The sequence below is a fragment of the Erigeron canadensis genome, chromosome 4, assembly GCF_010389155.1.
Source record: "Erigeron canadensis isolate Cc75 chromosome 4, C_canadensis_v1, whole genome shotgun sequence".
NCBI lineage: Eukaryota > Viridiplantae > Streptophyta > Magnoliopsida > Asterales > Asteraceae > Erigeron > Erigeron canadensis.
Genome location: NC_057764.1, coordinates 23884094 through 23956182, shown reverse-complemented (window position 1 = coordinate 23956182; position 72089 = coordinate 23884094). Strand labels below are relative to the sequence as shown.

Below are 72089 nucleotides of genomic sequence, written 5' to 3'. Positions count from 1 at the left end.
CTCACTGACACCCCATGAACCCAATTATCACATCTTGCATATATTACTATATTAGGCTGTGTTGTACAGTGTACACCATTACTTGATTTTACTTCTATGGCCATTGATTTGAATAGTAATAGTTTCTGGTACCAAGTTATATTCCATTATTATAAATTTATGATAGAATGATAGCTTTAATTAAACATGTTTACAATCAATACGAAGAAAAGGTGCGACTATTGGAGCAAGAGACAAAACCAACCATTGGAAGCATCATACCTGTTTGAAGAGTCACAATGGTTCATTGTCAACCGCCATTTAGAATAGTATAAATAGTTAGTTTGATGTCAAATTGCAAGTGTGTCAAAATATCAATACAATGTAAACAAACATTATTGTATGTTATAGCAAAAATCAAGTTCTTGTTAATGTTGTGTTCATTTCGGTCCCATGACAAAGGAATCTCAATTCCTAACAATATGATTATTAAGCTTGAATATGCGGCTCCAGGATTAATTCTTACCTTTTCTTTTCTGAATACTACACATTTCATGTTTGTATAGTACTCTCTTTAGCATTTCTCATTGTAGAACTTCAAATCATCACTTGGAGTTTGAAATTTAGTCAAACATCATTGTTAGTACTGTACTACTGTATGCACTTCTACAGCTCACTTAATTATCACTTTAGGTTATCTTTATCTATATATATATATATATATATATATATTTATTTATTTACAGAGATATTGATGTAGTGTATGAATTTAGAAAAACAAGATCCAACAGGTCGATTTTTAGAATACATGTGAATCTGTGATGATCAGGGAATTTTAAATGCAAGGCAGTGATATACATTAAAACTGATTAATGACTTTACTCTTAAATTGGGAACTTAATTCAAGCTGACCTTCAATGCCCCTTGGCCCAAACGTAAGCCCACCAACAAAGACCAAAATACTTTAGGAAAAAATAATACTCACCCCGTCCCATATTAAGTGTTCTAGTTTTGATTTTTTAGTCTTTTTCATTCAACTTTGACCATATATATTTTTGTTTGTGTTATATGACACTTGATATAATACATATAAATTGATTGAGTTTTAAATGTACTTTTCATTGATATAACTTTTATCAACTAATGTATAACACAAACAAAAAAATCCACGGTCAAAGTTGAAAGAAAAAAAACTTGACCAGGCAAAATAGGATAATTAAAATCGGACGGAGAGAGTAACAAAGATGCCACTAAAATAACATAGTGTTACTCTGAATGATGGGTTTGCCTTGACGTGCTCCTCGTTGTAACAATCGATGGTCATTCGCCCAAAACGCAGTCCCTTAGCATAAATTATAGTCATTTTGGTGGACCCTCTCAGCCATGCGACCTGCTTCTTCACACTTATGCCTGATCCACATGTGTGTTAAGTCCTGTAGACAATATTAGCTTATCCTGCAAAACAATGCTGACATGCTTTTGCACATAGGTGATTTTTGTAGAAAGTATTCCACTATTCTGTAAATCAAAATTACCGAAGCTTGTTTGTGGACCCACATCGACGAATTATTTTGGTAAAAATGTACATGTTAATTTATACATTTACCTAACTTTTTGCCATGATAGATTACTAACCTTTGTTGAAAATTATTTTAATCCCTCTTGTTCTTGTTGTTTACGGCTTGTTTGTGGATCCCATTTTGATTTACCACCATATTATGTTTAATTTGTTTTTCCGAATATTATTGTCTATATTCTTATACAAGGACATTGGTTATTCAATTATATCCTTAGTTAATCACATTTATAAAATTGTCTTACACACAACTCAATTGAAAAAGATTTACTCGATAATATATTTTATTAGCAACAAATTAAGTCAAGTACTAGCCAGTTAATAAATTAATAATAGTTTAAGTCTCTAGCTAACTAATTAGAAAGGGTAATTAAATGGGGAACTCGAGCCCGGCACTATCATTGAATACCTATCGACTCAACTCGTATATCCTATTATTCAGAGTTGGTTTGTAGGGATAACTACTTACCCCATTCTAACGTGAGTGTTTTTTATCACTTAGTTGCTGATGATCGATCATTGATCATGCATGATATTCTCCTAGGACGATTCCCATCGAATTTTTTACATGGAACATTATACGAGAAATTGGTTTAAGGGAACATGTAACATCTTTGATACACATACCATGCCTACATTTCAGGTGGATCATTCTTGATGCTTTTGTGGCGATATAAGTTCGGGGTGAATTAATAAACAATACGGTCAAATTTGCATGGGTCAAAGATGTGACAACTACTTTATAGTTTTGTATCTTATAACTTTTGTCTATGAAGGACTGTACTAAATTACAATTAATTTAGATGGCTAATTAAATTTGTTTTTCAAAACAAGTTAATTAGCATAAGCTGAAATATATTGTAGGTAATAACAAATTTGTAATTTACTAATATCGATCACGAAGATTCACATAGCACAGCTACTTAAAATATGATGCATCACATACAAAAACCAATTAATTTTGATGGCTTTCATGTTTTATCGGTATCGAACATGACACATAACATTTCCATTTAATGGGGAATGATTGTTTTATTTGTTTACTTTATGAGTTGTTTCCTTTTAACCTCATTGCATGTTAAAAAGTTAACACAATTAACCAATACATCTACTCCGGTATATGGTTAATAGTTAACTCATCATGCGGCGGACAACTTCATCACTAAATTTAAAAAAGAGAATAAATGGGTAGAAACTCTCTGATCTCATATACCCTCTTTGGTATTCAAATCACACATTGCATAAAACTCATTCCGAATGAGATACCATTCTCGCATATAAGTCACACGATATAGTTTCTTTATTTTTATTTTTTTTAAAGATTTGAACCTATAATTTACGCACTTGTGAACTTAATTATATGGTCACATGGGCGGTAGTGATCAATTGGTGGGCGATTACATTATTACACCACACAAAAGCTTGTTTCATACATTTTGCATCTTTAATCAATTAATTATTGATTAATTATTCACGTGAGAATTAGTGACCGAAGTTATACAGGTATGATAGGCTAGGCGACAACCTAGAGCCCAAGATGAGTCAAGGCCCCAAAATTGTAGTAGTTGATAATGTTAATATGTTTTTCTTATTTAAATTAAAATATAAATAAAAATATGATACAAGTATAAAAGATCTCCACTCCCCTACCAACAACAGTGATTTCTGATGACTTTTAATTTGCCTCTCTCCTAGCAACCATTCATATTATTTATCTACATACTACTAAGTACATACAAGTGTTTCTACTTATCTTTATTATTATTTATTAATGTTTATAACTTTAGTGATGTTATAAGTAAGTCTCTTTTGAAATATTAAGCATTTTGAGATTCTTTGCTTTTATTTATTTTTTGATTTTTGATTGTTTGTTGTTTTTTTTTCTTTCATTACCGATACATACAAACGTTTATATGCATATGTGAGTGTATATTTTTCTTTTATAGATTTGTGATTGGGTTTGTTTGTAGTAGTAATAGATTGACTTTAGTTATGAAAATACTTAATGTTCTAAAGTGCTCTAACGCGTGACTTATTGGTTTGATAAGTTATGGGCATGAACCAAAACGGTGACGGAATTCCAAAATTGATTTGTACAAAAAAAGTAATTAGAAACCTTAAAATAAAGCCCTCAAAATTGTTCTTGCCTAGAGTCACAAAAATGCTTGAGCCGGTTTCGATTATATACTGAATGGAAGATTATTAACGAAAAGAAGTTAGGGTTATTAGAGCCAAGATGCATGTGTGGCCGAAAAATCCTAAACAAGACCAAAAACCAAATTAAACCAATACTAAACCCAAACTATCTTGATCGAAACACAAAACCCCTTCGCTTAAAAAATCCAAAACCAAACCCAAAAAAGCCTTCCCCTGAATATATATCCCGAAACAAACCCTATCCAATCCGAAACTGAACTCTTCACAAGGAAACGGATATTTGCCGGAAAACTCTAAATCAACACCTAATAGTTCAAAAATATACAAATCAAAATGAACATAAAACACTCAAAATTAAAATATGGTGGGAATTATTTTTGGATAGAGTTTGTATTGTGAGATTACGTTAGCGACAATATTTTCATCACGAAATGTGCCGCGAATTTATTTATTTTTTTTTACTTTTGAGGAATGACATAATATGTAATGACTTTTTAAATTCCAGTTATTGTATATACCCGACTAATTATAAAAACTAGTAAATCTGATAGATAGAAGCATTGATATTCACTCGGCTCTCTATCGGTTATGTGATAAGGAAATCGAAACTTCTCTCCACCTGTTCGTCAACTGCCATATAGCTAGCTAATTAAGAAGGTTTGGGCCCTGCTTGTTCATGATTGGTGGAAGATATCAAATCCCGCAATCCCCTTGGTTATCGACCGACGACCATTTGACGTGGGTGGACAAACTGGCCTGGATGCTCCTAGCTTCCCACTTTGATGCAGTGATACAAACTGTTTTTTGGATGCTATGGAAGAATCGCAATCTCATGTGTTTCCATCTCAAAGAAACTAAACCACAAGCCATCTTCGACGATATAGTTACTTTTAACTGGATATGTAATAGGTGCAAGAATAATTGTAAACTCGCTTGGCTTGATTGGCAGATTGATCCTTCATCTTGACATGTAATTGTCATATATATCCAAATACATACAATAACCGAGATGTAAGAGTTCATTATATACATACAATACACATAATTAAAGTTCGATATATACTATTATCTTTCTTGTAAAAATTTTACATTCTAAGATACCACTAAACCCTATTTTATATTATATTGATATATGGATTATTATATCAGATATAAGTATATAACTTAACACAAGATTTTTAATTCTCATCAAGAATACAAATATATATAGCGTAGGGATCAACTTGAAAGCTAATTTAGACTTCAAGAGTATGCATGATCTTCATGTTCAAGAGTATACAAGTGTGAATGTGAATATCATGATATTTAGCATGCAATAATCTACATATCTTTAATAATTAACTTTGAGCTTAAAGTTCATAAAAATAATAGAAAGTAATTAATTAATACTTTTTAATTTTCTGAGTACTATATACGTATTCAACATGTTAATCAATTAAGCGTATATGGAAGTAAAGGCTAACAATGTCGATCAACAGAGGTTAATTAATTAGTTATAGATGATCGAACAAATGTATACATGATGAAGAAGAGATACAAAGTACATTTCTTTGTTGGAAAACTATTCATACTCTCTCCATTTTCAACTAGTTAATTACATTTCTAGTTCACAGGCCGGCCAGTACGTAATTTGCAATATACGCCAGGACGTTCATATTTTATTTTGTTCGCGACATGACTATGTACATTGCGCCACATGCAATTAATTAATTAGCTAGTTTTTTTTTTTTTTTACCATCAAATTAATTAATGATCATAGTCTTCAAACTTTACTATAACTCTTCACTTTCTTCTTCTTCTTCATGTTCTTGTCATTTGATGATCCCCCCGACGACGAAGAACTAGATGAGGAGGAGGATTCTAGCGTCGCTGAATTTCTCTTTCTAGTGGTCCAATTTTCTGGCTCTTTGTCATGCAACGAGATTAAATGAGGGAAATTAAGCAAAGCTTGAGAGCCACGATGCTTGAAAGCAGCTCGATCGTAAGCCATGGCTGCTTCTTCTGGTGTCTTGTATGTCCCTAGCCACAATCTCGAACCTTTCTTGTCAGGGTTCCTCATCTCGGCCGTGTACTTTCCCCACGGCCTACGTCTTATCCCTCTATAGCACCTATGTGACTGAAATGGGAGCGGTGAAATTGTCACATTGTTCTCTTTGTCTCTCTTGTCACAAATATTGGCTTCTTCTTTAACTGGAATTACGTTTCCGGTTGAGAAATCCCAGTTTAGAGTCTTTTTCTCGGGTTTCTGAGGGCTATTATTATTGCAAGCAAGATGATTACCATCCACGGCTGGAGGTAATAATAATTCGGTTGCTAATTCTTCTTGTGTCTCGTCATTGAACATGCTTGGAATTTCATTCATCCATTCGATATCCGTTTCTTGAAACATTTGTTGGTTGTTGTTGTCTATGATACATGACAAGTCAGGAAGGGCAAGATTTTGTTCATGACTATTATCATCATTTAAAAGTTTACAAATGTCGAACGAATCATCATCGATATTTAGTGACGATACATCTTGATCATCCAAAAGACTCGGGAAATTCAGGCAAGAACTCGGGCTAGACGACAGCCCGGATGACTTCGATGAACTGAAGTCGTTATAAATGTTTGTAGAGAATTCCTGCGAATTCTCAAGAAAGGTGCAATCATTAACATTATAACTATTTTGATAAGTATTATCGGGAAAAATCTCTACATGATCATCAAAAAGATATTTTTGAATGGATTCTAGGGATGGAAAATTGTAAGCAACTTGAGTAAGCATTTTAACTAATTTGTTGTTGTTATGGATGGATTGTTATTGGGACAGGTTATTGTCGTGTTTGGAATGGGAGCGAGAAAATACTTGTAGATGTGCTTATTTATAAGGCCAAAAAAGCGCATGGATTTCAATTATTGTTTTGATTTGAAAAGTATAAGGGAATTGTGCAAATATTGACTAAGCAAGGCACGTGATAGGGTGGAAGACTAAAGCTATGCAAACTCTCTAATTCCATGTATCTTTGTACACTTTTGATGACGCCGATATTTGTATTCTTTCCTTTTTGTTTTCTTTAATCGTTGTTTACTTCAAGTTCAAGATATATTTGTTTCGTCTAATAGCCATTTTATTCCACATAACTCATCATCAATCATTGTTAGTATTTTTGAAAAATTAGTACGCAGCAATATAATATCTAAAGTAATGGTAAGTTAATTTGAAAATTAACGTCTTAAAATTCAAACTAGATATCGGGTGTTGGAATTTTATATTTTTAGAACAACGAAAAATAGAGAACTACTTTTTTGTTGTATATCAGACGATTCTGAGTAATAACAATGGAGTTGATATCTTGACATAAACTTTTGAAAGTACATGTTTTTTTATATGTTTTGTCTTTACCATAAACAAATTTGACTGGTTAATGATAATTATAGTTTTAATAATACTTACGGTTTTGTTAATTTATTTAGTTTTTCGGGATAATGATAAGTTAACTTAATTTATATGTCTAAAAACAACCTAAAATATTACATATTGATTTTTATACATACAAATTAGATTGATTTATTATTTTCCAAACAAATAAGATCATTAATTGGTTGGTATATATATTGCATGTATATGCATGATAGAACTTCTTCTAATCGGCTATTATGTTATCATTTCCAATTGAACAATTCATTAGTTTTTACTTTTTGACAAAAAATTTAGTCCCGCTCTTTAAACAAAAAGCTACAAAAAAGTTAACTTAAAAATGACACAATGATTTTTTTATGAATACCCACTATGAAAATAGTTATTATAAATTACTCAATTTGTTGATCGAAACTCTATACTTAAAGCCCTTTACTCCCGTTACATTCCATCAATTATATCGCTCGACAATACGACCATCATAATCAATAGTTGTCGTCATTACCACCGACGAATTGCATGAGTACTGTACTAGTCTTACTAATTCATAATTAAGTAATGTATGTAGCTAGGGATTAGTTTTACGAAATTACGTTGGAAATTCAGAAAAGATATATAGATTGAACTACGTGACGAACTCCGGCTTTAGCCGTACGGGCTCCGTCTCAGTATTTAAAAATTTGTCAAAAGTATATCGAATGACCTCTTTATTGAAAGATCATGAAATTTTAAGATATACATTTAAATTTTATAATTTATCGATATACGATTTTTGAGATAAAAGATTTTAAATAAATTAGAGAAATAAATGATTTATGAAGGAGAGAAAAAGAAATGAGTTGTTGAGATTTGAAAAGAGAGAGAAAGTATATTGACAGTCCACGAATGCACAACTCATGTTATAGTTAAGCTAGACAAGAAAGTAAATAAGAAGATAAACAACAAGAACAATGACAAGTTCAATTGTAATAAATCAATGCAAGTATAATCATATATATCATTGATTAAACGATGAATACATGGTCGATCTTACAAACTTGACTTACAAGAATACAAATGAACAAGGTAATTGCTAAGTCTAGACACACTACAAACTTAAACAATTACAAGTGACACACACTTTAAGGGTGACTAACACACTTGATACAATGCGGTTGTGTTGCTTTATATAGAGGAAGAATTAGGGCAACACAGCCTTCCTTTGATGGTGATAGATGGTGGTTGTCGACATCCCATTGGCTCCTAGTACTTCCATGTAGGAGCTCTTGTCTTCTTTACCAAAATGGGTATGAGAGAGAAGACCCAAGTTTTGGTCCCATCATGTACCTTTGCCATATGAGGTATGTTACAGTTGGAAGAATCACCATGTGACTCTTGTCTACATATGGTTTGAATAGTTCCCGCCATGACAAACATTTGGGCAGCATACAACCCGCTGAAGAGAGTCACTGGACTCGCTGAAGACTTACTGACGACACACGTCAGCGAGCAAGTCTGGTCAGCGAATCCAAGACTCAACATATATCATAATTATTTTAAGTAAATATATAATAGATAGAAGTTACATTTTAGGAAGGGAAAATGATTAATTCTCCTAACAAAATGGCCTAAAGATCTTCTTAATCATGAGATGGTGACATGTGAAAAAATCAGGAGCAAGATTAGGAAGGAGAATTAGTGGATAACACATGTCACATCCTTATAGTTTTAGGAGGATTTTTAGGATGATTTATAATCTTCCTTTAGGACGTAAATGTTAAAACTTAAAATTTTAAATAAAAGGCTATTTGCTTTATAATATAATATAGATATGGGGAGTGATATTCATACAATAACTTTTAGTCATCTACAACAAAAGTATAAAATTCATTACGCAGTGTATAATTGTTTGATGCAGAAATTATTGTAAATGATTGAAATATCACTTTTCTATAGATATAGATATTCAGTTAGGATGTGTAACCCCACCAGGGGAAAATGTGTAACCCCACCACAAAGGGTATTAGCAGCGACCGTCGCCGCTAATACTGCGGACCCCCATGTCTGTGATGGTAAATCTGAATGAGAAATTAGCGGACCCCCTGTCAATGTTAGAGTATTAGTGGCGACGTCGACGCTAATACCTTGATCGGGTTGACTTTTGCCTGATGATGTTAACTTCTACCATATAGACGTAAGATAGGATTTGATAGATTGTTTGTAGGTCCCATTTTGTAGGCAAAGATCTATCATTACTTTCGCTACCTTAGCGGCCTACCCTATTACTTTTGATTTTCGGTTATATATTGCATATGTAGTTTACAAATTATGATTCATACTATCGTTGATTAGTTATAACAGAAAGTTAACTATTTTGTCATATATCATCATTTGAGAAATGGTGGATTCAGACTGATGAGTTAACTAATAGAAAGTTGCCATTCCAAAAAAAACAAAAAATAATATTAAAAAATTATATTTTGTCATATCATCATTTTGCAACGGATAGTTTAAGTACGCAATGAATTTCTTAATCTAGGTATACCTAGGGATTTTGATTTGATTTTTCTAAACGTAACTAATTAACTAAATGCACATATATAATAATTTAATTAATTATTGTATGCGCATATTTGTTGCCTTCAATAAGTTTGTATATAGAAGGAACGTAGCATTGATAAGTGATGACATGAGAAATGGCCAATGAACTCGTGCACCATTCTCCAAAATGATGTCAAATTAATTTTGATGTGTATTATTATGCCATTAATTAAAGTACCAAAATGATAATTATAAAGGTGCATGGGAGTTTGAATATTTCTCATGCAAAATATCGTACATAACCAACCTATGTCATATAAGTAGTTAAAAATGAGTATTTCTAAATTGAACAGTCGCAAGAAATTTAAGATCGAGTGTCATAAACTTTTGTAAGACCATATATAATCATGAGTGGAGATCTAGAAAGAAAATTCTTAAAAAGAGAAGGGAAAAAATGTTATTTTTTTTATATATATATATATATATCTAGGTTGTTTTTTGATATTTTTTGATTTTTACTTTTTTTTAATTCTTTTTTTAATTAACTTAATCCATAAAAAATAAAATTTTAAAAACTATTTTTTTTAACCTGAGTCAGTGAGTTATACATGCATGTAAGGGTACGGTACGGGCTTCGCTTTTAAAGATATTTGTAAAGGGTAGCTGGTGGGAGTGATAGGTTATAAAGGGTGATAGGTCATAAGGGGTGATCGGTGATGGGGTGATTTATCTAACGGGCTTCGCTCTTAGCTATCATGGCTACGCCATAGACTGAGAGTTTCGCCTATAGTTTACGGGTTACGCCCTTTGAAAATAAATATTTCTAAAATTTTTTATATGGAATTAATTAATTAGTTAAAAAGAGAATGAAAGAAGTGAAAAAAAAAAAAATTCAAAAAAACAATTAAAATGAATATTCTCTTATTTCTCTTCTTAAGTTAGCTTCTCATTTGATCTCTATCTTATAATTATATAGTATGCAAACGTTTAGAATCCACCGCCTTAAAAAACAGAGTTTGCAAGAGTGGCTAGTCAAACCTCACACTAGAAAACATAATTATCAAGTGTGGTCGTGTGGACACCACATTATAGGTTGGTTCATAGAAGGCAACCTACAAATCAAGTGGGACGCATAAACAAAACTAGCTTTGAGATATATTGATAAATTCGTCTACTCTCTTTCGAAGTTTTCTTAAATTGAATGACAACTTCCTTTACGTGTCAAAGTTTGCATCATAAAACATAAGTCGATCGTTAAATATTTTTTCACAGATCGAATTTTTAGTACTTTGTAATTTTGTATATTTAGTATGAAATTGGAACGTAAACAATAATAGGCTAACTTGTATTTGTTTTCTGCTACATTTTTAGTAATGGCTTGGTTAATTTGTTTTAATTTTTCACATATTGTTTATATGTATTAAATTATTTTGTAGACCATGGATTTTATTTGATTTGGCTTTGATGTTTGTGAATGTGGCCTGGTCAATTTATAGTACGATAGTTGCCGATTTAGAAGAAAAGGGTAAGGGTGAGGAAGAAAAATGGTGCGTGTAAGTATTAATTATTTGCATAAATCGTTCATGTAAGTTTTCGAATGAAAGATGTAAAATGACATTTCTATCCTCATGTGGTGTTGAGCATTAAACATTACTTGACTTAACGACTGAGTTAGCTAGACATTTGCCAAAAGAAGCTAAGGGACGAATTTGTGACCAAAAGCAAATAGTAAGGACGAAATGTGTAAATATCAAGAATAGGAATTTAACATGAAATTACTTATTTATTTGCATTTGTGTAAATCACACTACTATAAAGTAAGAGATTAGAGATGTCTTAAATTTTAAGATTTATAAAATACATTTAAATTTTACTCGTGCATTTAATCAAATTTTCAAAATCAGCAAGTTAAAAACTTTAGATCTATTGAAACATAATTTCAGTAAATATATTACTTCAATTAAAAATCAGTGTAACAATACAGTTAAATATCAAAATAGCATAGTTATCGTGCGTTGAAGCGAATATCATTATCAAGATGCAAAAAAATAAAAAATAAAAGAGAGACATATTGAGAGAGAGTTGTGTATGTGAATGACTACAAATGATCAAAACGGAAGCATTTTTTTGTGGAGGGTAATTTTTATATTTTTCCATTAAACTTTCAACATGATAGACTATTCTTTTTATCATGTAATACAGATAAGTACTAGATTTTAGACCCGTGTCCGACACTGGGCACAAGGTTTACGATATTATCAATATTAGATCTTCATACATTTGATTCATAAAACTTATAATTTTGAAGATATACATTCCTAAGTGTTATACTTTGCAAGTTGTGGTACAATAACCACATGTTCGTCACTGTCATTATTAGTTGATATATATTGACGAGATTGTTTGTCGTAGTCATTCCACAAGGCACATGCTACAATAATTTCTCTATTATATATATTTTTAAAACCAAATGTACTCATAATGTGATATTATTATGAAAAATTATTAAAAATTAAAATATAAACATACTTGTGATCCTGTATTTGACATTCAAGTATATGTGTTTGATCATAATACGACCCATAACATGAATATGTTTATTTTCAATCACTGTCCTATGATAATTAGAATACAATTAGGATTGTTTTCATATTGTTTGATAACAATTAGGACTTTTGATTTGAGTGACAATTGTAACTTTAAAAAATTAAATATAAATACTTTTTATAACGTTTTTAAAAAAATTAAGAAAAAACTGATCAAGTTAATGGCTAAAAATAAATTTAAATTAAGTATTTAGGGTTAAAAAGTGTAAGTTATTGATGGAAAACAAAAAGGTGTAAATTAATGAGACTTTTTAACAAATTAATATATAAATACTAATATAATAATATATTTGGATAATGATTATTAGGATTTTTAATTTATAGTTTATCTAAAGGATGACATAAGCGAGAGTCAATTTGATAAAATCGAATGATATAATTGATTAATAAGTCATTAGTTCAACTTTCTTATAGTATATATTAAGATTAAGATAAGATAAGATTAAGATAAGATTTTCAAATAGAATATTAACTTTACAATATAATACCCGTGTAACGCTTATAACTATTACGGAAGTTAAACGTCATAATTTTTAATTTTTAGTTGTTTTTGTTAAAACATTTACACCACATATATTCGACTATATTCACAAGTAAGCATAACTGCATAAGTATACTTCTACATAGATATAAACTAGCACTTCCGAACATAATAAAGCTTTATCCATAGATATTTTCTTTTCGTTCAGATATTTACTCTCAGTTTTTTTTTTTTACAATAAAGTCCGTGTAGTCGCTGTAGACTTTTATGTTAGTCTATAACTTTTTATTTTCCTTTGGTTAGATTCCTTAGTCACAATAGATCTATTGCTTTCGATCGAGACACTTATTCAACTATATTGACAAAACATGTACGTATCACTTAATTGCTTGGTACAATAAAGACTATCTTACTTAAGTAAGTGCAATAAAGTTCTCAAGAATATCCAAGCTCGACATATACCAATCGGACATCAGGACCCAAAATGTATACACATACGTCCAAAAAGTTGGATGCTACGTTCAAAGTTGATCGACGCAGGATCATGTGAGTTTCTTTTTTCTACTATTTTTAAATATTGTCTTTGAAAAGTAAATTCATCTGCTATCAGAATGCCCCAATACATTAAACAATCAGTAGTACATTTTTTTCTATGAAATGCATGTGTGTAGTTAGTACTTAGTGGTAAAGTAAATAATAAAATAATTTACCTCTTTCTTTGAATATGGGTACTAAATATACTATAAAAAAAACTAGTCATTTCTACACATTTCATTTACTCAATTTTTTTAATAAAATACGATTTTTTAAAAATAATTTCACACTTATGAACAATACGTACAACTGCGAACAATGTAAATTTTCCACATTTACGATTGTGTACAATATTATATTTGTATTCAATTGATATTCACGAGTGATTTCGTCGTATTTGTCTTGTGTGAAAATTACGCACGCAAAGAATTGATCTTCACAATTAAAAGTGCGTGTAAGTGGAAAATTTTGTACACACATTTATTAATACAGATCTTAGGTTTCATATTTTAGATGTAAAACTTTTAATTTTGTTCTTATTTGTTTATTGATGTGGATAATTTATGTGTATGGAAAATTTTTGACATTTTATGCACTTTTTAAAAAGTATGTAAAATAGAAATGACTAAATTGTTGGAAGGAATTTTTGTGAGATAATCATGAGAGTTGCAATAAGTCAGTCAATGCTAGGCAGCAGCCAAATTGAACCAAATTAAAAAATTGGAAGAGACAATCATCAAAACACTCTCCAAAGTAGACTATTTATTCTCCCTCTCTATATTCGAGCTTCAAAAACAGAGTCTAACTGCCAGTACAGATATATATAGCTATGGTCAGCTGCTGGATTACATATTCACTTCTAATTAATGTTAACTTAATCAATAGGTAGCTAGGATATATATATATATATATATATATGTAACATTTACTTAATAAATGATAGATACAACTATAATTTTAGTTGAAGAAAATCGTGACAGTATATGAACATGCCTGGACGAAATAGGTGGAGTGTTGTGGTCAAGTTTTAACATTTCATGTATAGTTACCGAAAAAGTCCTGAAAATGACCGTAGATTGGTTAGGCCATATACATCTGAGTCAAAAAGTAGCCTGAGAACAGATATCTCAAGCTATAAAAAAAATTAATAAATTTAGAGTTACATAACTGTATCTTAGGCCAACCTGACCGTAGAACGGGTTCAAGTTTGGGTGCTCGATGATGAGTCCCGGATGTTAATCTGAATTTTCTAAATTTCTTTGCTATTCTTTTATATATGGTAAATATTCTTCTAACAAATAATGTCTTCATGGGAATTAAAATGGTCCTAATTTAATTGTATTACACAAGTGGGTGGCCAGAAACATGGCAAATTAACTTGGCACAATTGTTACATATGACTACAAAGTGAGCTTCCCGGAAGTTTTGATGGAAATATATAAAGTCAAACCGATTTGATAACCATCTGAAAATTGTGCGGGCCACAGGTGAGTGTTGCGGCACGCAATTTGGTTCTATTTTGGGGTCTAGTCTTTGAGAGCCCATGATGTGTGATGGGTTTTTTTTTTTTTTTTTTGTGTTCATTTCATCAAATTATAGTTTCTCTGGTTTGCTTTTTAGGTTAATTTGTCTCTGTCATTTAACATATTAAGAACTGCCTAACAAACTTACTAAGTTATATTAGTAATATAATTTATAACTTCAATTTACCCAATGAGCTTAGATCTGATGAAATAATTAACACCCAAAAACCTTTGGCGGCTACCGTGTAGATCTAAATTCTCGGTTTAAAAATTCTAAAACGAAACCAATTAGCGATTGCAAATGCCAACAATTACTTACAAATTATCTATGCTTATCAGCTTATCTAATAAAACCATTATCACTTGTATTGTAGCCACCCTTCCAATTTCACCTGATCCATTCTTTTTGGAATTTATTGCTTTCAAAGAATAGGTTGAGAACGATGTTTTTTGTAACCATATTCAAAAACATACAACTCATGTATATCATAATTTTCACAACGTGTGTGTTCAAAACAAATTAATGACTCGGGTCGCGATCCTTGTTGTCTTGGATCATCCACTAGCTATTGTTTTTATCAAAGCAGCCTCCATTATTTGTAGCAGCCTCCTCCATGGCTCCATATATGGGCCGGTGGTCCGGGTTAATTTGATCACAAAAAAAACTTAATTAACCCACTTGAAGATGGTGTCTATTTTTGACATCATGGGAGCCACTTCCAGCAAATTTATAAGTGGCCTTAAATATACTTTGGCCCTTCAATTAGTATTATTAATTATTCCTTCGTTTCTTATCTTTGACACTCTAGATTTACATCACTTACTTTTCCTATTGTTGTTTTCTTTCAATGTCAAATAATCTATCTATATATGCCAAAGATGTTAATTAAGAAGATTTATGCCCTGCCTGCAACATGCTTCCGAAATGAATGTCAACCTAAAACTACAATTTTGTTTGAAGAACAACCCATACTAGACAAAATTATTCTCAACTTATTCTTTATAATAATATATATGATTATGAAAATATAAAGTGCAGTGAACGACATCCAACACTCCTATAGTCCAAAAAAGATGTCATTTAATCATATTGTAATTAATTAACAATGTTTTATGTTTAGATTATTCTATAAACGAAATGACATTACCAAAAATGATAGTAAGTATGACTTTAATTTAGGCTTGTATGGAGGCAAAGCCTATTAAAGGATCATTCATTCACGTTGTAATGCATTCAAACTAAACTGAAAAGAAGATTAATTAATTAATTAGCAACAGTAAAGAGAGAATGAAGATCTACGGTTTTCTTTTTTGCTTGGCTCTCGTAGCGGCATTATCATTTGATCAGATCAGTGCTCAGACGTGCAAACCAAGTGGTGGTATCCGCGGAATAAAACCACCACCAGGACAATGCAACCAAGAGAATGATTCGGATTGTTGTGTCCAAGGTAAGTTCTACACCACATACACATGCTCACCTCCCGTGTCAAGTGAAACAAAGGCTACGCTTACGATAAACAGTTTCCAAAAGGGAGGTGACGGAGGTGGTCCATCGGAGTGCGACAACCAATACCATTCTGATGACACGCCAGTCGTGGCATTATCAACGGGATGGTACGAGGGAGGAGATAGGTGTCACAAATATATTACGATAAATGGAAACGGGAGGAGTGTGAAGGCAATGGTTGTGGACGAGTGTGACTCCACCATGGGGTGCGATTCCGATCATGACTATCAGCCTCCTTGTCCTAACAACATTGTTGATGCTTCCAAAGCCGTGTGGAAAGCTTTAGGGGTATCCGAAGATAACTGGGGAGATTTGGATATTACTTGGTCAGAATGAAAGATTATCCATTGTTAAATATGCCAAAACAGTCATATATCATGTTCTTCTTGTAAATGTAATATGTGAATCTATGTATAAATGATGATTATATATATTTTAGTATTTTGAACGGCTAAACAACAAAGTAAAGGATTTCCAGGATTATGTGCTATTTAAAATTCCTTTTTTATGATCGAACAGCAATCTTTCATTCAATAGAATTACATAAATATTACAAATCCTGTCAATTGCCATCCTGTTCTTCTTCTTTTTTTTGTTGCCATTTGTCTCTACTTAGATTGCAAACACTATTATTATTCCAGCATATTTGAATTGACGTGAAACTTAGAGGCGACACCTAAGGAGATGAGCTCAAACTCTGCTAGTTTTTGTGGATCTTGAGTAGAATTAAGAATGTAAAATTTATTAAATCGATTGTTTAACATTGCAGGCTAAGTAATTATTTCCTTCATGTCTGTCAAAAATAAAATAAAAAAGTTATTTCCTTCATATCACTGATGTAATCAGTAGAGGACTTTTCTTGAGATTTAAGTTGAGTACCTAATTGACAAGTCAAAAAGGCGTTTAACAAGCAAACCAAATCAAAAAATTAACTCCTAGTTCTGGCTATTTCTTAGGGGTTGCTACTCGCTAGATATATTAGTACTATGGATCATGTGCTATAAAAATTGGGCCTATATATTGGGGGTAGCTGAGTTCAGCCCACAATTGAAGATTAATCCATTAAGGTTAAAAATGTCGAACAGTTATATTCCATGTTCTCCTTGTGAATATAACATGTGAATCTATTATCTATGTATAAATGATGATTATATTTAGTACTACTAAGGTCTATGGTTAAACAACAAAGTTAAGATCTTCCTGGGTTATGAACATATTAAGATTCATATTTTTGAAAATCAATCTTTCAATAATATCAATCCAGCAAGTCCATACAATTACTACAAGTTACAATAGTTGAAGTGGTAGAAGCGTCCAGATTACAATTTACAAAGCCATTCAGCCCATTTTTTTCCCGTTTTATTTAGAGTTTTTTCTCTAAAACACCTATGTACTTTTCATTTAGTCCCTTTCAGACTATCGAACTTTTTTATTCCTCACTAGGTCATTAAAAGTTGTCAAATTGTCCCATATAGGTCATTGAACTTTTATTATCTTCTACTAGATCATTATAAGATGTTATTAGGTTTAACGATAGCCACACCAACCGTTTGTATCGCCACGATCATTTTATTCTCAATTGGTTTTTATGAGATTTAGAGAATATGAGCCCTAAATTAGTAGTTGTAGTTATGGGATTTATGACCGTGATTAGGTTTTATTTAGGTTTTCAACTTAAAAAAATCCGTTGGTACTTAGTTATGGCAACGGGCCGAGTATAGGCAAAGTAGGTATCTTAGACCCAGACCCGATTAAAAATCCCCATTCGAAATTCGGATCCGAACCCGAACCCAGCGGGTCCCCGTTTACTTACTAACTATCAAGTAGCGAGTTTCCCCATCAGTAACCAGATATTCATAATTATATCTTCTCTAAAACCGTTTACATACTTTATAAATATTAACATGTGACAAATAGAAAACCAACTGATAATACACTAATCACATGTAACCATTCAAATCAATTAGGAGAAGAAATAGATCAAAACATTTTTCAATCGGATGATTTTCAAATCAAAAAATAGGTCGGACATATTGACATATTACTGGAAATAAACATATTTTCTTAAGTTAGCATTTCATATTTTTCTATAAAAAATTAAAAAATATATATTATTATATAATTAAATAAATAAATATATATATATATATATCTAATAAAACAATAGTTATCCTAACTTTTTAAAGTCATCCAACTCAACTTAAAATTATCTTTAGATTTTTCCACATAAGATATTTCATATGTATCATCTTTATGAATTTTTCCCATTTAATATATACTACATTCCCTTTCTGTTACAATATCAATAAAATAAAATCACAACATATTATGAATAAAATAATCAACTTTTAATTTGTTTCCAAATAAATAATTGCTAGCACCTTTTTTCCAATATATAAGTTTGTTAATTACTAACATATAGAAGCGTCTATTTTAATATGTGTTTTACACTAAATCAATATAACAAGTTTATATTTCACAAAATTGTTGTTGCTAATTGTTTGTATGTATTCTAATATTTTGTTTGTCTACTCATTTATGCAGTGAATTTGATTATTAAGAAAATTTTGAATATTTGATTTTTAAATATTTTTAAATATTTTATATAATTTTTTATCGAAACGTTGCTTATTAGAGATTTTATTGATTCAATACTAAAAGTTTTGAAAATATAATCCAAGAGCCGCGCATCGTGCGGGTAAAAATCCTTGTATATCTATATACAGGTCGGGTATAGGAGATACTCCCTCCGTCCCATTAGGAGTGTCCTATTTTGAATATTCAAAGTCTTTATGTATAAATTTTGACCTTATATATATTTTTTAGTGTTATATAAAACTTGATGAAAAATTATACCATTAAAAACACTTCAAAAACACAACCAACATCATATAAGTTTCATCAAGTATTATCTTATACAAACAAAATTATATACGGTCAAAGTTGGATATATTAGACTTTAAAAATTCAAAACGTGACACTTCCAATGGGACGGAGGGAGTACAAAAGATAAAAGTGGGTATAGTAAAACTTAATAACATTTTTTAGTGACCTAATAGCAAATTAAAAAGTTCGATGACCTAAATGAAACAATTTGACAACTTTTAATGACTTATTAGGGAATAAAAAAGTTTGATGGTCTAAATTGGACAAAATGAAAAGTATATGGGAGGTTTTAAGAAAAAAACCTTTTTATTTAATATCGACTTGAAGGTGAGTGCTTGAACGTTGTCGATCAGCAGCTCCGGTATCATTACTGGATATATTGCAAATGCTTTCATAGTATCCCCGCTACCATTATGCTGTTTCGAAACATAATGAGCAGATTATTGTAATATTGTCATGATAGAGTTAACTGTAATTGACCATTCAAGAACCGACGACAGTTGACCCTTTTGTTTATACGTTACAAAACGTAAAAAACAGGACAATTTTTTTTTTTTGTTAGAAAACCCACAAAGCAAGGCTTCCTACAAGATAGAACATTATTGACACCCGTGGGATTAATCAGAAGACCATCTCTATACTGCAAGCATAAGGTTTGGGTATTTTGGATTTAGGAACAAACTGACATTGAACTCGACAAATTAAAATCTACTAGGAGATATAGAAGTCAAACTCTGCTCGTTCTTGCAGATCTCGAGTAAAATTTAAAACGTACAAATTGATAGAATAGAATTGCAATCCAAGCCTATCACGTTTTAAAAACAAACCCCAAAAGTACCATGTTTTTCTTAATTAAAATTAACTTATGACAATTTTTGAGCGACCTTCAATTATGGTGATTAATCAAAACTTTCACATATATACTAGTGTGAAGCGTCCACTTTTTATTTTTATTTTAAAGGCAAAGCGGATAAATGGTTAACACTTCTAATTTTGATGCGCTCACGTCGGGTTCGAATCTTGGCAATGCCCTAAAGGGTTTGCTGTTCCATGTGTAGATAGGTATAGCATTACGCTAAAACCCCTCACCACATTTGCATGTGACAAGATTTGAATCCATGACCCCTTAGAAAAAAAACCACATAGTAAAAACCACAAAGTAGAAAACTCCCTAACCACTAAGCTATCACCAATGAATGTAGAGAGGGTTTTTCACTCTAATCAGTAGAGACTAGAGAGGGCTTTTCTCTATATTCAACTTGACAAATTAACAAACAAACCAAACCGAAAATTAACTCCTATAGTTAATTAGAGTCCATATTGAAGGATGCCAACATGCTTCCCAAAATGAGTCAAATAACTTAAACTACATCAATTTTGTTTCAAGAGTAACCCATACGTACCACTATACTAGACAAAATTATTCTCAACATCGTGAAGATATAATTAAGTGGAGGGAACAACATCTAACTCTGCTATAGTCCAAAAAAGATGTCATGAAATCTTATTGTAATTAATTAACTTTGATTTTATGTTTATAAACTATTCTGCAAAAGAATGACATGTTGTGCCAAAAGGATAGTAATAAGACAGTAAGACTTCAATTTAGGCTTGTTATGGAGCCAAAGCCTATAAAAGAAAATATGATCAATGTTGCATTTCATTCAACACAACTGAAAAACAGATTAACAAAAGTAAAGAGAGAATGAAGATCTACGGTTTTCTTTTTTGCTTGGCTCTCGTAGCGGCATTATCATTTGATCAGATCAGTGCTCAGACGTGCAAACCAAGTGGTGGTATCCATGGAAAAAAACCACCTCCAGGACAATGCAACAAAGAGAATGATTCGGATTGTTGCGTCCAAGGTAAGTTCTACACCACGTACACATGCTCGCCTCCGGTGTCAAGTGAAACAAAGGCTACGCTTACGATAAACAGTTTCCAAAAAGGAGGTGATGGAGGTGGTCCATCGGAGTGCGACAATCAATACCACTCTGATGACACACCAGTTGTGGCATTATCAACCGGATGGTACGAGGGAGGAGATAGGTGTCACAAATATATCACGATAAATGGAAACGGGAGGAGTGTGAAGGCAATGGTTGTGGACGAGTGTGACTCTACTATGGGGTGCGATTCCGATCATGACTATCAGCCTCCTTGTCCTAACAACATTGTTGATGCTTCCAAAGCTGTGTGGAAAGCGTTGGGGGTATCAGAAGATAATTGGGGAGATTTGGACATTACTTGGTCAGAATGAAAGATTATCTATTGTTAAATATGTCAAAACAGTCATATATCATGTTCTTCTTGTAAATGTAATATGTAAATATATATATGTAAAATGATGATTATATATTTTAGTATTTTGAACTGTTAAATAACAAAGTAAAGAATTTCCATGATTATGTGCAATTTAAAATTCCTTTTTTATGAACAACAATCTTTCATTCAATAGAACTGATCAATCCAACAAGATGTTATAAGAACATAAACTTTACAAATCCAGTCAACCCATCCCTTTTTTTATGCCATTTGTATCTACTTGATGATATCCAATTGTAGGTGATCAAATGCTTAAACGATAGCAGTTCCGGTATATATATATATATTAGATTGCAAACACTTTTATTCCAGAAATAGGTTAATCTTTTTGCACATTTGAATTGACTCAAAACTTAGAGGCGACACCTTAGGAGATGAGCTCAAACTCTACTAGTTTTTGTGGATCTTGAGTAGAATTACGAATGTATAATTTATTAAATTGATTGTTTAAAATTGTAGGCTAAGTTATCTCCTTCATGTCTTTCGAAAATAAAAAATAAAAAGTAATTTCCTTCATATCAATACTGTAATCAGTAGAGGACTTTTCTTGAGATTTAACTTGAGTACCTAAGTGACAAGTCAAAAAGGGGTTTAACAAGCAAACCAAATCAAAAATTAACTCCTACTTCTGGCTAACTCTTAGGGGTCGTTACTCGCTAGATATATTAGTATTATGGATCATAAGCTATAGGAATTGGGACTATTAGGGGTGTGGCTGAGTTCAGCCCGCGATAATTCATTAAGGTTAAAAATGTCAAACACTTATATATCATAGAGAAAATGATGTCATTAGCCAAATTTCATTGCGATTATATCGAATTAGCCAAGTTTTTTTGAATATTTATAAAATAACCAATAAAATCGTAATAAAATTTCAAAAGAATCTCATAGAGAGATTATACAGGAGCTCATTGAGATTCTGCAGAAGAATAACGTTGCGATTCTTTATAATCTCATTGTGATTCCGTTAATCTCATTGCGATTTTGATGTTCTCATTGCGATTTTGAAGATCTCGATGTAATTTTGTCAGTTTATTACGATTTTGTTGGCTATTTTGTGAAAATCCTAAAAAACTTGACTAATTTGATATAATCGCAATGAAATTTGGCTAATCATATGATTTTCTGTATACCATTTCTTCTTGTGAATATAACAAACCAACCAAAAAAAATTAAAAAGGGATCGACAAATTAAAAAGGTTTTTACCTAAATACATAATTAACAAACAAACCAAAAAAAAATTAACTCCTAGTTGTCATCTGGCTAATACATAGTCACAGAATAGTATTCTGAGAATACACTCAAAAGTCTGCGTATTGCGTATGGGTACACAACGTACTGGAACGCAATACGAAAACGTTCCAAACGATGGGGGTACGTCGAACCGAGTCGATAGGGTACAGTGAACCGAGTCGGCAGGGTACGGCGAACCGAGTGTAGTTCCAATCGTCGACTTCCGTTTTGCAATCGCCGTTTTCAATTTGTTTTCTTTGATTTCAATTCGTTTCTTGGGTGGGAATCAAGCGACATTTTAATATATAAATAGCGAGTATAGCTGCGGTATTACATGTTTGTTTTTTTGATCGCCGGACATAGTGATCTGGTTGCCGGAATTCACCACTTTAGAAGAAGAGTAGAAGAAAAGAAAAGTAATGAGAATATATGTGTTAAAAATATATAATTTAATATGGATTACCTGTGATGGAAGATCCGTAGTAGTGGTCGCCGGATTGTCAAGAAGAAAAAAGAAAATATATGATTGATATGGATATATGAGTTGACTGTCGAAGGAGATGAAGTGATAAATTGAAATAGATCAAAAATGGTTACAGCTCATCATGTCAATCCACTGACTCACTCATCCCACTTCAATTTTTTAAATAAAATAATAAGAATTTTTTATACATATTTTATTTTCGTTTTTATTAAAAAATGTAAATTTTATTGTTATAAATATATACATATCTTAGTTATATGGTAAAATGCAAAAGGGGAAAAAAACATGATTAGATTTTGGTTTGTGTTTTTATTTTGCTTGTATTTTCTAAAATTATGTTCATCTTTATATTATGAAATTTTGTTAATTCATGTTTTTATTTTTGGTACACCGAACCGAATTCATAGCACACCGTACCGTTTCATACCGAAATGAGTATACCCCATACGTACCGAATTCGTCACAAAGAACGTATTGCGTACCCGTACCGAAGAGCACTTAATTACTAAGAAGATTTAAGCTCGGTATGCCTTGCCAACATGCATGCTTAACAAAATGAAAGTCAAACTTAAACTACATTAAAGTTTGTTTCAAGAATAACCCATACGTACCACTATACTAGACAAAATTATTCTCAACATCATGAAGATATATTTAAGTGAAGGGAACGACATTTAAGTCTGCTATATATATAGTCCAAAAAAGATGTCATGAAATCTTACTGTAATTAATTAACTATGATTTCATGCCTATATTATTCTACAAAAGAATGACATGCATGTTGTGCCAAAAAGGATAGTAAGACTTCAGTTTAGGCTTGTTATGGAGCCAAGCCTATAAAAAGAAAATATGATCAATGTTGCATTTCATTCACCAAAACTGAAAAACAGATTAACAAAGGTAAAGAGGGAATGAAGATCTACGGTTTTCTTTTTTGCTTGGCTCTCGTAGCGGCATCTTCATTCGAGATGATTAATGACGTGCAAACCAAGTGGTGGTATCCGCGGAATAAAACCACCACCAGGACAATGCAACCAAGAGAATGATTCGGATTGTTGCGTCCAAGGTAAGTTTTACACCACATACACATGCTCGCCTCCGGTGTCAAGTGAAACAAAGGCTACGCTTACGATAAACAGTTTCCAAAAAGGAGGCGATGGTGGTGGTCCATCGGAGTGCGACAATCAATACCACTCTGATGACACGCCAGTCGTGGCATTATCAACGGGGTGGTACGAGGGAGGAGATAGGTGTCACAAATATATTACGATAAATGGAAACGGGAGGAGTGTGAAGGCAATGGTTGTGGACGAGTGTGACTCCACCATGGGGTGCGATTCCGATCATGACTATCAGCCACCATGTCCGAACAACATTGTTGATGCTTCCAAAGCCGTGTGGAAAGCCTTGGGGGTATCCGAAGATAACTGGGGAGATTTAGATATTACTTGGTCAGAATGATTGTAATCTTCTCTTAAAAATATCATAAATTTATAATGCTTTTTTTCTTATGAACATAATACGTGAATCTATGTAAATGTGGTGATTATATTGTGTATTATGTACAGTTAAACAACAAATTAAAGTAACAACTTTCATGCATTCAATCTCTAGCTGCAAGTTGATGTAAACACATACACTCTTAATAAATCAAGTAAAATGTGGGAGTAAGATACAACACGTTTGTGTGGTGCATGTATATAAATCAAAATTCTTAGGATATAATTTTATTCACGTTTGGTTCTCAAAATATATAATGAACTTTGACAATTTTGTTCTTTGTCAAGTTAGGTTTTCATAGAGTATTTTAAATTTCATTTTTCCAAATTCCAATACAATTAGAAACCAAATAGCCCCTTAAAGAATAATGTAGTTATGATATATATAATCTAGGGATTAGTTTCCTGGAATGTAAGAAACCTTGAACGATATTTATAGTAGGAAATAACTAAAGTTGTGTGTATTGTATGTAAACAACTCGAAATAATATTTATTGTATGTAAGAATTTCGTTTCAACCAATTAAAATATGACAAGTGGCACCTGTATATGGTTGCCACGTATGTTTGCTTACATACAATAAACATTTTTTCAAGTTATTTACATACAATACACACAATTTTAGTTTTTTCCTACTATAAACATTCTGTCAAAGATAGATACATTCCAGGAAACTAATCCGTATAATCTAAGCATCTTTATATTGTGGTTTCAGTGATTGATAGTGAGTTTGTGATTGTGGGTTACAGGGTTAGCCTTGTCGATTGAGATAATATATATTATTATCAAAAAAGAAACAACCATAGGTGTCATCTTATTGATTTTGTTAATATGTGTTTGGCTATTATTTTGTGTTGTCTGCGCGTTTCTTTTCTTGAAAAAGCCATAGAATAAATATGACTCTAGTCAAATCATTTCCAGAGCATGAATACACATGAGAATTGTGTTTGCAATAGTCTCACACATAGAGAGTGAATACGGAAAGTGCAAGATGATTTTAACGTGAAGATGTACATAATTGAAAAGATTATATATTGTTATAACCTTTGATATAGTGTCCAAAGTAAAACCATTTGATTATGTTCTCCTTGCAAGCATCTTTAGTTAATCGACAAAGTTTTAAAAGAAGCAACTACTTTCGGTTTTTTATACCAACGCAAACTTTAAGTTGCGTTTTGTTGTAAAATTTATTATGTGTGTAACAGATTGTTAGAAACTGGAAAGTGAAAAAAAAATCAAAACCTTTCCAAAAGTATGTTTTATAGCTTTTTTGAAAAACCTTTCTAAAAACATTAATCTAATCATGTTTTATGGTTATATTTTTTCAAAAAAAAGTTTTAGGAGAAGAAAAAAAATTTCTACAACTAATTAAATAAAATCAAGTATTCAGATTACAATTTCATTAAATGCATAGCTACAACTAAACAAGATCGAATATTCAATTTATAATTTTATTAAATGCATAGTTCAAGAGATGTTTGTGGTTTTTTTTCCATATAATAATTTTTGGGTTAATTAATTACTACAATGGTACTTAACTATCCATTATATTTCACAAAATATTCCCAGGGTTTATTAATTACGTCCGTTATACCAAAACTCCATTTTTTCAGACGGGCCATATCTGGACCAAACGTCCGTTAGTTGTGGTGTTAAGTGCCCACGTGTCGTGCACATGAGGGTTATTGACTTATTTCTGTCCGTTTGCATACTCTATCTGAATTACAAGTTCGAAAACTGTAATTTCAATATACTTCAGGTACCATCTTTGTAATTTATCATTATTATTAATACTTTACTTTATAAAACTATATTTTATCAATTAGTATTATTATAATTAATAAAAAAATATTATTGTAATTATAAATGATTATTAGTATTATTATAATTAATAAAAAATATTATTGTAATTATAAATGATTATTATTTAGTGATAAAGTATAACTTTATAAAAATTTATTAACATTTTTATAAACATTTACTTTTTTTAAAAGAAGTTATTTTATTTTTATAAAAGATTATTTTTAGTCTATAAAAGTTATTATTGAAAAAAAAATTATTTTAATAAAAACTATTGCATATTGAATTGTATATCCATAATGATTTTGCTAAATATGTATTTCAAGATCTAATTTATTTTAATTTTTTAAAAAGTAAATCAAAAGGAATTTTTTTAATCTATTATATCGCATTAGTATCTACACAACCATGATACAACCGTTTTTTATATAAAAAAAAGTTAATAAATATGAGAATACGCATTTATCAAAATAATCATGGATCTATAAAGTAAATATATTTATAGTTTTTAATAAAATAAAGTTTTTTATAAAAATCTATAACCTTTATATGCTAGAAATAATCTTTTATATAATAATAAAATAGTATTTCATAAAATAAAAGTAATTATTTTAAAAAAAGTAAATATATATATAATATTTGTAAGTTTTTATAAAATTGTAATTTATTACTATAAAAGTCATTATGTCATTAACAATAATATTTTTTTATTGAATAATATAAATTGATAAAATATAGTTTAATTGAGTAAAGTGTTAATAAGAATGATAACTTACAAAGATGGTACCGGATGTATCGTGAAAGTTACAGTTTACATGCCTATAATTCGGATAGAGAATACAAAATGACAAAAGTACCACTCACGTGCACGACACGTCAAGGCACTTAACATCACAATTAACGGACATTTGGTCCAGGTGGAGTCCGAGTGGAAAAAATGGTAAGTTTGGATATGACGGACGTAATTAATAAACATTGGGTATGATTTGTGCAATATGATGGATAGTTCGAGTACCATTTTTGTAACTAATCTTGGTTTTTTTAAATACATATGTACATCACTGTACACTAGCATGGTACCCGCGCAATGTGGCAGTATTCGTGGCGGCGACGGTGTTGGGAGGTGACTGTTGGTGGTAGAGGCGGCATCGAGTGGTTTAGTAATTTATGTAAAGAGTTAATAAAGATATTTTAAAAGATAAAAGACTGATAGTTTAATATAATCATTATGGGTAACTTAGACATTTACTTCATATAACTTTTAACATGGGCTATTCTTTTTATAATACGATTTTATAATACGAGAGACAGTGCCCTGCCAACATGCTTCACAAAATGAAAGTCAAACTTAAATTACACTAATTTTGTTTCAAGAATAACCCATATGTTATACTAGACAAAATTACTCTCAACATCGTGAAGACATAACTATGTGAACGGAACAACATCTAACTCTGCTATAGTCCAAAAAAGATGTCATGAAATCTTATTGTAATTAATTAACTTTGATCTTATGTCTATTATTCTGCAAAAGAATGACATGTTGTGCCAAAAGGATAGTAATAAGACACTAAGACTTCAATTTAGGCTTGTTATGGAGCCAAAGCCTATAAAAGAAAATATGATCAATGTTGCATTTCATTCAACACAACTGAAAAACAGATTAACAAAAGTAAAAGACAGAATGAAGATCTACAGTTTTCTTTTTTGCTTGGCTCTCGTAGCAGCATCTTCATTCGAGATGATTAATGCTCAAACGTGCAAACCAAGTGGTGGTATCCATGGAAAAAAACCACCACCTGGACAATGCAACCAAGAGAATGACTCGGATTGTTGCGTCCAAGGTAAGTTTTACACCACGTACACATGTTCGCCTCCAGTGTCAAGTGATACGAAGGCTACCCTTACGATTAACAGTTTCCAAAAGGGAGGTGATGGTGGTGGTCCATCAGAGTGTGACAACCAATACCATTCTGATGACACGCCAGTTGTGGCATTATCAACCGGATGGTACAAGGGAGGGGATAGGTGTCACAAATATATTATAATAAATGGAAACGGGAGGAGTGTGAAGGCAATGGTTGTGGACGAGTGTGACTCCACCATGGGGTGCGATTCCGATCATGACTATCAGCCTCCTTGTCCTAACAACATTGTTGATGCTTCCAAAGCCGTGTGGAAAGCCTTGGGGGTATCCGAAGATAACTGGGGAGATTTAGATATTACTTGGTCAGAATGATCATGATCTCTTGCCTTAAAAATATCAAAAACTTAATTATGATGCTTTGTTTCTTATGAACGTAATACATATAGTAAATCTATGTAAATCTTGCGATTATATGGGATCGTATCATGTACAGTTAATGCAAACACACATACACAAACATATATATATATATACTAGGTCTTTTACCCCGCGCGATGCACAGTTGTTTAAAAATATAGTTCAATTAAGTATTGGCTAAAATTATATATATACGCTAACAATTATTAACAAATTGTTTTTCTCCTTTAATAGTATATATATAAACTCAGTCTGTTTATTATTTATGTTGTTAATTATTAATTAAAATCAAAAAATTTATTTACAAAAACAAAAGATTTTTCACTAACACCTTTGATTAACAACCATCATGAGATTTGTCATTAAAAATGGTCACCCAAAATCTAAGAAAAAAAGTATTGTAGTTGAATAACAATAACAATAAAGCAAAGAAAAGATAAATCAACTGTAATTAAGTTTTGCCATAACTAATAAATTTAAAAAAATAAAAAAGACATGCAATAGAACACATAAAATATAACAAATCGGTTAACTTGCATATTGAAAGTGGCGAAGAACAAAATTAAAGAGAAAACCTAAGAATTTTATATAATTGTGTCGATGGGCATTAGGAAACATATTTGTATAGAAATAAATAATATGTTTACCACAAGTAATGTATGTAATTTGGAAAAAAAATCAAAAAATATATTTAATATTTTTTATAAATATAAATAAATAAATATATTGTAAAAAAAATGAGGATGCCACCTAGGATTAATCCTATGTGGCAATATTTAAGAGTAGCTTTATAATACGGAGGATGTCTTAGAATGCTTAGATAATTACTATTTTATTAATTAGATAGATATACTCTTAATAAATCAAGTAAAATGTTGGAGTAAGCCACAACATGTTTGTGTGTTGCATATATAAATCGATATACTTACATGGTTCTCAAAATATATGGGTATTTGGTAGAATGAATTTTGACAACTTTGTCTTTTTGTCATGTAAGATTAACATAAACTATTCTAAATTTAATTTCCTCAAATTTCAATACATTTAGAAACCAAACGGATCGTTAAAGAATGTAGTTATAATATATAAATTAGAACTAATTGTATTTTTGGTCTCTGTGTTATTACACTTTTTGCCCGTTTAGTCCAAACTTTTCATTCGTTGCATTTTTGGTCCTAAAAGAGTGACTTTTTCGCAAGAATGGTCCAAACTGACGGTTCTGTTAAAATTATACCGTTAAGTGCATCATGTGCCTCTCACATGATGCGCAATATCGTCTTTTTTCACAAATAGGACCAATCTTGTAACTAACTCAATATTTTTTGTTTCTTTATTCATGGTTCTCTATTCCATACACATCTTCTTCCCCAAACATTTTCTTCAAACACATTCATATACATCAAATCAACAACACTCATATTTATATATATATATATATATAATATGTGTATATATATATATCTAATATAGATTTATATGTATATATCCAGTAAATCTGTTTATACTATAATAAAAAATTCATTTTATAATTTTTAATCTCATCAATATTTGCAGATCTAAAACTAATTAATAATGAGCCAATTAATAAAGTTCCATCCTCCATTTGGTTTGTCACTGGACCAACTACGAATCTCACAAAAGCTTCATACCATTTTTTATTTTTTTTGGCCAACACAGCTCTTCATTTACAACAGTACACTTTGCCTTCTCTTCCTTGAGTATACACTAATATCTGCACAAGTTCTCCATTAGTGAGAAAATTAACTTTTGATTGAAAATTGAAAGTGGTCGGAATCTCTTCCCCCACACCACCAAGATCCACCCACACCAACACTTGAAAACCTAACCGTCACCATATCAACGGTGGTCTTGCTATTAACTTGAGATGTTTTGGAAGAACATATGCGCGATTGGCTCTTAACTCTCATTATATTGTGTGTGTGTATATATATATATATATAGGGAAGATAGAGGTGGTGGATGGGTATTCACCGGAGACGGCAGAGGGTGGTTATCGCGGAGTATGTTAAAATCGGGGACGGCATAAACCGTCAGGCAGTGAAGACATCATCGGACTTGGAGTTCCGACAGGTGGTAGCGATGGTTGTTCATTTTTTGGTTCTTTTGCGGCGGCTAATTTTCCCACCATCTGAAAAGTAAATTCTTTGGAGATTGTTTATTTGGGGATTTTGGGATGATAAAATTGTACGTGGTGATTTAGAAAATATTTTTGTATAGAGAAAAGTAAACTGTAATGGTTTCCTATGGTGGTGTGTGATATCTTAAGAATTGGATGTTAAGAATTGGGTTAAGGTTTGTGGATTCGGGATTACATAAATTGTTTTACAGGTGGTGGCCGGCAGTGTGGCGGTGGATGATGACGAGGTGGTGGAGGTGGTTTTTGGGAATGGTTTCTTGGTGGTCTTGGAAGAAAAGCCATCGAATTTTTTTGATTGAATCTTGTCAAAGAAATCTGCTGGTGTAGAGGAATTTTAACCGGAATGATTTTTAAAGGTTTGTTTCTAGATTTAATTAATTTGGATTTTGGAGGTTTTGAAAACATGGAATAAGGAAGTGGGTGAATTGGGATGTAACCAAGAAGATAAAGGAGGAGGATGAAGAACAATAAGATGACAGATTTACCCCTCACGTGACGCTCACATGACCTCATCAACGGAGGAAAATAGACAGAACCGTCACTTTGAACCATTTTTGAGAAAAAGTCACTCTTTTAGGACCAAAAATGCAACGAATGAAAAGTTTGGACCAAACGTGCAAAAAGTATGATAACACAGGGACCAAAAATGCAATTAGTTCTATAAATTAAGCATCTCTATATTGTGGTTTCTTTGATTGATAGTGATTCTGTGTGGATAGCCTTCCGGTGTCATCATATCTTATTTTTTTGTTTAGATGTGTTTGGCTATTATGTTATTGATTTCGTATTGTCTACCCATCAAATTTTGGTTTCACCATCTCTTAAAGAGCGTTTCTTTGTTTGAAAAAGTCATAAAAATATCACTAGTCAAATCATTTCCAGAACATGAATACACATTAGAATTATGAATAGGGCTTCCTATTGACACCTTTTTTCTGCTATTGACTCCTCTCAGAAGTGGCGAAAATATAAAGCCATATGGGCGAAATTCGCCTCATCTGGCCTAATAATTTAAATCATCCCGTTTTCAGCTTTACGTCACCTCAACTTGACACGTCAGAGCAGAAGGAGCGAAATGGGAAATCAGAAGGGGCGAAATTCTGCCAAAAAAACTTTTACCTACACCCCATCACCTTTATGTCACTTTTACTCATACCGTGTTTTACTCATACTGCTTTTTACCCATACTGTTTTTTACCCATACTGTTTTTTACCCATACTGTAAATCACCTTTATGTCACTTATAACCGAAAATGTCAGGGGCAAAAGGGGCGAGGAATTTCGCCACATCTGTCATTCCCCCCTTCTGCTCTTGCTAACCTCTGCCCTATATATGTATGTACAAATGGTTCCACTTATAGTAAATTTGTTGTATATTTTATAGCTAAATTATATATTTTAGATGGATAATTCTGCCGATAACAACTCAGATGAGGGCGGTAATTTTGACTACGACGTTACTCCCTTTTATACTGATGAGGTATAATTCAACATATCTTTTCTTTAAGTATTTAGTTATTTAATAAAAATATGGGATCTGTATTTTCTATTACAATAGTCGTTCAACTCAGCCGAAGAACTAACGGAATGGGCGCAAGCAACATCAATGTCGCTAGGTTATATCTAAGTAAAGGGTAGATCAAACAAAAATGCAGTGGATGACGTTTCTAGAGTATTACTCATTTGTGATCGTGGTGGAACATACTGTAAGAGGAGTAAGGGCATGCATCAGAAAGAATTTTTCAAAAAAATATAATTGTCCATTCAAATTGCAAGGTTATTATTCGGAGCCATATGGTTGGAGGATAAATGTGATAGATCATACACATATTCATGACATAGATGATGTGTATGGTCATGCATTTGCCAGACGTTTTTTTCCAGCCGAAAAAGAATGGGTACGGAGACAATATTACTTAAACTTGAATGCGCAGGGTATTTTTGATGGATTGAGAAAGGAATTTCCAAACAACCTCTCTCTTATTAAAGATGTACACAACTTACTGGAAAGAATAAGAAGCGAAGAGGCCCAGAAGATTGGAAATACTGCAATGCAGGTTAGCTTTTCACTTTTACATATCCTTTGAGTTTAACATGTAGACATTAGGATTTTACAAATATATTTTATTCAAATGCAGGTGCTTTTGTCAGTGCTACAACAATTCTATTACACTTATGAGTATACAACGGACGTATATTCAAACCGGATGGAAAATCTGTTTTTTATGCACCCAAAATCATTTGAGATTTGACGTGCATTCCCTAACGTGTTATTCATAGACTCCATCTACAAAACTAACAAATATGGAATGCCATTTGTTGAGATTGTAGGCGTCACTTCAACGGGCAAGACATTTCTTATAGCTGGTGCGTTTATAGTAAACGAACAGAAGGCCAACTATGTTTGGGTGTTACTGACTTTAAAATGGACACTTGGTGAAGGCTGGCCCGTGAGTCTTATAATTACTGATAGGGAGCTAGCACTGATGAATGCATGTCGAAATGTGGTGCCGAATGCTGCGCGACAACTCTGTAGAGTTTACATAAGGGGGAATATAATAAAACATTGTAAGCCGGTATTTAAGAATAAGAGGGCTCTTTATTCTTTTCTTCACCGGTGGAAAGTACTTATTGGATCTCACACGATTGAGGATTACATCACTAGAGATATAGCACTCCAAGAGTATTTGAATATTTATCCAGGTATAGTTTTTGGTGTAATCATCAATTTTAAGTTTGGAAAAAGCTTATATATTATTCATTTCATCATTACCATATTACTTTAATTTTCAGGTGTTTATCGTTATGTCAATTTAAGTTGGTTGTCGCAATATAAGGCTCTAGACACGGCCAAACATGTTCCTTAGCCTCCTCAGGGACTTGCTCCCATGAATCATAGTAAAATGGCACCGACCTCGCCAAGGTTCCCAGCAACGGTGCAATATACTTTGCATTCGGTCCAACCGAATTATACGTTTTGGTTCGGATACCAACAATAATACTCACATTTATCTTTTTTAACTACACATTCAATTCAACTACATAAACTTTGTTTTACTAACAATATTACATCTACACGTTCAATCAAACTCTATATATTACTCCATAAAAACAAATAATATTACTAATAATACTAATATCATAATAACAATTAAAACAAAAATAAATAAACGAAAATAACAAAAATTAAAAGGATGGGTAAATGGATAGTGAACAGATCTGCGGTGGTTGTGGTCCGATGGTAGTGGGCGGTTGCTGGTGGTGTTCCGGCGGTGGTGGTGTTCCGACGGTCGTGATGTTAACCAAATCAGTCCAAGTATCCAACCCCCTTGTATTGTATAAAAATAATGAAAGTTAATAATATAATATAATAACAAACAAAAAAATGGTTAGAAAATGATGGTGGTTACCCGATGTATATTGAAAAATGGTAGTGGGAGGCTTCCGGTGGTGGTCCGGCGGTGGTGGTGGTCAGGCGGTGGTGATATAACCAAATCAATCCAACTCCCTTGTAATGTATAAAAATAATGAAAGTTAATAATATATAATATATGTATATGTATATATATAAAATAAAATAACAAACAAACAAAAAAAATTTAGAAAATGATGATACCTGCTGTAATTTGAGAGATGAAAAAAAGGGATGAAATTGGTGGATCAGATTAGAGGGAGGGGAAAGTAAAGTGATAGTATATCCTTTACATCTACACTTTAAGTCAGTCAAAAAAGCAATAATTACGTTGGCAGAATGGGCGAATTGTCTTGGTCAGAAAGGGAGAATTTCACCCCTTTTGGGGTCAGGTGTTAATAGCCAAATTCCCTGGTGGCAATAGTATGCCCCTTGTGAATGCAATAGTCAGTTAGTCACACATTTAGATAGTGAATACGGAGAGTACAAGATGATTTTAACGTGAAAATGTACATAATTGAAAAGATTATAAATTGTTGTAACCATTGGGATAGTGTCCAAAGTAAAACCACTTTCATTATGGTTCTCCTAGCAAGCATTTTAGTTTAGGGATAAGTGCCTGGAAATGTAACTAAGTATGACCAAATGTCTATTGTAGGAACCAACTATAGGTTTTGGATATTGTATGAAAATAACTTGGTAAAAGAGTCTAAACCAGTATTCAACCAGATATATGCTTATATGTACCGGTTGCAATTAAAAATGTATGTCCATGTCGGCATTGGCATGGAAATACAGCTTATTTAACCCAATCATTCCCTGCTTTTCATTACTTCTCTTTCCCCCCAATTCCCCCCCCCCCTTTTTTTCTCTCCTCTCTCCCTTTTCCCGCTATCAATGGCTGTCGCTGCCTCTTCTTCTTCATCAACAAATCGAGCAAATTGATATGCTTACTGCTACTGTGGAGAAAAGATGTACATCCTCACATCATGGACTAGCAAAAACCCAGGAAGGAGATTTGTTCGATGCCCTGATGTAAGTTTGCAATTCGTTTAGGGGTCTTAAAATACATTTAATTTTGATAATCCAAATACATTTAGTTTATCTACTAATTTTTCAAAAAGCCTCTTACTTTCGGTTTTCTAAAAGTACGTAAACTTTAAGTTGCGTTCAATTGTAAAAAAATGTGTTTAATTTTTTATTTCTAACTTTTTCAATTAGAGAGCTAAAAAAAATTTAAAAAGTATTTTATACAATTAAATAAGATTGAGTATTCGGTCACAATTGCATTAAACAAGAGATGTTTGTTTTTCTTTTTTATATAATTAATAATTTTTAAGTACATCTATATATGTACGAGGATTGAGCAACATGGCCACGAACCACCATGAGTCATTGGGCAACGTGGTCACCAATCAATATGAGTCACTGATCATAGCCACTAACTTAGATCATATACATTAAGTTATTCATTCATTGACGTTACAATTTTCGTTTAAGGTATAAGGGTTATGTCCTCACAAATCCTGATTTGGCACTATATTTGTGCCCGACATTTCAATGATTGGTTCGTCTTTTATTGTTATGTAATTGCGGGAATGGTTCTGAGACTGGTTTACATCGGAGATTGATTGGTAATGTGGAGGGAAGTGTTGTTTCGACGAAATGAACATATCCATATTTGGTAATTAACAATTGAAAATAAGTTTAAAGTGGATCAATGCTGTTAGTATCGCAGAGGTGAAGAAGAGACTGAATTGGGTAGTTTATCGGTGTGTAAATTGTAAAAATGGATCAACACGTTCGTTTTTTATTGTTCATGAACTCTCGAGTTCGTTTAAAGTCCTAATTTTAAGTTTAAAAAGTAAAATGAATCTTTTATTATACTAAAACAGAGTTGCTGTAATAAGTTATCGACCAATTATAACTCTTAATTTTTGAAAGTTGACTTTCTTTTTAGTTTTGACTTAATTTATACTTTTTTGTTTTCCATCATAAATTTACACTTTTTACCCATTAGTTTTAATATAATAAATAAATAATAATAACTAATATATACCTAATAGAATAATAATTATTATTTATCCGATAGAATAATAACTAATATATATTCAATAGTATGTTTTATTATATAAACATAAAATTAATTAATTAAAATTGAATAGAATTTAATGTAAATAAATTAAGATTTAATAGATAAACAAATTCGATAAACATATTTTTTTTTAATATTTTATTATAAAACTCATAGATCAATTTTTTTTATTATTCAAAATAGTATATTAAATTTTACCTATAACAAAATAACATCTAATATTGATAACGTCGTAAAACCCGTTTATTAGACACGAGCCTAAAATCTAGTTAATAAACTAAGGACATATTAAAATTTTTGAGGGACCAAAATGTCATTTTACCAATCTTAAATTTGTTCTTCTTGTTCTTCAATTTTGTTTTAGACATAGAAACCTCAAACACCAAAAAGTCGACAAATCACACTCTGATCTCATAAACAAATCGATCATCATCGTCATGACAGAATTCTTGGATTTAGAAACACAAGATGCAGTAAGGATGCCATGGAATGTAATCCCTGGAACCAAACAAGAAGCATCTCAATCTGTAATCCCAATTTCTGCAATTTACACACCAATCAAACCCTTACCCAATTCAACCCCTTTACTTCCCTACTCGCCTCTCCGATGCCGAAACTGCCGATCCGTTTTAAACCCATTTTCCATCGTCGATTTCTCTACAAAGCTATGGATCTGTTCGTTTTGTCTGAACAGAAACCACTTCCCACCACATTACCAATCTATCTCTGATGAAAACCTGCCTGCAGAACTATTCCCGCAATACACAACAATCGAATACGAACCCAACGACACACCGGGTTCGAATTCCGTTGTTCCCAATGTGTTTTTTTTCGTGATTGATACTTGTATGATTGAAGAGGAAATTGGGTTTTTGAGATCAGGGATTGAGAGGGTAATCGGGGAGATACCCGGGAATTCGCTTGTCGGTTTGATCACTTTTGGGAGATATGTTTGTGTACATGAGTTGGGATTTTTTGGTAAGATGAATAAAGTTTATGTTTTTAATGGGGCTAAGGAGATTACTAAAGATCAGGTTTTGGAACAAATGGGTTTCTTTTTGAAGAAACCGAGACCTGCTACCGGAGTTGTTGCAGGCGTTAGAGATGGGCTTTCGCAAGAAAGTATTAATCGGTTTTTGCTTCCAGCTGCAGATTGTGAATTTGCGCTTAATTCGGTATAATCTTTATCTATGTTGTAACTTTGTTTTAGGTGCTTGACTTATGTGTATTTACAAGGTATATGTATTGCCAATCCCTTGCAAGTCCTTTTTTTTAAGGGTAGAGAAACACTTTCGGATTCCGTATGAGGAATTTAGCAATGTACTTTTTTGGTACTCCCTAGGTAGAGCATGTTAAAGTGTTGAGCTTGTTTTACTGTATGTGTAGGATATAGGCATATGTTATGTAATAACAACGTACTTTGTCAGATACTATGTTCGGTAAGAAATACTCCTTTTTTGTACACACTAGGCCATTGAGTATGTAAAAGTGTTCAGCCGTTTTAAATTTCAATGACAGAGGGTGGAACACGTTGTACGAATACGATGACCTTGAGTGTACAAGAAAGGTTTGCTTTTAGTGTAATAGCTCATCTGAAAGTATGTGCTGTTAACTCGTGTTATCTCTACTAGAGTTGTGATTATGTAAGAATGTTCTTCCTTTAATAAGTGGTAAGAGAACACAAAAGTTTAATTCCAGTCATGATAATTGACAAATTTATAAAATTTGGACTTTACATGACAAATATATGTCAATGCATCGATACATGGATGCAGATTATCATATTTTCGTTATAAATGTAGATGCATATATATGATGCCAATGCATCTAGAAGAGATGCGCAAAGCAAACTATGATTTTGTCGACTTTAATGCTTGTAAATTGTTAATAAGCACTTCAGTTGTGATATCAATGGCCTAATTATGTTGAGTTTGTCTATTTATAATGCTAAATCATAGTTTGATGCGTTTTTACTATTTGTTCAAAGAACATTGTTACAAGAACACTACCAGTCTCTAAAGTATATCATAGTCAGTTATATATTTTTCATTTTGAGTGTAGTCACTTTATTAATAGTTGTAATTTTTGAAGTTGTTTTTTTTATAAAGGCAACTATACAATTCCGCACATATTTACAAAATGTCCAACAAGGGACTAGAATCCACAACCTATAGATTGATGGGCTATCACACATATCACATGAGCCAAAGCTCAAGAATTGAAGTTGTTTTGTTACCTTAAATTGTTCATAAGAATTGTGTTGAAGAGGAGGATACAATCATTTGCCCGTTTCTTATCCTAACTTCATATCATTATATCAGGTATTGGATGAGCTTCAAAAAGATCCCTGGCCAGTTCCTGCTGATCAAAGGGCACCACGGTCCACGGGCACCGCGTTAACGGTTGCTGCCCATCTGTTGGGAGTATGTGTTCCTGGTTCAGGAGCTAGAATTATGGCATTTTTAGGTGGGCCAGCAACTGAAGGGCCAGGTTCTGTGAGTATTCTACTCAGTAACTCTTACTATATTTATTGATTAATGTATAATTATGTTGTTGACTGTTATGTGATTATTTTATTGCAAAGCAAATCTGTTTTCTGACATGTATATAAAATCTTTTGTACTTGTTTTCAGATTGTATCTAAAGCATTGTCTGAACCTATTCGTTCCCACAAGGATTTGGATAAAGATGCTGCTCCGTTTTTTCACAAAGCAGTGAAGTTATATGAAGGGCTCGCAACGCAACTTGTACATCAAGGACATGTACTCGATGTGTTTGCTTGCGCTCTTGATCAGGTGACGCTTGCTTAAAGTTTTGTGCTTATTGTAGATATCTCTTGCAGTTCGTGATAATCTTAGTAGTATATTACATATTGGCAGTTGTATAATAATTGATACTAATGTAACAAAGATAGGTATCTAAAAATAACTAAGCCTTGTTATTGGTGCTGCCTCTACGTGATTGTTTCTATAGATACCCATTTCAATGATTTCATACTGTCTTTGTGCTACATATGCTGAAACGAGAGTTGTAGCTAAGGTGACCTAACTCTGTATCCTTTCTAGGTAGGGGTAGCTGAGCTTAAAGTTGCGGTTGAAAAAACGGGAGGACTTGTTGTGCTAGCAGAAAGCTTTGGGCATTCCGTTTTTAAAGACTCTTTGCTGCGTGTTTTCCAATCCGGTGACAATGACCTAGGTCTATCATCAAAGTAAGGTTTGCTTGAACTCTTGCCATCTGGTAATTGATATGGTGGTTTTAATTGTATTGCAGACTTTTACTTGTCCTGCCTGTAACTACAAAACATGCTTGTAAGTTTTGTGAAACAAGATTAATCATAGGATTTCTTTTGAGTATTGCCTTGTTTAATGATGTTATATGAAAGGGCTAATTGCATAAAAAGATAATCGATTTCTGTTCGTGGTAACTAGGAAAATTAGATTTCAAGTAATTACCTAAGATAAATGTTATTCAGGTACTATTTCAGTAAAATGTTATAGCTAAAAGCTGACAACCTGTTAACTGCCACATTACCTTAATTTGAAGTTTTTGACTTTTGTAAGTTGATTACCTAAAATTGAAATTGGCCAAAAGTTTGGTTTCTTTGTTACGCAATTTCTCCTCATTTGAATACCAGCTTTTGCCAAATGAACCATCACCGTTTACAGATAGCCGAGTATCATATATTTAACTTAACCACAGGGGCAAAACTAATGTTTTACATAGTATATGTTTGTAATGAAGTTTTCACTTTATGCAGCGGTATATTTGAGGTTAACTTCTCAAAGGATATCAAAATTCAGGGGGTTCTTGGTCCATGTGCGTCACTTGAAAAGGTTGATATACTGTTCCGATGCAAATTATTGATGGTTAATCAATATAATATTACAGCTGACTGATTCTTGTTTTTGTGCAGAAAGGTCCTTTATGCTCTGATACTGTTATTGGTCAGGGAGGTACTACTGCATGGAAAATGTGTGGACTTGACAAGTCTACTTCCTTATGCTTGATATTTGACATCATAAAGAAGGAAAATTCAGATCCTATTGGTCAACCGCAGCACAATCAGTTTTATTTCCAATTTTCGACTTAGTATGGACTTATTGATCTCCTTTAAAGATTGGATATGATTTTCTTTAGCTTTGCATGTCAAACTTCTTTTGACTTACTATATGCTGCAGTTATCAGCATAGCAATGGACGTATGCGGGTTCGAGTCACCTCCCTTTCAAGAAGATGGGTTACTGGACCTGGAAATATACAGGCAAGCTTGTTAACCAATCCTATTTGTTAGTTGTAAATCCATTTACATATGAATGAGTAGATTTCTGGTTAATTCATTATTTCTTGCTGGGAAAATCAGTAAGTTTATCAAAGAGAAATCGGCTCAAAACAGGTCAAAAGTTGCTCAGAGTTTAGTTATATGCATTAAACCTCCTAATCATTTTATTCAAAAACTAAAAAAAAATCTTTATTATTTTGAAAGAGTATCATATTGTAATAATATTGGATACAAATTTGGAAAAGATTGTTGTAGGTCACCAGTCTCGTCCATTATAACCCATACTGAAAAATTTAGTCATTTTGACCAATTACTCAACTCGTCATGTTTGACCTGCTCAATTTGCCACCGCAAGTTTAATTGTGAGTCTATGATAACCTTTAGATTTTTTGTGGTACCCTTTAGGTACTTTTATAATGGTACCACATTTTATATGATAATGTGCTGTTCCCCATTGGTCATGTGAAAATTGCAACACATTCCTTATGGATGTCACATGAAATTTCAACATGTTATTTTACGGAGAGATTTTAGGTCTATGTTATCTGCTTACCACAACATTTGTTATTGTTTGAGTTTTTGTGTCTTTATGTAAAATGATTCAAGATATTCAACAAATATTTAAGCATATACTTACATCATCATTTATCAGGCAAGTGAAACATTGTAATTTCTACGCGACAGAGGAACTTCTAATGTCATCTTTTTTTATTGGAAGGACATAATAGATCAATAAGTGGCCACATTAACATCCATAAAGATTAAAGAATAGCTATCAGAGATACAGCAATATACTATAATATATTTAAGCTTAACTCTTTGTCATTGTGAAGTGTTTTCTCTTTGTTTCCTCCAACCTTAAATCCAAATTTGAATATGTTCTATTTCTTTGAGCATCTGCATATTAAAATGGAGATCTACCTGGTTTTGCATTTCTAGGATCTGATTGCTGGTTTTGACCAAGAAGCAGCTGCTGTAGTCATGGGACGCCTAGTTTCTTTTAAAATGGAGACAGAGGTAAGTAGTTTCCGTATAAATTTAAAATAAGTTTAAATAAATTCTATCGTAGAGTAGCCAAATTGCACTTACCAGAATATTATAAGGGCCAAACTTTGGCCTGCCAAAATTCCCTACAGTTGGTATTTTCCTTTTTGGTCAACTACTCAAGTCAAGAAGTCAATAAGCTGGAAATTTGGAAATAAAAAAAAAAAAAGAGTGACAAAAAGAGAGAAATAAGGCGGCCTTGTTTTTGACTTGGCTCTCATAGCAAAAGTACTTCACTATAGCAGAATGTCCAAAATACTCTTTCTAAAAAAGCTTACAGGGAAAATTTATGTAACTGCCTTTATACAAGAAGCTAATGGGATACCATTGTCTACGAAAAAAATAGGAGCTTGTTGATGTTTTAACATCAAATGTTTAGATAAATATAGTCTATATATTTATGAAGATGCATTCGTTACCCTTTTCATCGACTAAAAAAAACCCTTTTGTCTTGCCATATGCAGACTGAATTTGATCCCATAAGGTGGCTTGATAAAACATTGATACAGTTATGTTCTCGGTTTGGAGACTATCAAAAGGAGAATCCGTCTTCTTTTGTCTTATCTCCACGGTTGTCAATAATTCCTCAGTTTGTGTTCAATTTGAGGAGATCTCAGTTTGTTCAGGTGATAATTTTGTTTCATTTACTTTCATAAAATATGGATTATTATAACTTAATATGTTGTTGATCTTTCTTTATTGTGGTACAGGTTTTTAATAACAGCCCCGATGAGACAGCTTATTTTAGGATGGTTATGAACCGAGAAAATGTTGCAAACTCAGTCGTGATGATTCAGCCTTCTTTAATTTCATATGCTTTCAATTCTGGAGCTGAACCGGCACTTTTAGATGTGGCTTCTATTGCTGCTGACAGGATCCTTCTTCTGGATTCATATTTTACGGTGGTTGTATTCCATGGATCTACTATTGCCCAGTGGCGGAAAGCTGGGTACCAAAACGAACCTGAACACAAGGTAGTCTTCTTTCACAAGCTGAAATAAATGATGGATCCTTTGTTTTCCCATGTTATTGAATATCTTGAAGGCAGCTTCAACCTCAGTAATACTTATTGTTTTCCTACATGCTCGTCATTTTGGATGATTGAGTAGTGCTTATAAGAGTTGGGTTTTGGATGTTTTAATACCGTCATACCAATCTGTTTGGCTTAAATTAGTTGGTCAATGGTAATGATGGTATTTTCATTTAACCAGTCCATATTTAGTGGGGCTTTTGGAATGTGCATGGCATACTTATTGTTATCATTAAAGACACTTGAATGATGCATGCATCATCTCGAGAGTTGGTCTGCCTCTTTATCTCACTATTGTTATGGAGAGTTAGTCTATCTTTTGAAAATGTAGCTGGTATGGATTAACAAATTCTAAATTGAGCAGTTTGTATTTTTCATATGTGTCACAAATCTCCTACTTCTACTTTTCTTATATTTCTAAATTGTATCTTTGCGAATAATGTTTCAGGAAACGTGTCTGTCTCCCCCTTAAGTTAGATAATCGTGTGAGCCCTATATTTTGATTGCTTCATATGATGCCAACAAAATTATCTGTTTAAATACATATATGATTTTCAACATCGTATTACTTTTGCATTCAATTTTTCATGTAACACCGTTTTAAAAATATACAAGTGAAACTATTAACTCATGACTTAAGATCGAAAGTCAGATTGGTGTATCTATTAGAATTGCATTCAACATAACACAAAATACTTTACCATCAATCCAAATAAGTGTATTTTATAGAATATAGCATCATGTGCTTTATATCTCAGCAGCTGACACTCTAACATGTTACTTATAACTCAATTGCAGGTTTTTGCACAGTTGCTGCAAGCTCCTATTGATGAGGCCGAAGCTATAGTAAAGATGCGATTTCCCGTACCTCGATTAGTCATTTGTGATCAGCATGGTTCTCAGGTCATAAATTTCTCAGCTATAAATGTTTTGAGATTTATTGCCTTTTCACCAAGATAAAATGAACTGCTTAGTATAAAGACTGGAAAAGTTTTCACAAGTTCATATTATGTTAGATATGGTTGCCCATTCAAGTTAATTCGAAAATTGTGAATGCGCATAACTGCATAAGATGTGTCACCCGGCCATGTTAGTTTCTACAAATGCTCCCCTGACAAACTCATGAATTCCATGATGAGTTCTCTTTTGTGGCAGATTATCAAGTTTTTCCTATTGACTATTGTACCATATATGTAGTATTAGAGTTGGCAAATGGGCAGTTTAAAATGGGTATGTTTGTAGAGGTGGGGCTGGAACACTTTCGTCCGAAAGCTTTAAATTTTATATAAATAATAAGTGTGTCCACTATTAGTTCAAAATTTATAAGAATAATGTTGTTTTCTGAATGAAATAATTTCACTGGTTTTATACGTACACTTTCGGTAACTCTAGGCTCATTAACTCATTCTACCCATTTCCTTGAGGTAACTTATCTTTTTTTACTAATATACCTGTTTGACCTGATAGTTAAAACATAACCCGACTCGGATCTCCTAGTATAACAAAAGTATATCCACGATGCTTTATATCCCTTACTAGTACTATGAAACTTATGCAGGCTCGTTTTCTATTGGCAAAATTAAATCCTTCGGCTACATATAATTCGGATGCTCCTGCTATGCCTGGTGGTGATGTTCTTTTTACAGATGATGTTAGCTTTGAGATCTTTTTAGACCATCTTCAGCGTTTGGCAGTTCAATAAGTGATCTTCCGGCTATAGAAGAGTATACACATAGTTTTCTCCAAATTTTGTAAGATTATCCAATGAACAAGGTTGTATAGTATTGCATTCCATCTTTCTTGCAGTATTGTAATTTTTACAACATTCTAAGGGTTGAAGCCTTACTCTCAGTTATATTTGAATTTTTCAGTTTTAGATCTATACATATTACTGCAGTACAACAAAGTGCATAACTTATTCACTATTGTGTGTTTTATCCTTTGATTTGACTTGAATGGATAATTTTCTCTTGAATTATGAATGTGGAGATTGGCAAAACAGATAAATGTGGATCATACAAAAGTGATGCATCCATATTACCTATCCAATTATTTGAGATATCTTTTTTTTTTCTTTTGAAGATCATAAATAATTTATTAGTGATTTGATTTATAAAGGTTACAAATCATTTTCAAAACTAGTGCAATGAATTCATTGATTGGAGTTTTAAGAATATGGGCAACATGAGTATTTCACATATCAAAACTTTTAACATATCAACATGGGAAGAGAAATCTTTAATAATAGAATATAGATATAGATATACATTTTCGTTTTTGAGACAGAAATATTTGATCATGTAGAATTTAGAATCCACTTGGTTTTTGTTAAGACTATCTGGCCCAACAAAAATGAAGGGTATTTTTTTTTTTTTTTGCTTTAGCTACTGCAAATTAGTATTCCAGAATCCTTGTGTGCACCAATGTAGCAGTTTCGGATATTTGGTTCAACTAATCTCTATAGCACCCTAAAAGGAGGTGACCCGAATCGAATACACAACAATATGGGTATCTTTTGGAATGTGTTCAATAGCCGAAAACAAGTATATGTGTTCAATAGCAGTATAGTAATATGATCAAACTATCAAAGATGCTGCAAGAGTGCAAGGAATGAAGGAAACCAACAAAACATTTTCAAGTGATATGTAAAAAGCCCCAAATTGTCTACAACATTATATTTCCAAAGTCACAACACAATTATTTAAATGATTCATTCAAGTCTAAAACAAATTACCCCTGCTACTTTATTTCTACTAAAACATGTGTAGTTGTAAGACTCTAAAAAAGTGTCAGTTTAAATTCCAAACTCTATGAAAAATTCCTCCCTCTTCATTGTCTGCCCTGCTAAATATCTGCAGAACAAATTAATAAAATCATTGTTCTATCATTTGTAACTATGAAAATAAAATTATATATTGGACTTTGTTAACCATAGTCCTTATAAGTTATGATTAACACGTAGTAAAATGTTTAACGCTTGCTGCGGTTAGCAAAGCAAAACTCTTATTTATATAGTCAGATTGATCTCTAAGACCAACAAAAACATGAAAATTTTTAGTGAGATCAAATATGAAACAATAACAGTGCCTAAAAGAATTTAAGAGGCACATATAGATGTATTACATGCATGCCCAAATGTAGATGCACCAGGTAAAAAGTGTCTGCCTCTTTTTTTTCTTCCATTGGGTGAATTGAACTCTTGCATAAGATGTTGTACTTTATTCATTAAAAGTTGTACCTTGTGTTAATTCTCTACTTGGTAGCTAGAAGTGACTGGGAAAGTTGCATATTGTTTGTCCACCACTTCAAGTAGCTTATTGGCTATAGCACTTGCATAAACAGAGGACCCTTCAGAAATCTGCACATGTCATTCAAAATCATATCAAATAACTTCAACCTTTTAAAACTATACATATAAAGAGAGAGATATATTTGTTTTTACTTGTAACATGTAATATATGAAAAAGTAGTACCTTGGTATTAAAAAGATAGCTATAGAAATCACCAATTAGGCCACCAGCAACATGATTTAAATCAAGTTGAAGTTCATCAAGAACTTTTGAAACAAGTAACAAACAATTGACCCTCTTTTGCTGCACTAACTTAATAGTAACTTCATCATCAATAATACGAACATCGATTTCTGTGTGTTTCGATTTCCTTTGTAGCCAAGAAGTCCTCATTGTAGAAGTTGAGTTACCATTATAGTTAGCCTGTTGATCATGACTAGTATCACCTGCACCGCCCCCATTGCCATTTCCAGCGCCATTGGTCCTTGAGTAAATGCTATCGACGTCTAAAGTTGAGTCCTCGTCGGTTTTGTGCTTTTTCATCCTACCTCTGCTGCACCTTTTCCTTTCCACCAAAATCTTTAGCTCTTCCACAGTCCTTTTGAGCTCATTGATGTAATCAATCGCGTCTCCAACCACCGAGGCGCGATCAGTCTTTTTTGTTTATAAGCATAGCATACCCACAAGTAAGTAATTCAGCAAGAAAATGAATTTCCAAAAAAAAGTCAAAATGGTTCTACCAAATTCATAGAAAACTTCACCATAAAAATGAGTAACTCAGTAAGCTTGTTAATCAAAATTGTTTATTTTCACCATCAAATAATCAGGTTAAACAATGCCAAACACCCTGCAAACTGGTTATTTATGAATATCAAAACGCAATAAACAAATATAGTCATAACTCTTAATTATTTTACTCTAAAACATACCAAGCACCCTCAAAACTGTTTATTTATATATTATATCAAAATGTGACATTCGGAGCCATTTAATATTTAACAAGTAAAATAACCAGATAAAACATTTTTCACAAACAAATACCAAACACATTTAAATGTACATGCCTTTTACATCAAAACACAATAAACACATTTTTTCATAATTAACTTTCTATATATTTCATACTAAAATAATCAGATAAATACAGTTTCTAGTATCAATAAACACCCTCAAAAAACAAAAAAACTATTTATATGTTATTATGTATCAAGACACATAAACTGATAAAAATTAAGAAAAATCATATAAATATATACCTTAGATGGATTTGGGACCAAACTTTTTAATGCCTCAAATTTGCCATTCAATTGTTGTCTTCTATGTTTTTCAGTACCAACAAAATGTTTAGTACTAGTATCTTTATTATTATTAATATTATTATTTCCTTTTCCACTACCAAATTCCAAAACTGTATGATTTAGATGATGATGGTCATGACCAGCTGATGTTTCCATCTCCATATCACCGAAAATCGACCCACAACCCGTCAAGTTAAACCCGTGAGGAAGCGAATTCAACAACTCTTTAAAGAATGTAGGTTGTTGTGGTGGAGGCAAATGGTCATACATTACTTGATTCGGGTTCGAAAACGATATGGAAGTTGATGAACATTTAGGTAGTTGGAAAAGGTTTAACAAATCAGGTGGTGGTGTATTGTTATTAATGTGGTTGTTTTCAAACATTGTAACATTTTGTTCATGATTATTGTCATTATTATTATGAAGTGGGAATTGTTGCTGTGGTTCCATGTTAATGAAATTTGGAAAATGGGTGTTGTTAAAAGAGGTGTTTTCATGATGATTATTGATAAGGAATTGTTGTTGTTGTTGTTGATCAAAGGAAATAGTTGAATCAAATATATCTGATGAAGAATTGTCAAGCATTTTTTTTTTTATGATGGAAATTAGACAGAGAAGAGAAGAGGGAGAAGGAAGCAGGTTGGAAGGAGGGGAATGGAAATGAGGAATGTGTACATATATAGATACAAAGTTTTTGTATGTATATGTTTTGATACAATTGGCTCCATATTTGTGTTTAAGTACTACAATTGTGATACCAATTGGTTGATATTTTTGTTCAAAAAATAAACAAAAAAAATAACAGAGTACTATGATAATGCAAGGGGGTTCTAGCAATATGATTAAGGTAGTGATTTTCGTACCACATAAACTGATAAATTTATCATAACAGTATATTAAACAGCTGTATAATATGCTATATAATTTATACCTTTGTGATAAGTTTATCAATTTTAGTAGTATTAATATCACCATGGTTAAAGGGGCTTTGTATTGTAGTAATAACTTGTTTACCAAGTTTAGTTAAAGGTCAAAAGAATAAAAGAATTGGGTATATGATGGGTGTCGTTTTGTAATAAGTTTTAAACGTCAGTAAATGAAAACAAAACAGGATTAGTCTAATTGTCGATAACTTATAAGAAGATTTGTATTTTTGTTCACCCTTAAATTTTATTAGCACGGTAACCGCGCAATGCGGCAGTGATTGGTGGTGTCAGCAACAGGTGATGATGGCGCGACTATTGGTGATGGTGGTGGTGGCGGTGTCGAGTGGTGTAGGTTGATGTAAATGTAATTGATGTAAAGGTAATTGATCTAAAGGGGTATTGGGATATTTTAAAAGATAAGGAACCAATGGTGTAAGTTAATTCATTAAGGGTATAATGGTCATTTTGCATCTCTCTTTTTTTTAACTTTTCAACAAAAGTGTATAATCTTTATATATAATAGTATAGAAGTATAGATTATAATAATAAGACCGATATTATCAAAACACAAACAAAAATTAACATTTCATATATCATCACAAAAAAGTTTGTTATTTTGAGTCCGATAGATACATTTTATTTTTTGGATTGTAAGAACAATTTTAATGTTGTTATTTTGAGACAAGTTTTGCGTTAATTCATTTTTTTTAACATTCGTGTCACGCGACGGCTAGCCGTTACATCTATTCGGGCAGGCAGTCATTAGCGACCGATCCACGAAGTCAGAGACCACAGGGGAGAAAAAACCCGCCAATTTAACCGTTACAGAAGGCTCGACATTAAATTGGAGGTAAAACCTCGCATGTTTAGACTCAAACTCTGGTCTCCCAGGATCCAAACATCATTTACATTAAATTCGTGTTAATTGTTTTTCTCTACCAATTGTTTGAATATGAGGTTTCAGTATATTTATAAACCACAATTTCATTTATTTTTACTATTAAAAACACTACAAATTATATTTAAAAAATCGTTATTGTTACATTATGTTATAATTTCAATCTTATTTTCGCTAGTGCGCTCCATGCCTCCATGCATATTTAGTTATTAATTTACACAATGGGATGATTATCATAAACAAAAAATCAATATAAGGAGCATTTTCTCTTACTCTATGTTACGAGTATTTCCCATTATATATATTTTAATTTGCAAGTTTGCTTTGTGAGGCAATTTTATTGTTCCTAATTATTACTCTTGCTTAAGCTTCACGTACAAATACTTACTGCATGACACACAGCTTCATAATATTGCTAGCCACGTGTTTCATTCATTTGAGTACTTGACGTGTCCTTTTCAATTGTTACCCCCTCTCTCATTTTACTCTTCTCACATGTTACTGTTCATTCAACAGTAACTTTGTATAAATCTTTATGCAGCAGATATAAATCGCTTTTGCATATGAAATAAACCGCCTCATCATGTATCTATCTGCCTCACAATCTAATTTCTTTATCTTCTAAAACTTACTCTTACATTCATCTATGTATCTGTCTCACCAATTTTATGTTGCACCTTCTTATGGTATACCTATATTTATATCCACTTCTTTTTTTTACTTTTCTCTATTCTAATTATAATACGTATGCGTACACAATTTTATAACAAGTTAACTAATTGATTTTGTATTTTTACTATTGTTTTTACTTTTTTTTTTGTTGTGGAAGGAAAGGATGAAACGACTATGAGATGCTGGATTTGGCAACTACTTTCAATAAAATTGCAAGTTTTCTCTTTATATGTTTTTCATATTTCAATATATATAGTATTTATGTACAGAGTATATACTTCAATGAGTCATTTTGTTACACAACAGCATGTGAATAATTAGTTGCCTGAATAGGAATCCTTTTTCCTTTTACATGCTCTAAACTTCTAATGACATTATCATTATGATATTAAAATATGTTACAGGGAGCTGCAGTTAACGCTATTGTGATGTCAAAACGGATGCAATATTTTGACTCCAACATAAAAATCATGTCATGCTACGTTGTTCAGGATATCTTTTAACGAAGTAGTAACTCCGCACAAAGGTTCAACCCTTATTAAAATTTCAGACGGCTTATGAGAAAACATAGTTGTATCTAACATTGCATTTAATTGGTAGTATGATGCCTTTTGATATAATCTAATATCTGCTTTTTGACTCAGTATAATATTACTCTTTAATTTCTCTTTTTTCGTTGATACGTTTCCTTAAAACATCGTTATCCCGCCGCAACGCGCAGGTAACAATCCTAGTTTCTAATTAACATGAAAAGTTAAATTTTTTGAAGGGGTTTTGGGTAGAGATTCTTTCAAGTTATCATAACTTGATGTGTAAAGTTGCAAAGATATTGACCATTGGATCAAAATCAATGATTGAGATTCAAAGATGAATAATGAATTTTGACCATTGATTTCAATCTAATGGTTATGATCCTTTCAAATTTACCCCTCAAATTGATATTAACTTGAGAGAATTCTCCAAATGTTTAACATGGTCGGTCTGAGCCCAAAAAAATGAAAATAAAATACACGTAACAAATTTCAGTTGGGAAAAGGAGAATGAAAATCTGTTAGCAGGGATTATGGTGGGGCTCACCACCTGGCATACTGTTTATTTGATATCATTTGATGACCTGATTTTGTACCCACTTCTTCCTTCATCGCCCTCCTTTCCTTAATTTCCTTACTAATCAGTTCATTAAAATCATATTTAGATTTATGTTAAAAATCTGAAATTAAGCTCGAATTCTTTAAACAATAATTTTATTGTTAATAACTAATCCACGAAATTAGTATCATTCAACCAAATTCACGTTATGTTGCTATTTTACTCCATGTTATTGTTTTTACATAAAATTTAATATATTGAACTATGTTATTTATTTTTTAAGAACGGCTATATATATTAGCTATATATATTAAAATGAAATGACATCTAGCGAATCACTGGACGTCAAACAAGTTACAAATACAATTACAATATTTAGGAAACTCGACAGAATAATAAAATCTTAGACGCCTAACGACATCAAAATAAACATGTCCGAATTACTAAAAAAGGAGATGGTTTTAAAACCACTCGTCACATGACAAAAAAAGTTTTTCTATAATAGATTGAACTATTTTATAGTTGCACACATCTAACTTACCATTTTTTATTTTATAATTACATAATTAAATAAATAAAGCTAACAAAAGGGTAAAATATAACTTATTGTATTTTTATATGATTAACCATCAATATATTTCTAATTATAGTTGCATCAACAAGATCACTATACATATCAAAATAAATAAATCAAAATGATGAAAGGAAATTATTAGTAGATTATATGTGTCGTAAAGTTGTAGTTTAAAGAGGTTATTAAGGCCTCAGCCAACGGCCCGTCGATGGCCTGTTCGTGGGTTGTGTCGACGAGGAAGCCGTTGGCAGCGCAGCTTCGTGGAGGTCGTCGATGGCTCCCCTTCGATAGGTGGAATTCGGACGACGGGGAAAAAGGAAGGAGGTGGGGCCTGCGTTTGATCTTTTTCTTTTTTTTGTTTCATACATATATACAAGTATATCAGTTTTTGTATATATATATTTGTAGGTTCTCCAAAAATGGAGATTGGGAAAGACAAGTTTTTTTATTTTTGGTCCTTTTTATTTTTAGTGGTTTTCATGTGAGGTCCTTGCAACTTTCAACTTTCTTATTTTTCTTCATTTGGTTTTGTTTTTCAAATTTTATTCAAAAATATTGTTTTTTAAAAGTTTCATATATTTACATTATTTTTTGTTATTAATGTAATGTGAAATGATTTATTTTTATATAAAAGTAAATTTGAGTAAGAGTTGAGGAAGAGGTGAGGTTGGTAGTGAGTGAGGAAGATGCGTTTTAGGAGAGAGAAAAGCTGATGTGACAATGAGGAAGAGCAAGAAAGGTGTCGACGGTTGACAGAGGCCTAAAAAGATATGTAAAGTAGATTTATCATTTTTCTTTATTTAGTAGAGCAGATAAACAAATAAGATTTTTCTCGATCAAAGTTAGTTGGTGGTAGCAAGTTTTCTTTACTAAACATAACTTTTAATTTCTCCTGACAAATTTCAACAATTTTTCATACATCATAAAATATTTACCCAGAAAGAACTCTAACCTATGACTTTTTATTTTTATTTTTGAGGATATATGAAATTTAATTAACCATTTGGTCGGCCAGTTTGGTATGTATATATATATTCGTATTATTTAGAAAAAAATTGGTTGTGAAATTTTATGGATTATAGTCGGGTGTGATCAGTGTATATATGATTATGTGTCATCTAATGACAAATTAGTTTTGACGTTTTTTGTACCAAAACCTTCGAACATTGTTATTTTGATTGTTATTTTGATAGACTGATAGCAATAAAATATACATTGATACATGCATGTGTTAAAATATTGGTAAAATTTGTACATTTGGGCGTTTTGCCGTTTTGATGTGGTTATTATTGGTACAAGTGTAAATTGTTATGATTTTATAGCCAAAAAGATAGGCATAGAGTGAGGAAAATGTACATCAATTTTCTGCCGCGTGAAAAGGATAAGTACGAGTACTTCTTTTTATGTCACTTGTTAGTTATTGTACCATCAAGAAGACGAAGAATATATACCAAGTTGATCTATCGTACACTTAATACACAAGCACTATGTGATACTATTTAGGGGAGGAAGTGGTCACCCATTTTCCCCTATCACTAACCAATCAAAACTTTTCACCTCAATTTTTCTCAATCTTTCCCGCGACACTTTCCCCAATCTCCACCTCATCATTTCTTTTTTTATTTATTTTAATACCATTTCATTTATTTTTCATATATTTTTAATACTATATTATTTAAAAAACTATATAAAATCAAACATATATATATAAATAAAAAGATAATTAATAATAAAGTAAAATAAAACTACAAGGGCTGAAATGTAACCAACACAAATATAAATATAGCTTTAAATTTTGTAAAATATAAGACTACAAGGGCTAAAAACGTAAATATCTATAATAATTATATAAAAAAAACACTCATCTGGGTGGTCGTCTTCTTCTTTAATATACATATATACATGCCATTTTTTTATCCAAGCTTTTTTTTTTCCAATAAATTACAACGGTCAGTGGGGCCCTCACGTTTTTGACCAACCAATCAATCAACTCTCTCTTTCTCTTCCTCCCTTCTCTCTTTCTTTCTTCCCCCATCGGTGAACAACACCGATTTTCACTTTCTCTCTCCCTCGGCAAACCACCGGCGGTGGTGTACCCGTGCAGGGCCGCCATCGGGGAAGCCTTTTACCGCAACCACTCCCTCCCCTCTTAGTTTAAGAACATGAAGAAATGGTTATGAACTTATGATACAAAGAGGCTAATAATAATATAAAAGAAACCATCAATACATGGATTTTTTTTTTGATTTTTTTTTGAACGTTCGTTTTTTTTTTTTTTTTGTCAGAGTCTGTTCATCCCATACGTGGTCTCTATATTCACCGGACAGGATGCCATCGCGGTAGTTTACAGGGAAAACCCCAGATATATCGCCAAACGGCACGACATCTACGCCATTGAATGACATTTGGGGTAAAACCTGTGTCCCCTTAGATTCAAACCCTGGTTGTTCAAGAAAAAAGCCTTCATTAGAGGTCTGGGATGTCGCTGGGCTATCAACCCATTGGCAATACATGGATTAATATTTAAGGAGATTTAATACTTCAAGGAGATTTAATACTTCAAATCTTGAGTTTGAATCCGCGTGTAAACAAAATGTTATCTGAATTGAAGACATGAGTTTTTCCTAGAAATAATTGGATTTTTTTAAAATTAATATTTTAAATTCAGGTATATAAAAAAATAATATTGTAAAGTCAAAATTTGTGGTTAAAAGAAAGTAATATCAAAAGGAATGACAAGAAAGAAAATTAATCATTTATGAATTCTCCTAACTTGAATCCCATATTAGTGTCTCTAATGATGGATTATTAATTACTAGTAGTCAATCAATTCACTTTGTTAATCAGTAGTGAAATACTAAATAAGGGTTGTATTTAACGTGCATAAAAAAACTTGAATCTTCCATATTAAAAGTCTGTCCCCTGATTTTAATGGTAAATATACAAACAATTTATGCACCTTAAACACAGCCCTAATGGTTGTATTTAGCAAACCCCTAATTAGTATTCGATATTTTGTAACAAGGGACTTAAAGTGTGTTATAGATTTAAGGCTCATTTGGAGGAATTTTGTATATATTATAGTATATTTATGGGGATAAGAATATAAGGCTGTTAGATACCTAAGCTTAGGTGTGGAACATCCACATATTATTTTTTTAATCCATAAAATTCATGGGGGTCTAAGCATTTATTCATTAATCAAGAAATATTAAAAATTTTGTATGTGATAGGTTCCACACCTAAGCTTAGATGCCGAACAGACTTACATTCACTTTTCCTTATATAGATTAGTGTTAATACGCGTATAATATACGGATTGTTATATACACAGCAATTACATATGCATATTGTTAGCAATGAATTTATGACTAATTGACAACTAAAACAACACAAAAACATCATTTGTCGATTAAAAGTTTTCAATTTTATTTAAGTTATATTAGTGGATAGATTATTATCAATTCAGAATTAGGAAAGGAAAAAGTTTTTTATCCGCATAACAGAAAATGCTAAACAAAGCCTTTAGGGCTTCACTTAATGTGCATAAAAAGATTATACATTTCCATATTAAAAACTCACTCCTGAATTTTATGGTAAGTATACAACTAATTAATTCATCTTAACAAAAGCCTTTAGGGCTCACTTTAGCAAAATCCTATGTTTGTTTAAAAGGGTGTAATTTTTTTTTTTTAAAAAGGAAAGCCGGCCATATGCCCATATGCCTTGTTTAAGTTTGTTCATTTTATTTTTCTACCGATCGAAGTCAAGTTTAAATTAAGGATAATGATAAATCTACTTAATTGGTGTGTTTAAAGATATGCCTAATGCTAAGATGATAACATGTGAAAAAATCAGGGGACAAGATTAGGAAAGAGAATTAGTGGAATCCACATGTCAAATTCTTAAGGTTTTAAGTTGATTTTTAGGCATATGAGTTAGGTTATTAATCATTTTCCTTAAATTAATTAAGGCTCATTTGGAAGATTTGCATATGTTAGGGACTGGTCCTTAAGAGTCGATATATCTAAAGAGCACATAGACTCAAAAGTGTCTTAATCAGTTAATTGAAAAGTTTGTTTGAGATGTATCAAACTAAAATGTAAAATTTAATTTGAAGAGTTGGAAGTTGAAATATTATTTTCAAAATTAAAGGGAGAGAAGAGTGAATGGCAAATCTGTTAATATGAGAGGGAGATAAGAGGGGATATCACACAATTTGCAACCATTCAACAAAGTATGTTAGTTGAGGAGCTGCAATTTGGTTATAAATTATGTAATAATAATACAGCTTCATTCTTAATCTCAATGGTCCCATATATTGGCTTCTACTTCATCATGCAAAATGACCACCCTAACTAACTCAAGCAACTATCATTTTTTTAAAAAGATTTAAACTATTTGATGATATTGTGAAAGTATTGTAATAATAAAAAAAATAATAGTTAGAACTAACATTTATAAGAAAATTTGAGTTGGATCATTGAAATTTAAGTTAGACTCTATACAATTTTAAGTGACTATCTTTGAGTTTGAGTCAATTAATTAACTATAGTTTTAAAGTTTCATTCTAATACTTGTACGTACTAGGCCTTCAAAATTTTAACGACTCTAGGCTATGGCCCTTCCAAGATCCATAAGAAATTAAGAACACCAAATTAAAGGTATTATTAGTATTTCGTATAGTTAGAAATTAATTTATAATACGAGTATGTTTTATCATCATTATATAAAGACTAGTTGATAATTTAAAGTTACATGTATATAGAAAAGAATGTAATTAATTGTGTTTCAAATGTTTTAAAATGTTTTAAGATAAAAGTTACTCATTACGGCCATTTCAAAGAAAATATGGTATGTGGTATTTGAAATTGCTACACTTAATCACTGAAAATACAGAACTAGAAGAAGAAAAAATTAACTAACTTCTTGTTTCATGTCTTCTATTACGAATAATACATGGATGGGGATTTTTTTACAGGGTGGTTAGAAAAATCAAGTAGAGGCCTTAAAATGTATGCCTGCTTATTAATTACTTGAATTATTTATAAGAAATATTCTAACTTAAGGCCTCTTCAAAGGCGGCTTAATAATATATACAATCGGGTTAGGCGGTCGCTTAAGGCTTCTACATGTTAAGGGCCTCAAATTTTTTAAGCTTTAGGATATCTACCAATAAACTAAAACAGGAATGACATGTTCTTGAAACGACACGTGGATTAATTCTTTACTGACACATGTCTTTTTTATTTATTTATTTGTTATATTAGCTTTTATGGTTGTATATAAATTCAACTTCCTTATTAGACTTAGAATTAAACTCTAACTTTTAGCTTATTAATACAAAAGATATATAACTACTATACATCGTACGGGTATTAGGACTAGTATGTATATATATTCAGTTTGGGATTTTGTTTGCGTTTTAGGCTAGGGACTTTTAAACTTGCTTTTAGAAAAACTAAAAAGATAAACTAATATAATTATATTAAACATTTTTTTCCGCTTAACGGCCACTAAAAAGGTTAAGCCGGCCGTGGGAGTATGAGCACATCAAGACGACTTGATGTCTGACGGAAACACACCTTTGTGGATTTTCACAAATACATAACTTTGACGAGATTGAACTTTGAGGCCTATAAAGCGAGGCCTAACTTTTATTTTTGTATTGGTTGATCTTAGAACTTATGCAATTGAAAGATGAAGTCATAGTAGGTTCAAGTTCTTGCGATAAGAAGGAAAGAAACATAATGCTAAATCTATGGACAAAAATCTCTAAAAACAGAAATGTTTTACGTGTTAGTGTATCAGTATCTTCTATGTTAACGACTCTTTTAGATATTCTCTTTTTAATTAAGCTCAACCATTTATATATATAGACAAATATTTCATTTCAAAGAAAGCCTAACAGATCGACCACAGAGATGGATCATAATATCCTTGTCTAATCGTAAGTTTTTCAAATTGAAGTGTGTCGCCCATATTGATCATTCGTGGGTACCCGCTCCCATGGAAAACCAACAAACTAAGTGTAAATTATCTATATTTACACTACATTATATATAAATTAACAATTTGTTTCTTTTTTCTTCAATGAAGTAATTAATAACCCTATAATATTTTTTTTATTCACTAATTTGAAATTTTTCACATAATATATCTATAATTCCTTTAATAAAATTATGTAAAACATACATCCTTTAACTTTTCAAATAAGTACACTATCATAATCCAAGATTATTACGTGTGATGTAAAACTTTTATATACATTTTAACAATTTAGATATAACCTGGAAACTTTATTTTAATTCCAAAAAGTATGATATGAATAATTGTCAATCTCCACTATCCTATGAACCACAAACTGTCTAATAATACATCTCGCTTTCTTATATGGATTTTTGAAAAGTTGACAACAACAGAACTAACTCGGTTTTGTAGGCATCAACTTTGATGGTTCTTAGGAAGCAAGATCTTCATGTGTCCTTTTATGCTCTAACTATAACACACTTATTTTCAAATTAATTGACTTCACAATAAATTGTGATGTCAAATTGTTTTTTTCATGTCTTAATGTTCATATTTATCAACAGAGATAATCCTCCTTTTATGTATATTTTTATGTCTAAATTAACAAATTCATATGATTATGATACGTGTCAAAATGAAAAGATGAGATAATGCAATAAAAATTAGGTTCTGTTTATATGTATAAAAAGGATGGAGTAGAGATAAAGTGTTAGAAGAAAAAATATTTTTCCGTATTTCGTATGAAAAAATATTTTTCTTAGTATTATTTTTTGTTTCGGTGATTTTCCGCCCCCTTCATAACTTCCCCCTAACTAAGACGACTGAGTTCGCAACATTTTACTGGATATAGCATTGCTCTCTGTTATTTATATTTTTCTATCATGGCCCACCTCTGTCCCTCTAACTAAGACGTTACACAATTTAACTTTTAATATTTGATCATAAAATTTGTCGATAGAAGACTGGTAATGGTGCATAAACCGTACATTTGAATTGGTACTACTTCTACTTGGTTAAATAAATTTTAAGCACTAAATAAACTTTGTGTTACAAACATTTGAAATGTACGCCTACTGTCTACAAGGAACTGGCAACGAAAATTTACATGTACTCCTCATTAGAGATGCAAAACTGGAAGGGAAAAAAAAACTCTTATTATTTTTGATATTACCCATCTTATTACCACAACTTTTAAAACACATTATACGTTTTAGCTAATAATACTAGACAAATATCCGCGAAATTCAACAGTGTGATGACGGCGACAACAGGTGGTGGTGGTGTCGATGGGTGGTGGTGGTGGTATTGGTAGTGGTAGTGGTAGAGGCATTAATATAAAAGTGATTAATGTAAAAGGGTGTGATATAGTTATTTTAAAGATTAAAATATGTATGTTATAAATAGTTTCATTAACAGTATTAAAATATCTTGGATGAAATGTTTAAATTACTGGAAAAAAAATAGATATTTTGGGTTCATTAATTATTTGGTTGAAAAAATTAAAAGTAACAATTTATATTGCATAGTAGAGATAAAAGTGTAATAAGTATATTACTCGTAAGACATATGGTACTACTAGGTACGATATAAGGGACCGGCCGACCAGGGGCCCCAAATCATTCCAACTTTTGATATGGGTCATTTGTACCCAATTTTTGGCACAAAAAGAACCGTAAATTAACCACTTTCAAACATAGTTAAAAAGCACAAACACATTAACTGAAGGTATAGGCAGATACTTGTATCAAGTAAAAAGTGAATCCGACTTTTGAAATAAAAATAAAAGGTGAATATTATTAGAGTTAGTTCAGGACTTCAGACATAAGAAAAAATTGATATATGTGAATAATTTGATATGCTTGAAAATATATCTAAAAGTAGATTTTACTCATTTTCTTTTTTAATCTTAATATTTGATTTGCTATGTGTCAGCACGAAGCATACTTGTAAATCTATCAAATTAGTTAAATTTATCAATTTTCATAAAAAAATTATACAATTTGCTAATCATATGGTTAAATCGCATTAAAGTATTGTGCATGAAACTTGAATTTTATGTATAACTTTACTCCGTAACCATAACCCTAATTTGTATAGAAACATCCAAATATTATTTACATATTTATAATTATGTATCACACATATTTTTATTTTAACGGCAAAAATAAGTATATATATAGATGGGGCAACTAGCAAGTCACTAATTACCAAAGAGTACAAATACAATTACAAATACAATCTAGAATTGAAACAAATAAACAAAACTCTAAATTCATCCCTAGACATTCACAGCGAGGATTACAAAAGAAGTGAACAAAACTCGTGCCGATTACGGTAGCCCAAGACACTAGAAAAACTCAATATCAATGAAAGCCAAGCCACCGGTTGTTCACTTCGTGGCATATTTATGTGATCCCAACCATGTCTAAGGGAACAACCCATCCATGATAAAGCAAGACGGAACCGAAATAAAGATCATAAAGCTATGCATCGATGCTCCAAGGTTCCTAGTCTCCAAAAGCGACCAGAAGCAAGCCAAGAAAAAATCATCTCACGTTCAGCGGATTTACGATCCAATCGCTCCACTTATATTTGTGTTTCCTATCTCGGTTGGTTGGAGATCCAAAGGAATGAAAGGGAGACAATCGAGTTTAAGATATCGTTAGAGCTAAGTGCATTGTTTCTCTCCGTCCATATATGCCTCCACCCAGGGGCGGTACTAGGGGGGGGGGGGTCCAATGCCCTCCTCGAAATTTAAATTTTGTCATGTATTTTTAAATTTTTCATAAATTTAAAAAAAATTTCTATAAGTTTTTAACATTTTGCCCCCTTTTAGATTTATTTTTCATAAGTTTTTTAAGTTTGCCCCCTTTGAATTTTTTTCTTGGTACCGACTCTGCCACCACCAATTAAAAAAAATAGCTTCGAGCACGTCCCTTTGTATGATGTATCATGCAGTAGTAAAGTGTGCAATGATACATCCTCAACACTACGCAAGAAGCCAATGACAGTATCAAAATAAAATACCTAGACTCCTAGAGTATACAAACTTTTCTCAAAAACAACCTACTTTCGTGCATAGAGAGAAATACATAAACATGGCTGGTTTAGACACCTGGCGAAGTATGCGCCTGACCGAGGTCCAATGTTTTAGGGGTACTATTTTTTTAGTTAGGCCTACAAAAATCATCGTGCTACCTTTTGGTTTGTTTCAACAAAAAAATTGAATTTTTGGAGTTTTGATGTGAAAAAGAAAAAAGCAAACAAGAATGTTAATGTGAAAAAAAAAAAGAAGTTGGAACGAAATGACAAGAATAAAGCTGCTCGTAATGAGTTTCCGCCTCCTGAACTTGATAACTTAGTCATTGACAGGGAGAACACCCACACGATATATTGCAGCTGCAAATTAGTATACGATGTATCAGAGGAGGCTTACTTGTACCACAGGCATGAAGGAAGATCATGAAAAGCAAAAAAGAACGTTAATGTTAAACAAGATCTGAAACGTCTTGAAAAGATCGATTCTATTTGGAACAAGGTATCTGGGTCTGAATCAAAGAAGAATAAGCATTTTAAGCAACAAACTGATTCTCCAATCATGGCATATTGACTCCTCAGTTTGCCCCATTGGAGTTGGCCTAAAATATAAAAAACCTTATACCTACCTGCTTTTAGCATGACTCCCAACCATTTTGCAAGGAATGAAGACCAAACCCGTAACCTCTATTTCCATAGGCAGGGAATTACCAACTTATTCTACCATACTCGCTATAACAAAAACTATTTACATATTTATAACAATGCATCAAACTATACTATGCAACAACAGAAACACATTGTATGCAATTAAACTACCCACTTCTTGGACCCATGATTGATGGTGAATGACATTGAAAAGATGAATATCTAAGGCTCGAAAGAAGTACTGGGGCTTAAGGGAAACTGAAACCCATGTCATTATGCAATTTTGAAAACTTGAACATAGTTGTGAAGTATATAGACCTGATGTAAATTTTCTACTTGAAAATTTTGTTGATAAAATCCATAGAGTAAAGATACAAGGATATAACCATCAAGCTCAGGTACTCAAAGAAGCATAATGGGAAATGAAGGAACATCTCACTTTATACGACCCCTATTCGAGTGCAATACTACTATTATTTGAAATTCAACTAACAAGTAACTTAATGGAAATTAGACAGTTTGTTCAAATATTAATGAACCATAACTACAAGTCTAAAATGTCCATTACCCATTAGATTTTAGGACACATTAAAATTACCTGCAATTTCCATTTCGGTTTTACCCCAGGATCTGATCAAAGATTATAACTATGATAAGTGTTCTTACAACTTTGGTAAAAAAAAAAAAACTTTAAATTACCTGTAGGTTTAATGAATAATGTACCATAACTTCCTAGATCTACATTCTCATGAGCAATAGTACTTGCGCCTAACAGCAAACCTGTTATGAAGTCTGAACAGAATCAAGTAGATGGCATTTTTACTGGATATATTTTGGGATTTCTCCTTTTCTCAAGAGCGATAGAGAATACTCAGCAATGTCAACGAGATCTTTGATGTTGTGGATCGATCTTTCCTCAGCGCCCAGCATGAAAATGGCACATGCTTGTGCTTTCCTGTGCAATCTTGCTGCCAAATTTAAGGGCAAAATAGGAGAATTGAGGCTCCTGAGTACTTGCCGATATAATGAAAGCATATTTCCCCTATTTCTTGCCAAATCCTCTGCAGTTACCCAGATAAGCCCTTTCGACATTTGCCCACCACTATTTGAGCTTTAGATGACTGTTTGCTGAAAGCCTGAAACATAACATGACACAACACATGGCATTACATAGATGATTAGTACCATCTGATGAAGGAAAAAAAGCAAAAAAAAAAAAAAACACAAAAGTTTCCTTTCTGTGACATGCTACGAAAAAGTGCCATATTTGGTCTTAATGGAAAACTTGGAAGACATATTTATTGATCAGTATCGGGAACAAAATAAACAAATTCACATTACTACACAAGATTTTTAATATCTTTGTTCATGGTATGTGAGATCTTGCACATATAATAAAACAATTTACTTAGACCATGTAGTCAACTGTTGCAATTTCCAGAGAACAGTAATAACAGGGCATATGATGATTCAATGGCATTGCATCAGGTGGATTATAACCACCCCTCCATGGAAATTTAGGTAGAAGTGGGAATTTAGTTGCATTTATTTATTAATGGGCCCATTTGGATAATGATTTCATGTCTTAGCATTAAAGTGTCAAACTAAAAAATAAGTAGAAATGAAACGGGTCAACGGGGTTAAAGGAAGCCCAAAGGATGATAACATATATGCGTAAAACCTCCTAAGTCTTTCTATACAAGATATTATTAAATTATTATTAAAACAACACAGTTTTTGGGATCAGATTTGACACATTAATAGATTACATAAACATGGAAATATAGACCAAAGGTGTTTGGGATCAGCCCAACCTGCCACATTTCATCTGCAAAGACAAAAAGATAACGCATTTTGACATGTTACCCAATCCGATATTGCCCCTTCTTGTTTATGTAAACTATTAAGGTAACTACATAACTAAATAAGTCATTCTGTTAGCCTTGCTAATCAAAACACAATTTGGGGATCTCAAGAAAGGATCCATATATGCAACTAAAATTTGATGGCACAGGTATACATAACACTCTAAATTTTGTTTTAAGTCATCTCCTAGTACTTTCAACAGAAAGTAGTAGCATAATACTGTTCTAGGTTAATTGTACAAGACATCAGCATTCAAAAAGAAAATAGAAAAGAGAGCAAAACAAAAGGAGTAGTTTTCCATCGTGTTAACATAAGTTAACACAAGTCCCGTAACTGATAGAGTCTAACTAGTATCGTCTTCTACTGTTTCGCGGACATGGCTGACTCTAACATGAGCAATACAGCAGTAAAATAGCCAGTCATAAGTTATTCCTTAAATTTTCTCGAAGATGAATAGGCTTGAAAAGCTTGACACAGGTATCCCTTTGACAGTGAGCCCTTTATAAGAATCAAGAATAGAAAGATATCTACTATCTCAATATCGGAGTTGGTTCATATTAAAACTAAACTGGAGTTGGCAAAAGCAAACAAGAAAATGTGATTTTCTGCTTAGAAGATAATGTTTCACACATAGAAGAGCAACACAAGAATCAACAATATATAGGCTGCTAAATGTATGCAAATATAAATATACCTTCAAAGCACAGCTAGAACTTAAAGATCACCTATACTAAGTTTTATGAGAAATTTTTTTTAAGTGTTATCGTATCTGACATATATCCACGTGTTGGTACTTGGAAATAAAAACCCACAGGGGTGTACCACACGATCTCGGTAAATTCCATACACACAGCTCCCATGAAAGAAAGTTGCATTACACGAATATGAAACCAAAAGAATGCGAGGGCACAGAAGCCCCCTCAGAATAGCTTCATTTAAATCACCTACGCTCACTAATAATTATTCCGAATAACATCACATACTTAGGGTTAAATCTTATGCCGTAAAATAAGTAGCACGTTGTTTCGCAATTCATATAATGTCCACTCAGATATTGGATTAGATCCAGCCTGGATGCCTGTATAACATGTAAGCATACACAGAGTATATGTTTTAGTATGACTAGCCAAATGCCCGCGGGATGCAGCGGCGAGGCGGTGGTGACGGCGACAGGTGATAGTGGTGGCGGTGGTAGCGGCAATGGTGGCACTGGCGGTGTAGTTATTAATCTAAAGATAATTGATGTTAGAGATGTAGTGTAGTTATTTTTATCGTTGAAGGATGTATATTGTAAATAATTTCATTAAGGGTATTATAGGTATATTAGGTAGAGATATTTAAATGAATGAATAAAGGAGAGAGGTAGTTTGGGTAAATTTAGTTCCTTTTTGAGAAACTTGGAGGGGGTAAATGCTTTCTAAGATAGTGTAGATGTAGATGTAGATTAAGCATGGGTTATGTGTAGCTGTTTGTGTTTAGCTTATTTTGTTGAGCCTATGCTTATTTGTAAAAGGCTGGCCAGACTTTTCAAAGAGCTTATTAGCTTATTTGTGTTATCTAAACACATAACCCCATTTTTTCTATCCAAACAACTTATCGCTTTTAAGCTTATTCGAGCTAAAAAAAACTCTTTTAATGAAGCCATGATAGTCGAGCTTTTTCATAAAAGCGCTTTAAACTCCTAAACGGAAAAGCTAAAAATTTTAAGCTCTTATAAAGGTGAAACTCCCCAAGACTAATAAGTCTGATCTAAAGAGATTCCACACACCAGATGCAAGTATAGATTATAAATGCTATATAGCAAAACTTTGATTGAGGTTAATAAGCTGATAACCTAATAAGTTCTTTGGATGCAAAAAGAGCGTATTAATAAGCTCTCTTAAGGGGGTTATTGTTAGCAAAGAGCTTATTAAGGCTAATAAGTCAAAAAAAGCTACACATATCTGGGTTTTATAAATTAGCTTATTTGCCAGGCTAATAAACTGTTAGGATGCAAAAAGGGCTTCTATAAGCTAAGCCATGTATCATCATCTGTATTCATTTATAGAATAGATAGATTATACTATACTTTTATAATTTTTAGCCTAAACACAAATCTTAGGAAAAAAATAATGTTGAAATTGATTTGATAGTTCACAAACAGATCAAAATACTTGACATGAAAGAGAGATATATGGAGAATGAAGATGAAAGGAAAGGGCTTGATTACCAGGTAATCCGCTGAGAATTGGACAGAATGAGGACTAGAGGGTTTCAAAAACTTCTCATCTGCAAAAGACGTGATTTACCAACTCTCCTTTGATTCCTAGAGAAATGAAAAATGAGGGAAACAGATTGATTTGAGGGAATGTCCTTTTGTTTCTTTCTTTCTTTCTTTTTTTTTTTTTTGTAAGCATTCTTACTATATTGATACAAAAAGTAGCGAGAAAACAACGAAGTGAACGCAGGATGGTAAAGTTATGGATATTGTTCACATCTTGCGGGTAGAGGACAACCAAAAATCTACGCACACATTATCTACTGACTACTTGTGAGTAAATCTATATAGACAAATTGGCAGCTAAAACAAGTCAGATAATTTATCGGTCGCAGTTTTCATCAAAGAATTGACTGCCAATAAAAAACATGACAAAGGCGACCGAGTATGTAATAATGCAGTTTACATTGCTTATGAGCTGTGAAGCTCATTTATATAACATGTATGTCTACACCAAGGCATGACTCAATCAACTAATGACAACAAAGTTCGAACATCTATCGGCAATATTCGTTAATCGTATCGGCAATAACTAAGATTATATAGCTCCAAAGTCATCCAACACTCAAATGATTGTAATTCACTTCAACAAATTGTTGAATCGGCATGAGTACTACTCTTTTTTGCCAAGAAAAATATGATATACAATTACCCCTATATACATATACATATATTTTGTTATAATGTCATATATTATTACAACTACTATAAAACATCATCAGAAATAGAAAAAAAGTGTAAGAAGGAAGGGGCACCATGTAAAATAACACCTGATCATGAGAAACATGACACTGTAAATGATACAACTAAACCCTAGAAGATTAATTATCGAAAGTAGTAAAAGCATTACCTGCGGAGACAGACAAAAAATGAAATAAGAAGAAGAGCAAGTGAGGCATGAAAGAGTGAGAGAAATCGGAGAAAATGAGAACAGGTATGTTTGGTAAAGGGATTTTTTTGGGGCCTTTTTGGTTGTTTTGGATGGTAGGGCTTAAATTATTATTATTATTATTTTTTTAAAAAGGCCCAAAAAGACTTAGAGAAAAAAACTCATGGAAGAAGCATTAACATAAAAAAAATCCATCCCGATCAATGTCACGTTCGTAAACTGGTATCTAAACTTATCCGACTTAACATTCACAAATTCACAAAGAAATTCAGATTAATAGATCGCCTCAAATTTGTTGTATCTTACTTCTTATCTTACTATATCTATAAGTGAGGATAAACTCATCCTATGTGGCAGCCTCTCACCCCGTCCACATCAATGCTTACATGTCACGTCGAGGTTCCACTAATCCCACGTGTAACGTAATTGCAGTGTCCACGTCAATAACATGGCTTATCCATGTCACGCATCTACCTGTGAGGGTAACAGCAACAATTATACGGTTATACCCTTTAATTTATTTATTATAATATATATTAAAAACAAATGCATGTATTTGTGTGCAAACTACAGTGATGGATCAATTCAAGTTTTTGGTTTTGGGCTGTAATCTGCTTGAGAATTTTGTTTCTAAATTTGGGCCTCTAAGCCCTCAAGTGCCCATCTTTTTAAAAATGTACGTGTGTAATATTAAATAATATTAAATAACATGTGAACTACGTAGGTTTTTTCTAATATTAATAATAAACTCTTTTAATAAGTTGTTATGTTTGTGTTTACGGTTGTTTCTAGATTTTCCATTTTTACGAATAATATAGATGACCTATCTCGTTTTGTATAAAACGATAAGTAACGCTTTTTCATAGAATCGAACCCAGATGTATCATGCATAAGGTGGCCTTTTAAACCAGTTAAACAATTGTAAGATGTTTGCATATTTTTGTAAACACATACAATATATATAAATTAAATGCCTCTAGCTTCCTGGTATATTAATTGCACTAGATCCAAAAGAATAGTCTTTCCCCAAAATTAGATGTGGCCTCATCTTTTCTAACCCAGCTAATTCTTTGCTGTATTATACTCCTCCGTCCCATTAAATGTGTTCTATTTTGATTTTTGAAGTCTTTTTTTTTTTAAACTTTGACCATAAGTATTTTGATTTGTGTTACATAATATTTGATGAAAATTATACCAATGATATATATATTTAAAACTCAATCAATTCATATAACTTTCATCAAAAACTATATAATACAAATCAAATATTTAAGGTCAAAGTTTATAAAGGAGGACTTTGAAATTCAAAGTAGGACACATTTAGTGGGAAGGAGGAAGTACCATATTTTAATAGGGGAAAGGTTAGGTAAATCATGCAATACCTATCTTAGGTAAAGCAGGGGGTGATTATGTAAAAGTTAGGGGAGGTTATGTCAAATTCCGGGGGAGGGGGGGGCTATGTATGTTTATCAAATTCAAAGGTTTAATTTGTAAATTTATTTAAAGTAGCAGTTCCTAAGCTTTGTTAAGTCTGCAGTACAAATCATTTTCCCATTTTAGTAAACATATATATATATATATATATCGATGAGCATAAAGCCCGGAAACCCGAAAACCGGCCTAAGACCGACCGAACCCGGATCTACCCGACCCGGACCGGATGCCAAACGATCCAGTCCTCGGTTCCTAGTTTAAGGTAAATTCGGTTCTCAGGTCGGTTCGGTCCAAACCCGGTAAAAACCTGGAGACCGAAAAAACCCGGAAATAACACTAATATGTATGTTGTGGGTATTGGGTTAGGCTTTTCTCATTTTTATACTGATATGTATTAAGGATTCGACAAACTTTATCTATAAAAATTAAACTAATAAGTTTTAGTTTAAATACCATTTAATATTCAACTTAACAAAAAAAAAAAACCTACAACAATCTTCCTTCATTTTTTTTTTCTTTCGAAAATCATATTACAACAATGTCATGGAATGAAATGGAAATTTGGAAATGTAATTTTATTGTTCTCGTTCTTCTGTTTCTTTTGGTTACATAATGTAACTTACATTCTGCTTTGTAATTTTGCATTTTGTTGATGCGTATTCTGTTTCTTGTTTATGTTGATGTATGTCACATACATATAGGTGGGATGAAGCCGAACTTTTATAGCCCAACAAAGTTCATGTCAAAAAACGGGCTAATCGGGTAGAACCGAAACCGGACCGATAATTTTCGGGTTAGACCGAACCGAACCGATCACTAATCGGGTCGGTCTTTGGTTCCTAGTTTGTGCATTTTTCGGGTTTCGGGTTTTGTCGGTCCGGTCCGGTTCGATCCGGGTTCGGGACCGTGCTCATCCCTATATATATATATATAAAATATAGGAGCACTTTTTTCTAAATCTCAAATTACAACTTTGAACAACCTAAATTACTCATCTTCTTTATTCATTAATTTAAACATCTCTACATAATATACCTATACTACCCTTAAATCTCAACCACTAATTTTTTCTCTCTCCTCAAATCTCAATCACTCATTTTTCTCTCTCCTTCATAAATCATTTTATTCCTCTAATTTATTCCAAACCTTTTATCTTAAAAACAGTACATCGATAAATTATAAAACTTATATGGGTGTTCTTAAAATTTCGTGCTCTTTCATTAGAGATGTCATTCGATATACTTTCGACGAATTTTTAAATCCGAGGGCGGAGCCCGTATGGTTAAGAAATTTGGCTATCACACTTTATGACTTATCACCTCCTATGACTTATCACACCCACCATTTTACCACCGTAATGCACGGGCACTTTCCCTCGTTTTAATAAACAATCTATTCCAAATTTAGATTCCCTCAACATCTTTCACATAAACGATCGTTTCTTATGTCGTCTCCAATGGAGATCCCATGCCAGTATGGGCAGCGCACCGACCGCCAATATGCTTCCATTGGAGCTTCAAAATGTTGTCCAGATTGTTTGACCGAAATGCTTGGTAGCATACCGAAGGCATTCTCATTTAGTGGGTCTTTGATATTTTTTTATTCTTTTTCTCATTTGACCACTAGAGATTTGTGCATTATTGGGTTTTTCATTATTATATTTTCTTTAACTAATGTAAAAGCATATTGGATTTTGGTATATTGGGTTGGAGGCAAAATAAGTTTAATGTGTTGGTTCAATGTGCTATAACAGGTTGTTAGACGTGTTGTTGCTTAGGTATTTTGTAACTACCATTAGAGATGGCCTCAAGGACGAGTATAAAATCAATTGTATTGAAGATCGATGGTAAACCTATTTTCATTAATATCAATATAAATATAAGTTATAACACGGATATCTTCTATATAATGTTTGAAATTTTGAACAACAAACAATGAACCAAAGATATGTGTTTGATGCATGTTTACGTCATGATATATTTTCTATAATTCTTTATAATACAAATTAGATATTCTATTTTTGAAATTTCTTTATCTCATAAAAACATTTATAACAAACATATTTTATCTACTAAATTAACTTCATTAACTTCTTAAATCATATAAATTATTTTACATCAATTATCTATCTTAGTCGCCGTCGTTGCCACTACAAGTCGCCACGGTCACTACCGACACGCCGCCGCCTACACCGCTACATTGCGATGGTATTCGTCTAATCTTTATATATATATATATCTATTAAAACAGTAGGAATCCTAAGGATTCTAAAAGGTCTAAAAAATAAAACCTATTTTATAAAAATGACACCTAGGATTAAAACTTATGTGTCATTCTCATACATTTTCCTCATTATTTCATGATAAAAAAGTGATAAATTTGATTATATATTAAAAAAAGGTTAAAAAAAAAACAAAAGATAAACAAACCGTCCAAATATAAAAAGGGCGAAAAAGTAGTATACCATAGGCGACAAAGTAGTTTAGCATTTTTATACATTGTATCATATTCTTTGGCAATTATTTTCTTTTTCAATGTACCAATAATAATAATCATAAATTAAATTAAATTAAAATAAAAAAATAGATATAATTCTAATTGCATAGATACATATTCATAGATCTATATCCCGTATATATTCATCACATATATATTCTCTTTTCTCATAAGATCTAATCTTTCAAATTATATAAACCCTTATATTATAGGAATTCAAATCTTCATAATTAGGAATATGATATCATTTACGCAAAAAATACATCAATGTTCATCTTATATATATATCGATCAAGAGTTTTTGAAATTATCTTCTTCTTCCGTATCTCGTTTTTGCTCGAAATCTGTAAGTTTTTAATTCATTTATTTATTTATTTTAAACTGTTTTTTACAAGTATATCATGGTTAAATTAGCTGCTGTGTAAGTTCTCATATTGATTTAACAAAAACATGTAATTTTAAGATTAATTGACTTATTAATTATTTACTGTTATCATGGTTGAATTAACTGTTGTGTAAGTTCTCAAATTGATTTAACAAAAACATGTAATTTTAAGATTAATTGAGTTATTAATTATTAATTGTTCACCAAAGAAGGTTAAGTGACTGTGATATCGATTGTGATGTCAGAAAAGATAAAAGGTAATCAGAATGTTTCAGGAATTAACCATGAAGGCATGAACTATAACATAATTGATTTTCACAAGATAAACATGTAGATTAACTATTTACTAATGCATAAAATAACTTTTTTAACTAGCCGCGCATCGTGCGGGGTAAAATACCTAGTATATATATATATATATATATTTGTTTTGTCAAATTATTACTAAATTGATACAAATCTGAAAGAGATATCGATATATAGTTATATACATTCCAAAAGTAAGGGTTTAAAAATGTGAAATTTTTTTAGTGATTTGTATAGTCAAATCTTAAATTTGTAAAAGATTTGGTTAGTTAATATGTGAGATATCTTCTTTTTTTTAACTAATCAGTCTAAACCTTTCCAACCCCTATATAAATCATCAAAAATGTTCAATATTGTTTTCTGTGTTTTTCATCTTCAATCATGGCTTAAAACCGTACGCCTCTTTTATTCAAATCTTATTATTATTATTATTATTATTATTATTATTAGTGATCATTGTTAATAACTTTTATTGTTTTTCCTCATGTGTAAGCTATCACTCTACACAGCAAATTGCTTTGCCTACGACATTTGTCAAGGAAATCAAACCCAGTAATCAAAATGTCACAGTTCAGGGGAGGGTTCTGGTGACATGGTACCAACCTGCGTAATGCAATATTCCTGAATCAACGGAATTTATGTGTTGTATGTATGTGAGCTTAATTAGATCCAAAGCTCATTTATATTCAAAACAATACTATGTCATCACAACATTATTATGATCGATTACTTAAGTAAACACATTCATATTCAGTGACATATATGTCATTCTTTATGGATCCAATTAATCCTTACATATATAGGGGAAAAAAATAATATTGCATAGTTTTCATAATGGATGACATCCTAATTAAAGGCCAAATTAAGTTATTCTGTACAATCATCGCTTGAATAAGTTTGTGAGGAAAGCCATTTCTGTGTCAATACAATACTTTCTTTTGGCTTGTATTGTGGAACTGCATGCCCTGCACCCTGTGAGATATAACTATATGAGTCATGCCCAAGAATATACATAATTGGTTAATGATGTGAATTCGCTCCCATGAGCGAGATACTTTGTTAAATTTATACATTCAAAGCTATTACAAACAAAATAATTATCCATTTGAAAACTAAAATTTATGTGAAAACTATAAAACTAACCAAAACATACAGGGATCTCAATTTAACACAATGTGTTTTA

General features: G+C 32.0%; 6 protein-coding genes and 2 long non-coding RNA genes across 9 annotated transcripts in view; 3 read left to right on the top strand and 5 right to left on the bottom strand.

Annotated features, from left to right (window-relative positions):
* Positions 1–5179: 5179 nt before the first annotated feature.
* On the bottom strand, positions 5180–6535 carry LOC122597930. The gene has a single exon (XM_043770523.1). The coding sequence runs from the start codon at positions 6477–6479 to the stop codon at positions 5475–5477; it is 1005 nt and encodes a 334-aa protein (XP_043626458.1). The 5' UTR covers positions 6480–6535; the 3' UTR covers positions 5180–5474.
* Positions 6536–16064: 9529 nt separating this feature from the next.
* Positions 16065–21429, top strand: LOC122597199. Its single transcript, XM_043769824.1, has 2 exons — positions 16065–16609; positions 20940–21429. Exons 1-2 carry the CDS (start codon positions 16065–16067, stop codon positions 21427–21429), a joined length of 1035 nt encoding a protein of 344 aa, XP_043625759.1.
* A 1251-nt stretch (positions 21430–22680) lies between these two features.
* On the bottom strand, positions 22681–23283 carry LOC122598670. Its single transcript, XR_006323687.1, has 2 exons — positions 23192–23283; positions 22681–23115 (listed from the first exon to the last, which is right to left on the bottom strand). It is a non-coding gene; the product is annotated as an uncharacterized LOC122598670 (long non-coding RNA).
* Positions 23284–24187: 904 nt separating this feature from the next.
* Positions 24188–28750, top strand: LOC122597198. The gene is made up of 2 exons (XM_043769823.1): positions 24188–24672; positions 28270–28750. Exons 1-2 carry the CDS (start codon positions 24188–24190, stop codon positions 28748–28750), a joined length of 966 nt encoding a protein of 321 aa, XP_043625758.1.
* Positions 28751–36809: 8059 nt separating this feature from the next.
* Positions 36810–44734, top strand: LOC122596366 (protein transport protein Sec23A-like). Its single transcript, XM_043768933.1, has 12 exons — positions 36810–37635; positions 38782–38955; positions 39094–39255; positions 39526–39668; positions 40218–40293; positions 40374–40549; positions 40639–40720; positions 41678–41755; positions 42247–42408; positions 42493–42756; positions 43611–43715; positions 44371–44734. Exons 1-12 carry the CDS (start codon positions 36898–36900, stop codon positions 44512–44514), a joined length of 2304 nt encoding a protein of 767 aa, XP_043624868.1. The 5' UTR covers positions 36810–36897; the 3' UTR covers positions 44515–44734.
* Positions 44735–45456: 722 nt separating this feature from the next.
* LOC122598100 (transcription factor bHLH10-like) lies at positions 45457–47892 on the bottom strand. Its single transcript, XM_043770707.1, has 4 exons — positions 47359–47892; positions 46286–46756; positions 46051–46170; positions 45457–45664 (listed from the first exon to the last, which is right to left on the bottom strand). Exons 1-3 carry the CDS (start codon positions 47848–47850, stop codon positions 46057–46059), a joined length of 1077 nt encoding a protein of 358 aa, XP_043626642.1. The 5' UTR covers positions 47851–47892; the 3' UTR covers positions 45457–45664; positions 46051–46056.
* Positions 47893–61883: 13991 nt separating this feature from the next.
* Positions 61884–62781, bottom strand: LOC122598260. Its single transcript, XR_006323566.1, has 2 exons — positions 62682–62781; positions 61884–62409 (listed from the first exon to the last, which is right to left on the bottom strand). It is a non-coding gene; the product is annotated as an uncharacterized LOC122598260 (long non-coding RNA).
* Positions 62782–71608: 8827 nt separating this feature from the next.
* LOC122595454 (serine carboxypeptidase-like 13) overlaps positions 71609–72089 on the bottom strand; it is a 16132-nt gene continuing 15651 nt past the window's right edge. For both annotated transcript variants that reach the window (XM_043767817.1, XM_043767818.1), the window contains one exon: positions 71609–71878. In XM_043767817.1, coding sequence (XP_043623752.1) covers positions 71774–71878 — 105 coding nt within the window. In that variant the 3' untranslated portion in view covers positions 71609–71773. The remainder of the gene's footprint in view (positions 71879–72089) is intronic.

Coding starts and splice junctions, on each gene's coding strand:
- LOC122597930 (XM_043770523.1), bottom strand. CDS start 6,479: ATGCTTACTCAAGTTGCTTACAATTTTCCATCCCTAGAATCCATTCAA.
- LOC122597199 (XM_043769824.1), top strand. CDS start 16,065: ATGAAGATCTACGGTTTTCTTTTTTGCTTGGCTCTCGTAGCGGCATTA. Junction 16,610..20,939: donor GGAGATTTGGATATTACTTG/GTCAGAATGAAA, acceptor TGATCAGATCAG/TGCTCAGACGTGCAAACCAA.
- LOC122597198 (XM_043769823.1), top strand. CDS start 24,188: ATGACGTGCAAACCAAGTGGTGGTATCCGCGGAATAAAACCACCACCA. Junction 24,673..28,269: donor GATATTACTTGGTCAGAATG/ATTGTAATCTTC, acceptor TAATGCTCAAAC/GTGCAAACCAAGTGGTGGTA.
- LOC122596366 (XM_043768933.1), top strand. CDS start 36,898: ATGACAGAATTCTTGGATTTAGAAACACAAGATGCAGTAAGGATGCCA. Junction 37,636..38,781: donor GTGAATTTGCGCTTAATTCG/GTATAATCTTTA, acceptor TCATTATATCAG/GTATTGGATGAGCTTCAAAA. Junction 40,550..40,638: donor TATTTCCAATTTTCGACTTA/GTATGGACTTAT, acceptor TATATGCTGCAG/TTATCAGCATAGCAATGGAC.
- LOC122598100 (XM_043770707.1), bottom strand. CDS start 47,850: ATGGAACCACAGCAACAATTCCCACTTCATAATAATAATGACAATAAT. Junction 46,757..47,358: donor TGGTCCCAAATCCATCTAAG/GTATATATTTAT, acceptor TAAACAAAAAAG/ACTGATCGCGCCTCGGTGGT. Junction 46,171..46,285: donor GCTATCTTTTTAATACCAAG/GTACTACTTTTT, acceptor TGACATGTGCAG/ATTTCTGAAGGGTCCTCTGT.